The sequence below is a fragment of the Benincasa hispida genome, chromosome 5 (genome assembly GCF_009727055.1).
Source record: "Benincasa hispida cultivar B227 chromosome 5, ASM972705v1, whole genome shotgun sequence".
In the NCBI taxonomy this organism is placed as follows: domain Eukaryota; kingdom Viridiplantae; phylum Streptophyta; class Magnoliopsida; order Cucurbitales; family Cucurbitaceae; genus Benincasa; species Benincasa hispida.
In genome coordinates, this window is record NC_052353.1 from 40439123 (window position 1) to 40511211 (window position 72089).

The window sequence follows — 72089 nt, forward strand, 5'->3', positions numbered from 1 at the left end:
TGTTCCATTATTTTCTGTGTCCCATGCTCAAAGACAAAGCCCGATCCAGTTTGGAGAATTCGAGCCTATAATTGTTCGGTTCCAACAAGAGATTCAAATAGAAAATTCCAAAATGAAAGATGATCTTGTTGAAGATGACAATGAAGGATGGATAGTAGTGACTCATCCAAAGAGAAGACAACCAAACTCCACCCAAAAAGAGTCGTGTTCCTATCGAAACTATAGAAGAAGAAACAAGACTCATAAAAAGAAAGGCAAAAAGATGACACGGAAGCGTAAGCCTGCTAAGAAAGAAGACAAGGACTTCCCTCAATTCTGATGGCCAGAAACTTCGACAGAATTTCTCCCAAGAAGCTTTCTCAATAATCATCTAAAGAAAGTATCAGATGTTCTTGCATGTCACACTGTCGGCATAGTGGAAGTCAACAACAATCATGTGACTGTTGAAGAAGTCAACGACTTAGAAGAAATGAAGCAAAGAACTTCTGTCTTCGATCGTATTAAGCCTTCAAGTACTCGATCTTCAGTCTTTCAAAGATTGAGTATGGTCACGATAGGAGAAGAAGACCAATGTCCCACGACTACTTCCGCTCGAACTTCAGCCTTCAAAAGGCTAAGTATATCCACATCAAAGAAAGATCAACCTTCAACATCTGCTTTTGATCATCTCAAGACAACAAGCGATCAACGTAAAGGAAGGATGAAAATCTTGAAGCCAACGTCATTCCATGAAGAAAACAATGACGAAAAGATTCACAGTCGTGTCCCTTCACGCATGAAGAGGAAATTTTCTGTTGACATAAGTACAGAAGATTCCTTGATAGTGAAGTCAACACTCATCATATTGACGAATCCTACAAATGAAGAGGATAATCAAAACCATGATGAAATAAGAGCTTCTGAAGTTTAAATTAAGAAGCTCCTCATCGCAAGAGCCTAAACTGCATGATGCTCCTGGCCCGCATGAGCTTAAAATGTGAATGGCCCCCTCAAAAAAAAAAAAAAAATCTATTCCTGTCATTATAAAGGGTACGTAGGCAACTTAAAGAAATTTAAGTTCAGTCGTGCAAAAAAAAAAAAACATTCTTCTTGAACTACATTATGACTCGATCCCTATCATTATGAAGGGTATGTAGGCAGCTTAAAAGAAACTTTAAGTTCAGTTCAATTAAAAAAAAAACATTCTTTTTGAACTACATCATGACTTGATCCCTATCATTATGAAGGGTATATAGGCAGCTTGAAAGAAACTTCAAGTTCAGTCTAGTTAAAAAAAAAAAAAAAAAAAAAAAACTTGAACTATGTCATGATTTGATCCCTTTCTTTAAAGGTACGAAGAGAACTTAAAGAAATTTAAGTCTAATCCATCAGAAGAGGTACGACAACCACGCAAATATGATACTACAAGATTGATGTTGATCATCCCTATTAAAGAATTGACACTGATTGAAGATGTTAATCCCTATTGGGGGCAACATAACGAATTGAAGAAGTTCATCCCTCGTAAGGAGCTAGCACAGTAAATAGAAGGCACACGCTTGGAGTGCACTTCGCTTCCTCTTTGAAATCAAACGCAGATGTTCTTCCATTTTCAAGTTCAGAGGTTTCATCGATGCTTCATCTTCTTGATCAAGTCTGAGGCTTTTTAATGGCATCTTTATGTTCAAAGTCGCGAAGTCGAGCTCAATGTGAAGATTCATCGATGCTTCGTCAAACTCAAGTGCGAGGATTTACGGATGCTTCAAGCTCAAATGCAGAGGATTAACCGATTCTTCAAGCTCAAGTGCAAAGGATTCGCTGATGCTTCATCAAACTCAAATGCGAAGGATTTGTCAATGCTTTGTCAAACTCAAATGCGAAGGTCTCGTCGATGCTTCTCCATCTTCAAGTTCATAGGCTCCATCGATTCTGCTCCATCTTCAAGTTCAAGATTGGCGTGCATGACCCCACTTCCATCTTCAAGTTCAAGATTGACGTGCATGGCCCCACTTCCATCTTCAAGTTCAAGATCGGTATGCATGGCTCTGCTTCCATCTTCAAGTTTAAGATTGGTGTGCATGGCCCCACTTCCATCTTCAAGTTCAAGGTCGGTGTGCATGGCTTCGCTCCGTCTTCAAGTTCAACGTTGATGTACATGGCTCCGCTTCATCTTTAAGCTCAAGATCGGTGTGTATGGCTCCGCTTCATTTTCAAGTTCATGGTCGGTGTGCATGGCTCGGCTCCATCTTCAATGAGTAAATCTACAAAATCATGACGCAGCTTCGCTTCATCTCCAAAGTCTGGCATGGTTCGCTTCATCTCCAAAGTCTGGCATGGTTCGCTTCATCTCCAAAGTCATGGGTAGCTTCGCTTCATCTCCAAATTGATGGCGCGACTTCATTTCATCTTCAAAATCATGATGCAACTTCGCTTCATCTCCAAAGTCTGGCATGGTTCGCTTCATCTTCAAAGTCCTTCGCTTCATCTCTAAATTAATGACGCGACTTCGCTTCATCTTCAAAATGTTGGCGCAATTTTGCTTTATCTCCAAAGTCTGGCGTGGTTCGCCTCATCTTCAAAGTTGTGGCGTGGCTTCGCTTCATCTCCAAACTGATGGCGCGACTTCGCTTCATCTCCAAAGTCATGGTGCGATTTCGTTTCCTCTCCAAAATGTTGGTACAACTTCACCCCTTCTCCAAATTGGTGTAGCTTCGCTTCCTTTAAAAAAAATGTGGGTGTGGTTCCACCTCATATGCGAGATCAAGTTTGGTTTGCCAAGCTCTACCTCATATGCGAGGACAACTCTGGTCCGTCTGGCTTCACCTTGTACGCGAGATCAACTCTAGCCAACCTGACTCCGCTCAAAAGCTTGATGGCATATTCTTCTCATCTTTAACGTTTGATGGCATATCCACCTCATCCTCAATACTCAATGGCATATTTCCCTTATCTTCAAATTTTGATCAAGGAGTAACATAATAAGGTAGACCTTATCGGGATCCTTTTTAGGGTGAAAGCATGTGAGAGTTGTAAGCCTTGCAGGGCCCCTCCCATGATGATCAGGATATGAGAACGGTGCTACAAGGTAGACTTTATCGGGATCCTCTCTAGGGTGAAATCATGGGAGAGTTGTAAGCCTTGCATGGCCCCTCCCATGACGATCAGGATATGCGAACGGTGCTACAAGGTAGATCTTATCGAGATCCTCCCTATGGTGAAAGCATGGGAGAGTTGTAAGCCTTGCAGGGCCCCTCCCATGAGGATCAGAAAGCATGAACAGGCATCCAGTAGATAGACCATACCAAGGTCATCCTACAAAAGACGCGGTTGTACTCCCCTTTAGCTCCTACAAAAGAGTAAGGGGGACAAATTAGTAAACCTACGCAAAAAAAAAAAAAAGGCAAGTAAAGAAAAAAGAAATAAAAAAAGAAGGAAAAAAAAGAAAAAAAAATACGAAATTTTCTTTACAAAAAATGAAAGAAGAAGAGAAAAAGGAGAGAAATGAAAGATTAGAAGAAGAGGAGGGGATGAAGAAAATGGAGGGGTTTGGGGTCCTATTTATAAAGGTTCCTTGAGTTCCATAACAAATTAAGAAATCCAAATCAAATAAAAGATTTGATTTACAATATTAGATTTTTTTTTTATCATATTTCCTAATTTGATTCTATCCTAATTTCAAATTAAATTAAACAAATTTCCTATTTAATTTATTCTTATTAGATTTTATCCTCAAATTTATCTTCAACTAAGATTTGGACATATTCCAAATTTTGTTCAAAGTCAAATTTAAATTGTGAATAAAATCATAAATTAAAAGCTAACTATATTCCAAATTTTATTCAAAATCAAAATTGTTCAACATTGAGATTAAATTATAAATAAAATCTCAAATTAAAATTTGGACATATTCCAAATTTTATCCCAAATCTAAATTATTAGACTTTTATGCTCAAGCCAAATTATTAAGGATAAAATCTCAAATTAAAATTTGGGCATATTCCAAATTTTATCCCACCTAAATCACCAAATCATACTTTTATCCCAAATTATTAAGTCAAATTAAAATTTGGACATATTTCAAGTTTTATCCCAAATCTAAATCATAGACTTTTATCCTCAAAGTCAAATTATTAAGGGTAAAATCTCAAATTAAAATTATGGGCATCTTCCAAATTTTTATATCGAATTCATCTAAATTTAGGTTGTTATCTCTATTTCCAAATCAAGTTGTGGGAAAGATCTAAAATTATCCTAAATTAAAATTTGGCCATATTCCAAATTCAAAAAATCTCAATTGATCTTTTATTAAAATTTAGGCATATCCCAAATTTTATCTTAAATCCAAATTAAATTAAATTGGGAAACAGCTCAAAATTTTTAGTAAATTTGGCAATATTTCAAATTTTATCCCAAATTCAAGTTAAACTTATGTACTAAATTCATAGTTTGACTGACAACTTATGAACTAAATTCATAGTTTGACTGACACATCAATTGAGGTCAAATTCAAGAACAAATATATTTGGATTTTGATTCCAACTTTATATTTTTCGAGATTCATCCATCCATATATATGCATAAATCTCTTATGAGTTGACATATGTCCTGAATTGAAGTTGAAGACAAATTTCGATGACGCCACGTGGTTTTATCATGACCGTTGAACCAAATAAGATTAATTGAACCCAATTTGATATTATTATTTAGGTCAAAGTCCAACTAAGTTGGCTGAATTTGACCCAAATATCAAATCAGGCCTAAATCCGATTAATTGGGCCCAAAGGCCAGACCCATGGATCAACCAAGCCCAAGCCTATAGATAAGCTCTCCTCATTTGGAGGGGTCAATAATTCTATATTCCAGAGAGCTTATAGGGAATTCTCTATAACCAGAAGACTCCTTGACTCCTGATGCTGATCACACCTGGAGACTGAAGTCCTTTGAAGATACAAGCATTCTGAAGACTGAAGTCCTTTGAAGATGCAAGCATTTTCTACCTTCAGAGAGTCCAGAGAATTCATCAACAAGCAAAAGACTTCCAAGACTCCACTTTTAGAAGACAGAAGACCCTTAAAGATACAAAGAAGACTCTTCCAAGACTTCTTCTTTAAGAATGTTCGGTGCTTTTCTTCTTCAAGTCAAGCACATTCACCCAACTGAAAGAAAATCAGAGGATCAAGTATTAGAGATCGAACCACATCGCATCAAATTAACTTCAATATCAACACCAACTCAAGTTCAACTCCACGAAACAAGTTTCTCCGGAAGCCTCGTGTGAATACTAATCCTCCAATAAGATCAACAAGCCTAAAGGTTGATCATCTAAGAAGATCAACAAGCCTAAAGGTCGATCATCTAAGAAGATCATCAAGCCCAAAGGCCGATCATCCTAGAAAATCAGCAAGCCCAAAGGCCGATCACCCAAGAAGATCAACTAGCTTAAAATTTATAGTTTATTTTGAAAGCATCAAAATACTGTGTATTAAGATTGTACTCACTTTCCACAAAATTAATACAAATACAAAATTCAAGTTCCACGAAATAAATTTCTCTTGGAATCTCGTGCGAACACACTTAATTGATGCATCAACTATATTAAAATAAAATTTTAATAGAAGGTCTAAATTTAATCACATAATTATTCATATGAAGTTTTAAATGATGCAATCTACCTTCAACTGATTTGTATTTCTTTAGAAAAAAAACGAAACAAAAAGTAGGGTTGAAAGGATGAGACGTTAATTCATATTTTACATAAATGATTTAAGTTAATTGATGATATTTTAGCAATAATTAAATAAAATATTTTACATAAATTAATTCATATTATTTTTTTTTTTTGAGAAAATTCATGTTAAAAATATTTGTATTAAATATAGATGCCCATATATTACATATCTCCAAATATCTTTTTTATTATCTTCTCCAATATTTCTTTTATCATTTCATAGGTTGCAAATTGTTTCCTTCTCCCTATTTTACTCTTTTCTCATTATTGTTATATTTTTTGCTTCCAAAAAAAAAAGAAAAAAGAAAAAAGAAAAAAAGAAAAGAAAACATGATAAGAGAATTAAAGTTCTAACCTTGAAGTGAATTATGTGGATGATCAAAAAGTTTTTTTTATCAATTATCTCCTTGTAATTTTTTAATGGTTGCAATTAACCTCTTTTATCAAATTGGGTAGCTACCTTCCAATTTCAACCTGACTCCTAATAGAAAAAACACTTTTTATTAAATATAAAATTAAATATTTAGATATGTTTAAAAGTAGGGTGTCTTTAGAGGAGTTTTAGAGATTCTAGAGGCTTCTCCGATCAAGAATTCGTTGTTGGTGGTTCTCTAGAAGTAAATCAGAGCGACGAGTTGTGGCATGAAACTGTAAGAGCTTAACCTTGAGAACAGTTATGGTCTGACATTTGTGGCATGAAATTGACTTCCATGGCTGGATGAGAGACAAAGAGAGAGATGCAAAAGAGAGTGGATGAAAGGGATGAGAGAGAACAACCCTATAAAATTTAATTATTAAAAAAGACTAATTGCGACCATTAAGAAGTTACGAGAAGATACTTGATCAAATTGAAAGTTCATGGGTGTGATTGTAACCAACCCTATACTATTCAAAGTTCATGGTTTCTGTAATTTTTCCTTATCATTGTTAGAGCATTATGGCAAACATATTGGCAAATGGTGTTGTTAAAAGCCAATCTACTTCTAGACTTTTTTACTTTAATGATTCACATTATGCATATTGGAAAGCTAGAACGAAAAATTGTTTGCAATCTATTAACTATAATTTGTGGCTAATAGTTGCTAAAGGTCCATATGTTCCCATGAAAAAGTTCGATAATTATTAAACTTAAGTAAATGAGTGAAAAACTAACTTATCTTTCATTAATTTCACTCAAATATATACATAAGGTACAACAACTCCTAACATAAAATAGAAGTTTAACAAAAATAACAAAATCTCATTACAACTAACAAAATATTATTACAACTAATATGCTCCCCTCAAGTTGGGCTATACAAATTTGACACACCCAACTTAGACAAAATAGAAACGTAAGAAAGAGCATGAAGTGCCTTGGTGATAACGTCAGCCAACTGATAGTGAGACCGCACAAGAATAAGCTTGAGTGAACAATCAGCAACCTTGTCCCAAACGAAATGATAGTCAAGCTTAATGGGTTTAGTACGCTCATGGAAGATGGGATTTATAGCAAGGTGTACTACATCCTGATTATCAAAAAACAACAGAGACAGTTGGATAATGGGTACACATAAGTCATAAAGCAAAGAAGTGAGCCAAACAATCTCACAAACAGTTGAGGCAAGAACTCGATATTTTACTTCAGCCGAAAAAGTAAAATCAGGAAATTAGTTTCTGAAGAATGCTTGTAGAAGAAAAGATAACTCTCAGGGTTGTAAACAAGGGAGGCTATCTCAAAAAAATCAATGAGAGTTCTTGAAGTTGTTATCAAAAGATAGATCCATTATATTAGATAATGTAATTCTTGTTTATGAAATAAAAATTTGTATATCTATCTTTTGTAAGAACAGTTGTATAAAAGTATCCTTTTGACATAAATAAAGTGTTCATTAGCAAAAGAAGTATTTTTATATATTCTACTATAAAACAACTTCTATGTTAAAACCGACCAAAGCATAGGCCATTTCAAATATTCAAATATTTAAAGGCTGAAAAACAAAAGGTAAAAGTTTCTTCAAGTACTTATCTTTGGTAATTAAGATTTGGTCACATAATTCTTAATAGGATTGAGAAAATGGTTAAAAATGGTCACCTAAGTCAGTTAGAAGACAACCTTTTAACACTATATGTGTCTTGTCTTGAAGATGAGATGACCAAGAGATATTTTATAAGAAAAATGTCTTATAGCCAAAGAACTCTTAGAGCTTATACATTCAGACCTATATGGTCCAATGAATTTCAAGGCAAGAGGAGGGTATGAATATTTCCTCGGTTTTATTGATGATTATTCAAAGTACAGTTATATTTACCTAACTTGTGGTATCAGGCTTGATCATAAGTCTAAAACACTTGAAAAGTTCAAAGTGTATGGAAACTTGTTAGGTAAAACAATTAAGACACTTTGATCAGATTGAGGTGGAGAGTACATAAAATCTGAGATTTCCAGGATAATTTGATAGAACATGGAATCCAACCACAACTCTCTACACTTGGAGGCTTAGCAGAACAGTGTATCGATAAGAAAAACATAATCTTGTTAGACATGGTTCGGTTGAAAGATGAGTTATGCTTTGTTGCGTAAATTGTTTTTGAGAATATATAGTAACAGTTATATACTCTTTTGAACATTATTCCATTAAAAGTGTTTCTAAAACTCCATATGAGATGTGGAGAGGTCATAAAAGCTATTTATGACAAGACAAGGATGTTTACATATTTTAGAACTTGGGAAATACAAGCACATGTATTGGTGTCAAACCCTAAGGAATTGAAACATTGTTCAAAACAGTATGCCTATCCATAGGCTACCTAAAAACAATATACTTCTTCAACTCAGAAGAAAATCAAGTATTTGTATCGAAAAATGTTACTTTACTTGAAGAAGTATACATAAGAGATCATAAATTATTGAATCAAGTTTCCATAGTTTTTATAGAAAATCAACAAGAGTTATTAATTGAGCTGACTCTAAAACAAGCATTGTTAAGACTGGTCAGACGATGCATCTTTCTCAAAGAGTTGAGAGTGCCTCGATGTAGTGGAGGGAGGAGGGGGGAGGGGGGGTTGTGTGACAGCCCAACCATAACATGGGTTTAGTAGAAACTTCAGTCCAATACTTGGTAATGGCATCGAGAATCAAGAATTTAAGGGTATAAGATGCATTCTCTATTTGTTAATTAATTAGAAGTATACTGTATAGGGTACTCTCGACTAAAGTGTTTGAGGTCACCTAGTAAGTCTATAACTACGGGTTGTATAATCTTGGGCAAGTGGGAGAAAAATCCATAGGTATGTGATACCTAGTAAAGACAACCTATAAGTATGTGATGCCTTAGTTTATTGTATTTCTCTCTAAAAATTCAAAAACTCAACATTATGTGTACAAATGTGTGTTACCAATGGAGTTTTAGTCCAAGTGGGAATTTGTTGGGTTTTATGTCTTAAAACTCATGGTTTGTAAACAATAAACTTATTCTGTTAATCAATATAGATATGAATGAAGTTTGATTCAATAAAGTTGTTATTGAATGTTTGAATTGCTCATTTCGTTTTAGAAATAACCTAAATCCAATAAACTAAAGATCCATGGCTATTACATGAATACTTGAACTTTATGTGGAGACATAATAGTGGATCAAGTTCAAGTAAATAGTCAAAATGGTCTATAGTATATGGATATAGTTGGGTACCTTATTCTGGGACACTATCGGATGCGACCTACTTTGTAGATGTTATCATTGTTGTAAAGTGCTACAAACGAAGTGATCCTAATTCGTTCATGTGAAGACATATGAGTAGGGGTGTCCTATACAAAGAGTTTGTATACGATCGAACCAAGAAATAAGTCACTCTTACTTTATAACGTCGTTTATTATTTCAGATTGACTATTTTAAAGGGATGACCTAGGTAACTTGACCTTAATGTTGAACTAACTATGAAATCATGTTTATTCGGAATTATCCTTATATTTGCATGGGTGAGGGTTGGCTCAACAATGTCGGCTCAATAAGCCTCCCATTTAAGAGGTAAGATCGAGTAGATAGTTGGAGATATATGGTGCAAAATGGAACTCACTCCTACCTGCTTTTAGGGATAATCCCTTAAATGCTAACTTCAGGTTTTAAACAAGGGGCCTCACTCTCTTGGCCCGAAAGGGACTTAATTTAGTGATTGGATCATGTTGGGATATTTTAGGAACACATTTTTTTTTTTTAATTATTAAGGACAGATGGGTTTGAACATGAAATCCTGCATTAGACATAATTGATGCGTTTGCTCCCATACGTCTGAGGTCATGCATCGGAATGATGATGCGTTAATCTTAGCATGCAATGACCACGTGTTTCTATCACAAGTTTTCTTACGCTTACGCCAAGTATAACACAAACACAAGTTTCTCGGGTAATTCGAGGTCGAACACGGGCACTTGTCACTCAATAATATTTGTGAAGTGATGCGTTTGAGGCGATGAATAAGAATAAAAATAAAGCGAAAAAGGTTTAAATGTTTTACACACTACTTCTACTTCTAACTAAACAAATTGAGCAATAGAAGGTTTACAATGAGAATAGGTAGAAACACAACAACCAATAACGCATAGTTATGTTTACTATCTTAAATCGCTCGAGTAATCCTAGCTCACTACATTAACGCATCACAGCTCTTGGTGGTCAGCTGCACGACTATATCTCTATAGTGCATGGTTGCGTTGAGCATAAGATTATGTCTATCTCTAGGAACAATGCGAACCTTGCTTAGTGCGTTCCATCTCTTGCCTTTTCAGGCAGTTAGACGCGACTCATTAACTTATAGACAAGCAATGCAACATCCCATAGACAAGTGTTGCTACATCCTTTCACCAAGCAAAGAGGATCAACTCACTATACTCGCACAATGCACACCTCTCGGTGGGTTACTTCATGCGTCTTATCTCTAGGCAACACGGTTAAGCATGCGATTGACTTTGATAAATAAACGCTGAAGATAAACTATGATAGAGATGAAGATGATGAAGAAGACGGTTATGAAGGAATTAAGATTTGCATTAATCACAAAATATCTTAATATCTCAAGCTAAAATGTAATATAATACAGAGATTAGAAGGGAGATGAAGGACTCTGTGTCAAGGCTACCGGTGGTGCCACGGTTGAATGGTAGAGATGTCTCTCTCGAGCTCTATCTCCGGCAAATGCTCCAATCGTCACTCGGTCTGGGTTGTGGAGATGAAGTATTCTCACTGGAAATCTCTTTCAAGCTCTCATCTGTGATCACAAACTTTTTCCTTGAGGCAGAAGCTAAAATGGTGTAAAATGAAGGTCCCAAGGACTATTTATAGAGTTTGGACGCCGACAGCCATCATGATGACGGTATGGCTCACTGCTACTTTTGTCGCGGTATGGGCATTGTCACATCGCCTTATCTTGTTGATACTCCCAAGGTATGCGTCCTAGCTTAATTTAGCTGAAGTTATCAACGCGTTCTACCCATCTTGCGATCTTCTATTATGGCTATCACTCTGTGGCCACAATCTCCATTTGGTCACCGCAATTCCCATGCATTGGACGCATGCGATTACCGCAACTTCCATGCGTTGGACGCATATGATTACCGTCTGTGATCGCTTAGCTCATGCGTTTGTCTTTGCAATCGCCTGGCTTCAGTGCATGCGTTTGTCTGCGATGGCTTATTTCAAACGCATGCATTTGATTCCTGCGATAGCTACAAAAATAGACATTTTGGCATAGAGTAATGCATAATATTGGAGTCAGTGAGGATTTAGGTGCTAATTGACGCAAAACTCAATTTCGATAATTCTAAGTATTATCACCTCATTTTCTACTTATTAGCCCTCATGATTCTAAATAAAAGGCTTATAATAACTGGCATTTCTATCAGTTATTACCCCCCCAAACTTAGAATCATGTTTGTCCTCAAGCATGCATTATACTTAAGAAATTCTTAACTCACCTTCCAGCGTCTCTTTACGATGACCATCTTCTCAGAATATAATTTACTCGTGCCTCTAACTACGGACGTAATGCTCTCCTCTACTTCGATTGTTTCTCCAAAGAGATCTTTACTAAGTTAAATTCGATAAGCCTTTGCTCAAAAATTTTTTATTCATTCTCCGCAACTTTGCGTTCAGCTCATGAGAATGCGTTCGTTCAAAATAATTCAAGCTTATGCGTTTACTTATTCTAATGCGACGTTGAACTTGGTTACGCTCTTCGTTTTGGCTTACCCCCACGTGTGTCATGCGGGCATCCAACTTCAGTTGCATTCCATGTTCAACTCAACTCATGTCTTGCTTAAGTTGGCTTGCGCCAGACAGAGGAATTGTGCTTATGCGTTGATCCTGGCGATTTACCTTCGTTTTGGCTTGCCCTCACGGGTGTCATGCGGACATCCAACTACGGTAAGTACCTTTCACAACTCAACTCTTGTCAACATGGGTTTCCCCATTGCGTTGACAGTGGAGTTGTTATTTTCAAAAGTTCACTTTTTTTTTTTCCTTTTTTTCCTTTTTTTTCTCTCTCTCTTTTTTTTTTTTAAAGAAAATGACCGCAATGTTATGAACGCAATTCTCCGAGACTGCTGTCACCCCCCAAACTTAGAGGGTGGCAGCATTCTTACTGTAAGCTAAAAACAAACTCAACAGGAATGTGATAACAAATGCTTGGGCAAAGGTTTGCACATAATAAAACTATAGACTTTCACAATTTGAAGATGTTATTAAAAGTAAGGGGTGCCTTGCGATACTAATTAGGGGACGCAGTGAATTATTTGTACCCTTATAGACGCATCGCAAAGAACCGCAGTCAGACAAGGAGAATTCTAAAAGGATAATGCATAAAAGATAACAAGAAAAGAACCTTAAGTAGAAGAATGCATGCGACAATGCTTTGGAGTTCATGCGATTGAAGCCATGCGTTGAAGGATGTGGAGGATTCTCCCATTGTATCGCACCTATAAAGAGCAAACGCACCACAACCAAGGAAGCAGTCGCATATCCAAAATAACAATAAATAAAAATAATAAACTAAACTAAAAATGCAATGTAAAAGATAGAGTAGAAGACGTCCCTGGAGAAATTGGAGTGTTGTCACCGCAAGGGGTCTCCCATGCAGGAGATGGTTCTCAACTGCTTGGGTCAAGGGGGTTTGCCCTGACCATTGGAGCTTCCAGCAATTGTTGGACGCATGATGGTTGACATGCGTCTAAGACTGCTTCTAGCTCGTGCGACAGATAGCCTTTCTATCTTGGGGCCAATATTTGACTTTCGACGCATCGCCTATACTTCAAATATTGTTTGCAGCTTGGTCACACAATCTACAATACGCTATAAGATTGAAAGTCGGTGCTATGGAATAAACACAAAAAAACTTTCAAAAACATTAGACTCACACAAGTCCTCGGGCAACGACGCCAAAAAGACTCTGTTGGGATATTTTAGGAACACATTTTGTTTTTGTTTTAAATTATTAAGGATGAATGGTTTGAACATGAAATCATTGCGTTAGACATAACTTGGTGCGGGTTTTGCTCCCCAATGCATCTGAGGTCATTGCGTCGGAGATGATGATGCGTTAATCCTTAGCATGTAATGATCACACGTTTCCTATACACAAGTTTTTTAACCCTTGCGCAAGTATTAACACAAATGCAAGTTCTCGAGTAATCCGAGGTCGAACAGGGACTTTCACTCAATAATAATTTGTGAAGTGTGCGTTTTTGAGGCGATGAATTAAGAAATAAAAATAATAGCGAAGTAAAATGTGTTTTACATACTTAACTTCCTACTCCTAACTAAATAGATTGAGTAATAGAAGGTTTACAATGAGAATATAGGTAGAACACAACATAACCAATAACAACATAGTATGTTTTACTATCTTAAATCGTCCGAGTAATCCCAGCCCGTTGCACTAACACATCACACCTCTCGTGTGGTCAGCCACATGACTCTATCTCTATAGTTTATGGTTGCATTAAGTATAAGATTGTGCCTTATCTCTAGAACAATTGCAAACCTTGCTTAATGGCGTTCTATCTCTTAACCTTCTCAGCAGTTGGACACGGCTATTTAACTTATAGACAAGCAATGCCAACATTCCATACACAAGTGTTCTACAGCCTTTCACCAAGCAAAGAGGATCAACTCACTATTACTTCGCACAATGCACACCTCTCGGTGGGTTACTTCATGCGTCTTATCTCTAGGCAACACGGTTAAGCATGCGATTGACTTTGATAAATAAACGTTGAAGATAAACTATGATAGAGATGAAGATGATGAAGAAGACGGTAATGAAGAAATTAAGATTTGCATTGATCACAAAATATCTTAATATCTCAAGCTAAAATGCAATACAATATAGAGATTAGAAGGGAGATGAAGGACTCTGCGTCAAGGCTGCCGGTGGTGCCATGGTTGAATGGTGGAGATGTCTCCCTCGAGCTCTATCTCCAGCAAATGCTCCGATCATCACTCGGTCTGGGTTGTGGAGATGAAGAATTCTCACTGGAAATCTCTTTCAAGCTCTCATATGGTATTATCACCTCATTTTCTACTTATTAGCCCTCATGATTCTAAATAAAAGACTTATAATAATTGGCATTTCTGCCAGTTATCAGATCACAAACCAATTGTTCATTAGAGGATAAGGTTTCCCTCCTTTATCCATCTACTACAGACCATTTAGGTTATCACTTAAAGCACAATCCACTTGTATGTCATTACATACATGCTTAAGTTACAACGATAACCAGGGATCTTAGTTTATTGGTTTGTGGTTAATGCAACAAAATATCTCATATATCAAAGACTGTAGTGAAGAAAATATCTCATATTATTACATCACAAAATGTTTGTTCATACAGGTGTTTACAAACTACTGGACCAACAAGATTTAGGGCATCAACCTCAACATGCCTAGTATGAAATATATGTTCATCTCATGATCCATAGTTTTCAAAAGCTGAAAGTTTCTATGTAAACCTGCATGCATTTTCAATAAGCTTTATACATGTGTTTTAAATATGATCAATTTCCACCAAGGAATCTATGAAGTACGTTAATGTTAGAAAACACTATTCGATGACATGCACACTTGATGTTAAGTCATTCTACTATGAGTATGCTATTTAAATGTTCATGTTTTATGGAAAGTCTATGACATTTTATGCCTTGTACAAAGAACCCTACTCTATGATGTTTGGTACCAAAGGTATGGTAAGGTACCCAGATTCTCAATTATATAGGGATCTCTGATACCGAAAGGATGGTAAGGTAGTCAGGTCCCTATTCCAGTATCTACATGCACGTAAGATTTATGTTATCGGTGTTGATGAGATTGAACAAAAGGGTTCTCTCTCAATTAAGGTTAATGAGTTAATTGAGCAAAAGGGCTTTCCCTCAGGTTCAGGCAGAGGAGTAGAGAGTTTTACAACGAAGGTTTATGATGAGATTTGTTTCAAAGTTTTATGTGCTATGATTTCCATGTTTATATATATATATTTAAACCCTGAAAATGAGTATGTAAATGTTTTTGCAAAGCATGATCTATGTTTATGGTATTTCAAAGTGTGTTATTTTTAATAATAAGTCACTCACTGGGCAACTTTAAGCTCATTCTTTCAAATATTTTCTCTTCCCAGGTAGCAATCGACATCCCGAGGCTTAACAGTTCTGCCAGTTAGTCACTACTCAAGGATCTCATGAAACTTAAAGCCTAGGTGGCTCATCATGTCTTATTTAGATCTTAAGCTTATGTTCATGTCATGAGAAATAGGGTAGAATTTTGAGTGACTGCTGTAAATAGACTTACTTAGACGTCTTAACTGTTATGTACATAGATATTGGTGTGCTGATATGTAAAAATCTATATGTTTAAGTTGTTGCTGGGAATAAGATGTTGATCTGTAGTGAGATGTAAACTGTTTATCAGGTGTTAAGGATATAGGTTCATAGGAGTATGTTCACAGTAGTTGTCATAAGAGGGTTGACAACTGTTGTCTTCACATCTCTTGTCGGATTAGGAGGGTAATCTAGGAGGGTGTGACGAGAGACACCGCCCAACTCTTAAAGAAAGGCAGGAAAAAGTTTATTCATTTCCCTAATTCTAAAGTTGCAGACATGTTAGAGAAACAACTCATTCGACTGCCAGAGTACAAGCGATTGAAGCAGTTAAAGAAAGTCAATGACCCTAACTACTGCAAGCACCGAATCGTTGGTCACCTAGTTGAAACATTTTTTATGTTGAAGGAATTGATCCTAAAGTTAGCTTATACAAAGAAGATTGAGCTAGAGCTGGATGAAGTGGCTTTGACTAACCACATTTTAGTTGCGGCATCTTCAAATGTTCCAATACCATCCGAGTCTTATGATCAAGGAGAAACATTGATCTAGTTTGGGACTCTGAACTGATTGTTGCTTGATTTCGACAAGCGATCCCAATGTCAGATTCTCAAAACAAAGATAAACATGTTGATGGTAACAATGGCGAATGATGGATCCTTGTAATTCATCAAAAAAGAAGAACGTCGAGTTTCACTCAAAAAAGAGTCGTGTTCCTATGGACTCAGAAAAGGAAAGGAGAAAAGATGGCATGGAAGCCTACGCCTGCTAAGGAAGAAGACAAGTACTTCACTCGACTTCGATAACCAATAACTTTGGCAAAGTTCCTCCCAATAAACTTCCTCAATAATCATTTAGAGGAAGTATTAGAAGTTATTGCATGTCACGCTGTCAACATAGGAAAAATCGATAACAATCATATAATTGCTAGAAGTCGGTGGTCTAAAAGAAATGGAGCAAAAAACTTATGTTTCCTTATCGTAAGAGTATAATTGCATTGTGCTCCTAGCCTGCATGAAATTAAAAGGTGAATGGCCCCAAAAAAATTATTTTGAATTAGGTTATGACTTAATCCCTATTCATTATAAATGGTACATAGGCAGCTTGAAGGAAACTTCAAGTTCAGTCTAGTAAAAGAAAAAACTTTGAACTACGTCATGATTTGATCCCTATTCATTATAAAGGGTACATAAGCAGCTTGAAGGAAACTTCAAGTTCAGTCCAGTAAAAAAAATTCTTTTGAACGACGTTATGACTTGATCCCTATTCATTATAAAGTATATGTAAGCAGTTTGAAGAAAATTTCAAGTTCGGTCTAGTAAAAATAAAAACTTTGAACTATGTTATGACTTGATCTCTTTCTTTAAGGGTACGTAGACAACTTAAATAAATTTAAGTTTAGTCTATCAAACACCTTCATAAAAAATAGGAGTGGCATAATCACTTTGCATGTGACACTACAAAATTCATGTTGTTCATTCTCACTAAGGAGTGCAACTCTAAACTGAAGATGTCCATCCCTACAGGAGGTAACACAACAAATTGAAGACATTCATCCCTAGTAAAGATGTGAAACAACAAGTTGAAGACGCATGTCAATTGTTGGGGTTGATGCCCTAAAGTCTCGTGTCCTGTAGTTTGTAAACAGTATGTATGAACACTTGTGTTGTTAATATATGATATTTACTTCACATCTTGTATTTTGCTCAGTTATTTGTTTCAGTTGCTTTACCACAAACCAATAAACATAAGATCCCTGGTTATTTGTATGTGACTCAAGCATGTATGTGGTGACATACAAGTGGATCATGTCTTAAGTGATAACCAAAATGGTCTGTAGTAAATGAATAAAGTAGAGAAACCTTATCCTGGTAACGCTACGGATTCAACCTGCTTTGTGGAATGGTCACAAGTGTTGTGACTTATCATAGATGGTCTGATCCTGATCATTCGTGTTAGGGACATGCGAGCTGGACGTCCTATACAAAGAGTTTGTAGAAGACCTGACCATGAAGTGTTAATGTCTCATTATAACACCATTCATGACAGAGACTTCACTTCACTAGAATGACCATAGGTAACATGACCTCAATCCTGAGTGAGTTGGGAACTCCTGCCATTGAGGGCGGTCCTTTGATTTGTATGGGTGCGAGTGGCCAGGTCGCTGATTCAAACCTACCATTTTAGGGATTCGTCTGATTTGGGAGCTGGGAACTTAGCTACACAAGATAGAATTCACTCCTTCCCCGAGGTAGGGGTAAGTAGATAGATGGCTCCCTTAAGGCTGATTTCGGGGTTTGAACGATGTGGTGCCACACACATTCTCTTGGCCCGAGAGGTTTTCACATATAGTTGGACTATGTTGTATTGTTCATTAGTGGAATCAGTGGTACTTAAGAAGTGAGATGTAACTACAGGGGCAAAACAGTAAATTGGCCCAGTTGTACTTACGAGCATCTGTGAAGGGTCATCGTACTCATGATTGGTTATATCCGATGGATATAGAAATATATCTGTGGTAAGAAGTGTTCAACTGTTGGCCTTTAGTAGAATCACTAACAGTTAACGGATGGTGGATCTCGTGGCTAAAGAGTTTAGTCAGCTATTCACGTACCATTGGAGCTTCGAGCCACAAGTCCATTAGGTCACTTGGGTAGCTTGGATAAAGTCGAGAACCAGTGTTTAGGTTAATTTGAAATGTTCAAGTTGACAAGAGGAAGTTCAATTATATATGATTGAATTGGATTGGTTAATTATATATAATATAATTGGCTAAATGTATGAGCTACATTAATTTGGGGGAAATTAGATATAAATATGATTTATATTAAGTAGAGGAGAAAATACTATAGTAGATATGTGATATCAAACTATAGGATATAAATATAATATGATTATATTAATTAATTAATTATATGATAATTAACTAATTTGTCCACGTTCGGACGTGGGAAGTGGGTTGTGTTGGTTATGGTAACCGACAGGTTAAAAATGAAAATCGTTTTCATTTTTCACAATCGTGAATTCATATTTTCGTTCGCGCCCAAAAGAATTCGTGATTACGATCGCAAGAGCCTATATGATAGAAGCTCCTCCGTCTAAACGATCGTCTACTTCACGATTTCTCAAAACAATCGTATACGTTTTTTTTAAACGATCGTTCAGCTTTTCATACACGATCGTGTAGCTCTTCTATACAATAAACACTTCCATTATACGATAGCACTACCTCATCTCCCACTTACTTATCGTTTACACGACGCGTAATCCTCCGTCCTCTACCAAACTCACCAAAGCCCACTCTTTGAGTTTTCACTCCGAGGATACTCGGGTTTCATTAGTGGTGGTGTCGTCCCCGCTGTAGTGTTTGTGTTCGTACTGATCGTGTTGTTGCAGTCGACATACCCGCTAGGTGTTGGTAGAACTGTTGGAAGGTTTCCGCTGCTTAGGGTTCAGACGTTTGAAGAGAGTCTTCATCTGGTATGAACCTTTTCCCTGTTATTCATTGTGTTTTGAGCATCCCGATAATTAGGTTATATGCATAACTGTTAGTGTTGAATGTATATCTCTTTTGCGTTTCGGTCACTGTGGAATCGAAGCGATCTGAACACGCTCACGAAACTCTTGGTATGAGATCCTTCAATTTGCACAATACCATACAGGTTAGATGCGTACAATAAGGTTTTCACTAGAAAATTTAATTGTATATTCTCTCATTTAAATACAGAAGCAGTGTTAGGAGTTGCTTGCTTCAAGTTTGATACATCACTCGTCTAAAGTTTGACTTTTCATCTTCAACTATAAATGTTCTTCAAAATCAAGTTCAGAGGTTTTGTTGATGCTTCTTTAAATTCAAGTTTGGAGGCTTCGACGATGTATCTTCAAAATCAAATGTGAAATATTTGATGATGCTTCTTCAAATTCAAGCGCAGAGGATTCATTTATGCATCATCAAGCTTAAGTTTGGAGGATTCATCAATGTTCCATCTTCATACTCAAGTTTGGAGGCTTTTTTATGCCATTTCATGCTTAAGTCATGAAGTCAAACTTAATGTGAAAGACGAAAGGTCAAGTCTAATGTGAAGGATGGAAAATCAAATCTGATGCAACTAACAAAAAGATGAGTTTTCACTTCATCAAGTTCGGTCTGCATGGTTATGCCTTATCTACAAGATCAAGTTCGATCTGCCTGGCTTCACCTCATATACAAGATCAAGTCTAGTCTTCTTGGTTCTACCTCATTTGCAAGATCAAGTATGGTTTGTATAGTTCCACCTCATCTGCGAGATGAAGTTCGAGGGTTGGATTGTTGATTTTCCATCTACAAGCTCAAGGGTTTCCTGCTGCTTCTCCATCTACAAGCTTGGTGGTTGCATTGTTGCTTCTTTATCTCTAAGTACAAAGGCTTTGCTGCTGCTTCTCCATGTTGAGTTTTATGTCCTAAAACTCGTGGTATGTAAACAATGGAACTTATTCTGAAAATTTAATAAGGTGTTATTGAATAAATGTATTGTTTATGAGAAATCCGATAAACCTGAAAGTCCCTTGACTATTAGATGAGTACTTGAACTTTATGTAGAGACATAAAGATGGATCAAGTTTGAGTAAATAATCAAGATGATCTATAGTATATGAATAAGGTTGGGTACCTTATTCTGGTAACACTATAAGATGTGGTCTGCTCTGTAGTAGTTACAAAGAGTTGTAAAGTGCTACAAACGAAGTGATCCTAATTCGTTCATGTTGGGACATGAGGAGTGGGGGTATCCTTGTGCAAAAGGTTTTGTACAAGATCAGACCACGAAATTAGTCACTCTTACTTATAACGTTGTTTACTGTTTAAGACTGACTATTTCAAAGTGATGACCTAGGTAACTTGACCTTAATCCTGAGTTAACTATGAACTCCTGTTTATTTGGAATTATCCTTAGATTTGCATAGGTAAGGGTTGGCCCAATAGCGCCGGCTCAATAACCTCCCATTTTAGGGGTAAGACCGAATAAATGGCTGAGGACATAGGTTGCAAGATGGAATTCACTCCTACCCGCTTTTAGGGATAGTAGAGAGGTTGTTCCCTTAAGTGCTGATTCTGGGTCTTGAACAAAGGGCCACGCCTTCTCATTGGCCCGAGAGGGACTCAGTTTTGTTGATTGGATCACAAAAAAATTGTTCTTTAGGGGATCAGTGAAGACTTGAGAAATAAGAGGTAATTTTGGGGGTAAAACAGATATTCGACCCAACCGTTATTATGAAAAACCTTTAAAGGGTTGACTTACTAATCATGGTTATATCGAGTGAACATAATATATCTACAGTGAGAGGAATTCAACTATGGACTTTAGTGGATTGATCCATTAGTTAACGAATGGGGGTTAGTTCGGCCTAATGAGTTTAACCGAATAATTTTGGATCGTTGGAGCCCATGATCTGTAGATCCACGAGGTCCTCTACTAGCTCGGAAATAGATTAGCTCTAGAGTAGTGTGATAAGTTAATTTGAAATGTTCAAATTAGAATCAAATGAAATTGGAGAATATATATTTAAATGATTTAAATATATGAACATGGCTTTGTGTAAAAATTAATTTAATATTGGATATTAAATTAATTAGAAATATTTAAATAATTATTTATTAATTTTATTAGAAAATTAATTTGTAAAATTAATAAATTTTGTTTTTTAAATCAAATGTGATTTTAAAATCAAAATATGGATTTTGGAAATAGAAAAATACCCAAAATGGGAAATTGGATTTTCCAACTCCATCTTCAACTAACTCACAAACAACCCACCATCTTCAAGCTTCATTTACTCCAAGCATGAGCTGCATCTCATGCAACTATCATCATTGCATGATGGTCTACAATATATTGAAGAGATTGGAGTAAATTTGAGGCAAGACAACCGTTAGAATTTTAGCTGAAAATTCGTGTGAAGAAGATGTTCTTCCTTTGAGTTTCTACTGTGAGCATTCTCCAAATTTCCTTTGATTCCAGCTTATTTTGGGTCCCACAACTCAATATAGAGCACCAAGTGAATAGTAGGGAAGATCTTGTGGTAGTCTACACAGAGATTTGGAGGAATTTGCAGCTGAAAATTGAAATTTCAAAGGTTCTTCAAAGGTATGATTTGAAACCCATTAATTTCTGCTTGAGCATGCTTTTGTTTCTGCCAAAATTAATCAATTAGAGTGCTTATCGATCTTTGAGGCTTCCGCTGCGTGCTGGTACCATCCAACACTCCATCTTCAAGTTCGATGACTTTTTCGTAGCTTCTTCTCCTTCAAAATGTAGGGTGCAACTGTGCTTCTCCTCCAAAATGTTGGTGTAGCTTAGCTCCATCTCCAAAATGTTGGTGCAACTCCACTCCGTCTGCAAAATATTGGTGCAACTTTGCTTCTCCTCCTCCAAAATATTGGTACAGATCCACTTCTCCTCGAAAATATTAGTGTAGCTTCACTCCTCCTCTAAAATGTTGGTGTAGCTTTACTTCTCCTTCAAAATGTGGGTGCAGCTCCGCTTCATCTCCAATATATTGTTAAGCTCCATTCCTCCAAAATATTGGTGCAACTTTGCTTCTCCTCCGAAATATTGGTACAGCTCCACTCCATCTCCAAAATATAAGTATACCTTAACTCTACTCCTCTGAAATGTTGGTGTAGCTCCACCATCTCCGAAAAGTTGGTATAACTCCGTTCCTCCTCCAAAATGTTGGTTCAGCTCTGCTTTTCCTCTAAAATGTTGGTATAGCTCCGATATGCCGTATAACCTCCACCAGAGTTGGCGTAGTAGCTTTACAACAAATGATAGGCTAGTGTGTCCCACCCTAAGTTAGCACATAGGGATGCAAAAACTTCATAACAAATGATGGGCTAATGTATCCCATCTTAGGTTGACACATAGGGATACAACAGCTTCAAAATAAAGGATTGGCTAGTGTGTCCCTCTCTAGGTTGGACACGGGGATGCAATAACTTCACAACAAAAGATGGGCTAGTGTGTCCTACCCTAAATTGGTTAACATGGGGATGCAGCAACTTCACAACAAAGGATGGGCTAGTGTGTCCCACCCTAGGTTGGCACATGGGGATGCAACAACTTCACTGGGTTGACAAAAAAACCCACAAGGGCGGGTCCCTACGGTCGGAGATTCCCCAATTTGACCAGGATGGGGTCAAATCGGGGAATTTATTCGGGACCCCGTCCGGGGACGGGATGGGGATGGGGACAGTATCTCGCCCTAACCCCGACCCCGAATTTATATAAATATAAATATAAATATATATATATATATATTATTAGAAATTCTAATAAATTTATTAATTTGTACATACATAATATGTTTATAAAAAGGCCCAAAATGAAAAAGTAAAAAGCCTAAAATCTTCTCCTCTCCTCCTTCCTTTCTGCCAAAAATACTAAATCCCTAAAACGATCGTAGCCTACTACCTGTCTGCCGAATCGAGCTCCCTCCACTGCTCCAGGTGAGTCGTGAAAAGTCTTCAGCCATTGAAGACAGTGAAGACAGCCATTGAAGATAGTCGGAGTCTCCAGCCTACGCGTCCGCCCAGTCTGCGTTGACAGTCGGAGTCTCTAGCCTCGCGTCTGCCTCCATCCGTGTCCGCCTTCGTCCACGTCCGTCCGTCCGGCACCATTGAAGACTGAACAAATTCGCTCTGCGTTCATCGTCACTTTCAGGTGAAGACACTTCCGGCTTGAACTTTGTTTAGATCATGAGTCTTTGTTTTTTTATATATTTTGACTGTTCTGTGTTGTTTTTTTTTGAAAAAAAATAGACTTTGTGCTATTCCGAGAGGCGAGATCTATCCATTCAACTTTCAAGACTTCAAAGTTCAAGCTGGTGCTGATAAAAATTTCCTTTCGTTCTTCTGTTTGGCCATTTGATATTTTTGAAAAGTATACTTGAAATTAGTAAATAATATGTTTGAAAAATATGTTTGTTATGTTTGATATTTGAATGTTTTGAATTTTAGGCTTGAATATGTTTTAAAAATATGTTCGTGTATGTTTGATATTTGAATGTTTTGAATTTAGGCTTGAATATGTTTGAAAAATATGTTTGTGTGGTATTTGATATTTGAATGTTTTGAATTTTAGGCTTGAATATGTTTGAAAAATATGTTCGTGTATATTTGATATTTGAATGTTTTAAAATTTTAGGCTTGAATATGTTTGGAAAATATGTTTGTGTATGTTTGAAATTTAAATGCTTTCAATTTTGGGGTTTGAATGCTTTGAATATGTTTGAATGCTTTGAAAATGAAGTCCAAGTCTAAAGAGGGGTTTTTAAATTAAATTTTTGGTAGGTTGAAAACAATGTCTTCATCACCTTCTACAAATAAAGATTCTCCAAATCTAATCCAGATCTAACCCAGATTTACCCCAAAATTCAACCTCAAATTTAATCCATGCTCATCGAATGATGATAATTTGAATGTTGATAATTGTGTTATTATTGAAGAGGATATTGAGAAGGGATCTTTAAAGAGGAGATTGACATTGGTTGTTTGGAATCATTTTAAGAAACAAAAAATAGATGGAGTAGACAAGGCGGTTTGTAATTATTGCAAACGAAAATTAGGGGTGAAAGTAAAAATGGAACCAAACATTTGCATGATCATATTAAGATATGCCCATATAAAGGTACGACGATCCCTATTGAATCCTAATAGAGAGAAGAACAATACATTGAGTTTATATAACTTCGATCAGGAAGCTGCAAAAAAAGCATTAGCTAGGATGATAATAAGACATGAATATCCTCTCTCAATAGTTAGCATGAAGGTTTTAGGTAATTTTGTAATGTCTTCCAACCATTATTTAAGATAGTGTCAAGAAACACAATAAAGAAAGAGATTTTAAAAAATTTATGAGACTGAAAAGTTGAAAACCATGACATTGTTGAATGAGATCAAAGGAAAGATTGCCCTTACAACGGACATGTGGACTTCCAACCACCAACAAAAAGGTTATATGGTTATCACTGCTCATTTTGTTGATGATAGTTGGGTTTTGCAAAACAAAATAATCAGGTTTATATATGTCCCTTCTCCACACACTTTTGAGATGCTTCATGAAGAAATAATGGAATGTCTGTTAGATTGGAATATTGATCGAAAATTGTCATTAAATAACTGTAGATAATTGTAGTACCAATGACTCTATGGTTAATATGCTTGTTGATAGTTTGTGTGGAAACTTAATATTGGAATGAGAGTTTATTTCATATGCGGTATTTTGCTCATATTCTGAACTTGATTGTGAAAGATGAGTTGACAGTGTAGGAGATGGGATCGAAAGAGTACGTAGTAGTGTGTCTTTTTGGGTGCAATACAAAAAAAAAGAGAAATTTTGAGGAAACTTCTCGACAATTGAATGTTTTATGATGGTTAGATGTTGAGTTCTTGATTGTTGTATTAGGTGGAATTCTACCTATTTTATGTTAGCCATTGCATTAAAGTACAAAAGCTGCTTTTTATTGATTAAACAACGAAGAAATAAAGTACAAGTGTTTGCCTTTGGATCAAGATTGGGTATTAGCAAAAGAGATATGTGAGAAACTGAAAATATTTAATCATGTGACTGAAATATTTACTAGATCTAAATATCCTACCGCTAATCTTTTTTTCCCAAAAATTTGTAAATTGAAATTAGCTATTTCTAGGTGGACTAATTCTAGCATTCAAAATATTAGAGACTTGGCTTCAAATATGATGTCAAAGTTTGATAAGTATTGGAAGACAATTCATGGGGTAATGGCCATAGTTGTAGTTTTAGATCCACATTACAAATTAAAGTTTTTTAAGTTTTACTTCCTAGAATTTATGGAGATAAGTTTTTTTCTTGGAGTGGAAAGGATTAAAAAATTTATTCAGATTTGGAAATAGAATATCAATGGAAGCATGAAGGTGAAGGTGATGATTATCACGCTATAAATTTAGATGGAACCTCACAGAATATCGAATTTGATGATTTTAATGATTATGACTTGTTTATATCAAATTCCAATAATATGAATAAGAAGCAACCGTTTGATGCATATTTGGATGAACCTGTCTTACCTCGAACATCCGATTTTGACATTTTGAGTTGGTGGAAATTGAATGGTTGTTAAGCATCCAATTTTACAAGAAATTGCAAGAGACATATTAGCCATCCCGTTATCTAATGTTGCATCAGAGTCTGCTTTTAGTACCTATGGTAGGATTGTAAGCCCACATCGTAACAAACTTCATCCAAGACGATAGAGGCTTTGATGTGTGCTCAAATTGGATTGCAACTGAAGTTTTGACAGGTTAGTTTGTTTATTTTGTTTTACATAATTTTTATCATTTAATATATTAATAAATATTTTCTTTTATTACAAATATTTGACAATGTAAGGTACTAGCACGGGAAAAGAAATGGTTACACATTTAGCAACTATTTAGAAGATCGATGATTCTGATGAAGATAGCGTGGTGACTAAGGTATGGTCAAGGATTAATATTATTTCGTGGTCTGGTTTTTTTTTTTTTTTTTTGTGACTTTATTTGTTTATTACATTTTAAATGTAGGAATGAATACAACTAAGGATGGGATGATGCCAAGAAAGGTGAAAGATTTGATTGTGAAGTCATCGTTGAAGAAAGAAGAACGAGCTTTATTGAATTTTAAGTTGAATGTATAAGACGTTTGCCTTTAATTGACTTCCTCATTCAAACTTTATTGAATTTTAAGTTGTAAAGTTATTTAATGGATTTGTTAGCTTTTAAATTGTCAATTGATTGTCAATTAATTGTCAATTGTATTTATTTCATAGAATAGTCTATTGTTTTTTGTTCATTTGTTGTGCATTAGTCCAACTTCAAATAAAATCACTTGAATTAAAAAACGAGGAATTCGATAAACTTATTTAATATATTTTTTGTGAACTAATCAAATTTTAATTTTAAAAAAATGGGGAATCCCCACGGAGAATCCCCACAGAGAATCCTCGCGGAGAAATGGGGAATAGGGCCCGCGGAGACCCCGTTTCCCTGGCGAGGAATCCCTGCCCCCGTCCCCACCCCCGCCTTCAAATGGCAGGGATGAAGGATAATTTTTCCCACAGGGCCGAGGATGGGGGACGCCCCCGTCCCGGCCCAGCCCCGTTGCCAACCCTAAGCTTCACAATAAAGGATGGGCTAGTGTGTCCCACCCTAGGTTGACACATGAGAATACAACAACTTCACAACAAATGATGGGCTAGTGTGTCCCACCCTAAGTTGGAACATGGGGATGTAACAGCTTCGCAACAAATGATGGGCTGGTGTGTCCCACCTTAGGTTGACACATGAGGATGCAATAACTTCACAACAAAGGATGGGCTAGTGTATCCCACCCTAAATTGGCACACGGAGTTTGTGTAGTGACCTCACAACAAAAGATGAACTAGTGTGTCATATCCTAAGTTTGACACATGGGTGTTTGAAAAAAAAAAAAAAAAGTGCACCAACATGCCTACAACATGCCTACAAAATAAAAAAACCTAAACAAAAAAACAAAAAAGTTTATTTTTTGCAAAGATATGTAGAAGTCGGTAAGATAAAAATAGCTACTCCCCGAATACAAGTTACCAGTAGCTTTAGTTCCTGTAAAAAAAAAAAAGCAACGGGATAAATTAGTTAAAAAAAAAATCAAAATTCCAAATGATGAAAAAAAAAAAGAGAAAAAGAGAAAAAGAAGGAAGGAAAAAAAGAGAAAAAGATGAAGGAAAAAAGAGAAAAGAAAGAAAAGAAGAAAGAAGACAAAGAAAAAAGAAAAGGAAAAACCCGAAATGAAAGAAGTGGGGCTTTGATCTAATTTATAAGAAGGATTTAAATCCTAATTGATTCGTATCAAATCTTTAATTTGATTATCTTTTATTCAAATTGAAAATCTTTTGGATGAAATTGGCGTTGGATGAGTTCAAAATCAAATATTTGAGACATCAAAATTTACCTAAATTTCTTTCAAATTTGGTTATATATTAAATTTTTTCTAAAATCAAATTATTCAAGTTTAAGATTTTATCTTCAAATCAAATTTAAATTGGGGATAAAATTTCAAATTTATCTAAAACTAAAATTGGCTATCTTCCAAATTTTATTCGAAATTCAAATCTCAAAGTTTAGACTCTTATCCTCTAAACAAATTAAATTGTGGATAGAACCTTAAATTTATCTCAAATTAAAGTTTGGCCGTGTTCCAAACTTTATCCAAATTTTATTTAAACTTATATATTAAATTCATAGTTTGATTAATTTGACATGTCAAATGGAGCCAAAATCAAGAACAAATTACTTGTATTTTGACTTCAATTTTATCTTTTTCGAGATCCACCCACCCCGTGAAACTCGAAAATGAGCATTTGTTGAAGGAAAAATTTTGGATCAATCATAATTTGTCACGTTATTTACCAAATTAATGACGAGATTACACATAATTAAATTTGGGACGAATTAAAAGTTGACATGTGTCCCAAATTGAAAATAAAGACATATACTAACAAATTCCATGATGTCATGTGTTTTCATCATGACCGTTGGATTGAATAAAATTAATTTGATCCAATTTGACATTATTATTTGGGCTAAAGTCAAATTGGGTCCAAGAATTGCTTAATTTGATCCAAATGTTAAATAAGATTTAAGTCCAATTAGTTGGGCCCAGGGGTCAGGTCTGTGGACCAACCAAGCCCAAGCCATAAAGCCTACTGAGAACTCTATAAATAGAGGAGTTCGGTGGGGGTCATAAATTTTAAGGGCTTAGAGAGAATTTCCTCATTGATCAGAAGACTTCCTAACTCATGAAGCACACTTGAAGATTGAAGTCCTTCCTTGCTTCCTCAAATCCAAGACTTCAACTCCAATAACATCATGCACCCTGCTTCCACGTATGCATTCAACTGAGAGAGAACTAGAAAATCAAGTACTAGAGATCGAACCACATTTGCATCAAATCAGCACAAATACAAGTTCAGCTTCACGAAACAGGTTTCTTTGGAAACATCATGCAAACACTATTGGTGCAATAATGTTATATACTTAAAACTAGTTTTAAATGGATATTGATACTCCATCGATACACTAATGTTATAATTTAAATAAATTTTGAATAAGTGCTAATAAACTAGTAAACTTATTTATATTCACTACAATTAGATTTTATATGTTAGGTATATTATAAATATTATAGAAAATAGATGCCCAATAGATGCTCATGCTCAGTGTTCATTAACTAGGGGTGTTCAAAAAATCCGATGATCCAAAAAAACCGATCAATTCAACCCAATCCGTACAGTTTGGGTTGGGTTGGGTTCAAATAAATGAAAATTTTATGGGTTGGGTTGGGTTGGTTCATGGGTTTACGTAATATAACACAAACCAACCCGAACCAAACCGAGTTTATTATTAACTTTAAAATATATTTTTCTTATTACTTATAACACAATTATTTATACATATATTGATTTTAATTTTATTTAATTTCAATATTTTTTTAATAATTTATTATTCAACAACTAGTTTCTTTACACTTTATAAAGGAAATTTTCATTATATAAATTGAAATTGAGTTGTTAATCTTAATTCAATATATGAAAATAATTAAATTAGATTTTTACATATTTACGTTTTGGTTATTTTTAGAACAAAATTTTAAATAAACGATCCGATTAACCCGAACCAACTCAATCCAAATATTTTATGGTTGGGTTGGGTTGGGTTTATTTTTTAATAATGGTTATTTGGGTTGAAAAAATTTACAACCCAAACAATTGGGTTGGGTCTAAAAAGTCTTTCAACCCAACCCAACCCAACCCACGAACACTCTTACCATTGACCATGTGTCATGTCCCTATTTTTCCAAAGTGTTAGTCCATGTATCTTGTAAATACTCATTATTAGTGTCTATGTAATTCGTCTATGTAATCCACCTCTTACATCCCAAATTGCCCATAGATAGTGGCATTTAGTGGATTTTGAAAGACACACATTTGGCAAATTCCAAAAAGTTTGGAGAAAGTGGAGAAATCCACAATTTAATATTTTATTTACTTTTGTTATTTATTTTATTTTATATATTTATATATATTATGTCTAATTTATTTTAATATTATATTTATTAGCATCCGTGTTCCCGTTGTGCTCGTCAATTTCACAATACGTTATCAGCATGAGCTACTGTTATTTTTCCCGCTAAAGGTAGGTCCTAAAGATATGTCGGTTTTTCCCTCTTCGTTATAATTAATAAATTTAACATTATTTTTCATATTTAATATCTATTAAATTTCTAATATAAATACAATATTTTATGATAGTGTTGTCATGACAAAACTCATAAAATTAGAATTTTCTGCCTTTGATATTAACGGCAATAACTATTTGTCATGGGTGTTTGATGTCAAAATCCACCTGGATGCTATAATTCTTGGAGGGATTGTTAAAGAAGGAAATACAACATCCAGCCAGGACAAAGCAAAAGCTATGATTTTCCTTCGTTACCATCCCCACGAGAGATTGAAAATGGAGTATCTTACAATAAAAGATCCCTGTATCTTGTAGAAAAATTTGAAAGAGATATATAATCATAAAAAAAATAGTTATTCTTCCTAAAACTCATTATGAGTGGATGCACTTGAGGCTACAAGATTTCAAATCAGTAAGTGATTATAACTTTGTATTATTTAAAATCAGCTTGAAATCGTTATTATGCAAAGAGAAAATTACTGATGTTGATATGTTAAAGAAGACATTTTCTACATTTCCTGTCTCGAATATGCTCCTACAGCAGCAATATTGAGATAAAGGTTTTAAACAATATTCTGAATTAATTTCATGTCTTCTCGTGGTCGAATAAAATAACGAGTTATTGATGAAAAATCATGAATCTCGACCAACTGGAACGACACCATTCCCTGAAATGAATACTTTGAATTTTAATAATAATCGTGGTTGAGGTTGTGGTCGTGATCGTGGTAAAGGAAGAAATAATTATTATTTTCTTGGTATTTATTCTAATCATTCAAATTTCGAAAGAATCGCACAAAATTATGATTACAAAGGAAAAGCCCCACAAGATAAGAGTTCAAAAAGTGTTGAAAATAAATGCTTCTGATGCGGAATGACTAAGCATTGGTCACGTACCAATCGTACGTCAAAACACTTAGTTAATCTCTATCAAGCCTCCCTGAAGGAAAAAGAGAAAAATGTCGAAGCAAATTTTACATGCCAGGATAGTAACATATTGGATCCATCCCATATGACAAATGTGGATGTGGTAGACTTCTTTGAATCTCTTGAAGAGAAAATCGGCAGAATTGATGGAACATCAAGTGTTTTATTTGATTTTGAAAATATCTAGATTTAATGTTTTTTTTAATCTTCTTATTTTTTTCCTTCACTTAGTAGATGTTAACCTTTGTATATTTCAAATGTTGTTTTTCTTCTTGTAATTATTTTCTTTCAATGAAGAAACCTGGATCATTTTCATATGTTGGGTGACTCAAAAATGAGTAAAGAATATCTATGTCTGGCAGACAGTGCAACTACATATACGATACTTACAAGTAGAAAATATTTTTCCAAATTGACTTAGAAAATATTTTTCCAAATTGACAATATTGGAAGCAAAAGTCAATACGATATCAGGTTTTGTAAACCTGATTGAAGGCTTTGGAAAAACAAATATTATTTTGCCTAGATGAATAAACTTTACAATTGACAATACATTATTCTCTAGTCAATCAAAGAGAAACCTATTTAGTTTTAAAGATATACGTTGCAGTGGTTATCATATTGAGACTAATAGTAAGAATAATATGGAATATCTATATATCATATCTACTGTCTCAAATTAAAAACGTATACTGGAAGAGTTGACTGTTTTATCTTTTGGATTATGTTATACTCATATACGAGTAATTGAAACATATGCAACAATGAACCCGAAGTTCATGAATCCAGACATATTTAAAATTTGGCATGATAGATTAGGACATCCAGGGTCTATAATGATTAGGAGAATTATTGAGAATTCAAATGGACGTCCATTGAAGAGCTAGAAGATTATTCAATCTAATGAATTTCATGTGATGCTTACTCTCAAGGAAAATTGATAATTAGACCATCACCAACTAAAGTGGGGACTGAATCACCTACATTTTTAGAACGAATTCATGTTGATATATATATGGACCTATTAACTCACCAAGTGGACCATTTAGATATTTTATGGTATCAATAGGCGCATCCAGCAGATTGTCGCATGTATGCTTATTATCAAGTCAAAATCTTGCATTTGCAAGATTACTTGCTCGAATAATTGAATTAAGAGCACAATTTCCTGATCATACAATTAAAACCATTCATCTTGCTAATGCTAGTGAATTTACATCCCAAGCTTTTGATAATTATTGTATGTCAATTGGGATAAGTGTTGAACATCTTGTAGCTCATGTTCATACACAAAATGGTTTAGCAGAATCATTAATAAAACATTGCAGTTAATTGCTAAACCATTGATTATGAGAGTTAAGCTTCCTACATCTATATGGGGACATGCTATTTTGTATGTAACGTCATTTGTATGCATTAGGCCAGTAGCTTATCATAAGTACTCACCATTACAATTAACTTATGGCCATAAGCCAAATATTTTTGGATGTGCAGTATATGTTCTAATTGCTCCACCATAACTTACTGAGATGAGTTCTCAAAGGAGTTAGGAATATATATTGGATATAATTCCCCATCAATTATCAAATATCTTGAACCTCTGACGAGTGATGTATTTCCTGCACGATTTGTTGATTGTCATTTTAAAGAGACAAATTTTCCAACATTAGGGGGAAGAATTAAGAAGTTGAAAAAAGAAATTACATTGAATGCATATTATCTCATTTAGATCCCTGTACAGATCAATGTAAACTTGAAGTTCAGAAGATAATTTTTTTGCAAAATATATCAAATCAGTTTCCAGATGCATTTATAGATACAAAGAAAGTAACTAAATCACATATACCAGCTGCAAATGTTCCATAAAAAATTGATATCCCAACACAGTAAATTGTCACTAATGAGTTTGGAACACAGTAGAATAGTGATGGACCAATGAGTTCCAAAGATAAAAATCACCGGAAAAGAAAAATAATTAATAAGCAAGAAGACTTGGTTGAGGATGTAAATAACCATAAAGAAATCCTTGACATGACTAGCGATAAAGGTGAAATATCTAAAGATAATAATAAGATTTCAATAAAATATGTCACGACAGAAAAAAGATGGAATCGAACTCATGTAGTTATTGACAAAATTTATGCGTATAATGTTGCTCTTGATATCATATCTGAAAATGAGGATTCTGAACTAAAATCTATTGAAGAATGTCGACCGAGAAAAAATTGGCTTTAGTGAAAAGAAGCAAATATTCTTAGAGATTATTCTTTCAAAATAAATAAGGAAATTGCGATGGGTGGCACATTAAGATTAGAGAATTAAAAGTGTGTCACCTATTTTTAAGGTTTTGCAAGTATAGCAATTTTCTCAAACTCTCTGCCTTCAGTCGCAAATTAAACCCTTTCCCATCCCAATCTTTTTGTTCTTTTGTTCTTTCCATTTATTCTCACCGATGAATGGGTGAAACGTCGGTCTTTGAGTTACCTTACTCAATACCCACCCAAACACTGTCACAGTTGTCATAGAAGCTTGATTTTAGGCATCGTCATGTGTTTTTTTGGGTTAGAGGACGATAGGGACAAGGTGGTTTCCGGTGGTCGAAGATTGATTAAATTTCAGGTGGACCAGCAACAAAATCTCTAGAGATGGGGAGTGAGGAAGGAGAAAAAAATAGTGATTTGGGATTTAAGAAGGAAAATAAGAAGGTAGAAGCGACTGACAAAAAGTGATTGAAAGAACTGCTACTTTTGTGTGCTTTCTTCAACTAGCAACGTGGCTTCAGGAGGAACACTCCGTCTTGCACCTATCCATCAAGGTAAAACAAATCTAATTTAATTTTCGGTTTTAGTGTGTATCAATAGTCTATAAAGTATTTATTAGCAGTGTATCAAGTGTATACTAGAAGGGTATCAAGTGTATTAAGTGTATATCAGGAGTTAGTAATGTATCAAGTGTATTAAGGTAGGGTTGACCCGCTCCATTCGAGTCGAGGATTCCCCGGTTTGATTAGGGATGGGGTCAAATCAGGGAATTTATTTGGGGCCGAGGACGGGGACAGTATCTCCGCCCTGACCCCGATCCCAATTAATCCTCGACTCCAAATTTATATATATATTTTTATAAAATATATATATAAATTTTACAAATTATTATAATATACATAAAAACCCAAAATGAAAAGGCCCAAATCCCTAAATCCCTAAACTTATTACTGCTACCGAAGAAAAAATCCTAAATTCACCACTCTCCAGCCTACTGCTCGACGTGCTCGTGCTCTGCCTCCATCCGCTCCACTGCTCCACCCTACTGAAGTTGAACTTTGAAGTTGAAAAATCCCAACCTCCGTTGAACTTTGAAGTCCCAGCGGCAGCCTCCGTTGAAGTCTGAAGATGGGACACGTTGAAAAGTCCCATCCCAGCCTCCGTTGAAAAATCCCAGCAGCCAGCCTCCGTTGAACTTTGAAGTCCCAGGCTCCAGCCTCCGTTGAGGACGGGACGCATTGAAAAATCCCTAAATTCAGCCTACTAAATCGAAATCCCAGCCTCCGTCCAGCCTTCGCGAGTCTGCGTCCGTCTATCCAGCGACGTTTCAGGTGAAGATCTGTGTTTGGCCATTTGATAACGAGTCTTTGTTTTTTTATATATTTTGACTGCTCTAACTTCTATGTTGTTTTTCTTTTGAAAAAAAAACAGATTTGTGCTATTTTGAGAGGCGAGATCTATTCGTTCAACTTGAACTTCAAAGTTCAATTAGTAAATAATATGTTTGAGAAATATGTTTGTGCATGTTTGATATTTGAATGTTTTGAATTTTAGGTTTGAATATGTTTGAAAAATATGTTTGTGTATATTTGATATTTCAATGTTTTGAATTTTAGGCTTGAATATGTTTGGAAAATATGTTTGTGTATATTTGAAATTTGAATGCTTTCAATTTTGGGGTTGAACCGAATATGTTTGAATGCTTTAAAAATGAAGTCCAAATCTGAAAAGGTGTCTTTAAATTAAATTTTTGGTACAATGTGGTCATCACCTTCTACAAATAAAGATTCTTCAAATCCAATTCCAAGTCAGATCCAATCCCAAATTTAACTCCATGCTCATCGAATGATGATAATTTGAATGTTGATAATTGTGTTGTTAGGAGATTAACATTATTTCGTGGTCTAGTTTTTTTTTTTTTTTGTGACATTATTTGTTTATTACATTTTAAATAGGAATGAATGCAACTAAGGATGGGATGATACCAAGAAAGGTGAAAGATTTGATTGTGAAGTCGTTGAAGAGAGAATGACGAGTTTTATTGAATTTTAAGTTGTATAATTATTTGAATGTATAAAACGTTTGCCTTTAATTGACTTCCTTATTCAAACTTTATTGAATTTTAAGTTGTAAAGTTATTTAATGGATTGGTTAGCTTTTAAATTGTCAATTGATTGTCAATTAATTGTCAATTGTGTTTATTTCATAGAATAGTCTATTGTTTTTTGTTCATTTGTTGTGCATTAGACAAGTTTTAAATAAAATCACTTGAATTAAAAAACGAGGAATTCGATAAACTTACTTAATGAATTTTTTGTGGACTAATCAAATTTTAATTAAAAAAAAATCCTCGCGGGAAACGAGGAATGGGGCCTAGCCCGTTGCCAACCCTATATTAAGGGTATAAGTGTAAGTGTATCGAGGGTACATCAGTAGTGTATCATGTGTATCGAGTGTATTAGGCTGTATTAGGTGTATCAGGTGTATCCGTAATTTTTTGACATTTCATGGGTTGGACTTGTTTTTTACCATTTTTGTAAAGGTAATAAGTTTGGACAATTGACCTAATTTTTAAAACTTAATTTGTCATCATCCTATCTTTTCTATATTTAATATTCCAAACCTCCATTATCTAGATTTCCAAATAAAAATAAAAGTAAAACAAAAATCAAATCTCCCCTTAATTTATAGTATAGAAACCAAATAGAAGTCTTGAGGAGTATAATTCAAGTATCAACTTAAACTCAAATGTTAGATTTCTACATCCACGTATTATCAAATATATATAGTATTAAATTTCCGTCGAAATGTTGATATTTTTATCGATATTTTTACGTTTCCATAGATTCAACATCGATATGAGAGGTGAATCAATATTCTCATTATATCGTATAAGATCCTACGAAACATGACAAATAATTATCAAAATAACATTAATATAAATTAATATAAATAATAGATATATTAACTTTTAAAAATCATAAAACATTTATTTACTAATTTAATTTTTTTTATATAATTTTTTCAGAAATATCCATGAAAATCAATATGTTTCAATCGAAATTTCCCTAAAATTATCCATATTTTCAACCCCATTGAAAATTAAAAGTAACTCGAGGGATAAGATTTGTCATTATCAACAGAAAAGAGAGAGAGAGAAAATACAAAACAATGAAGATTCCGATCATCTTAGGAAGTGCTTTTGGTTTGGCCCCCACACGATAAGCTTCAAACTCCTCGATCTCTTCATTTACGGACGCTCGTCGTTCGTTGTATCAATGCAACGGCAATCTTCCTTTGCTGCTTCAATCGGTTGCTCCAATTTACCAACCACGCTCTTTTAAGTATTCCACTCTGTTCCCTTTTTCCTATTTGATTTCGAGAAGTTATCAGAATTTGGCATCGACTTTTTGTTCGCAATTTCTTCATTTCATTCGTTTGTTTAATAAATTTTCAATCTACACGAGAATTAGCAATGGATTTTTGTTGCTTTGAATTTTATCATTCGATGGGGGGGGGCACAATGAAAAATCTAATGCTCCTTGTTATATTTTTTTAGTTTTTGAAAATTAACCCTATAAATGTGACATATACCTCTAGATTTCTTGTTTGGCCATATTTTCAAAAAATAAGTCAAATTTTAAAATCTAAAAAAAAGTTTTTAAAATTTTATTTTTGTTTTTTAAAATTCACTAAGAATTCAACTCTTATGCTTAGAAAGATGCTAATCATGACAAGAAAATGTGAGAAAATAAACTTAATTTTCAAAAACCAAAAATTAAAATCGAAATGATTTTCAAACTGAGTCTTATAATAAGTGGTAGTTAAAAAAGTAACCCTTCTGGTTGTATTGTCCATGAGTTCGTTTAATTTAATAAGTTTTTCTTTCTCGTGCTTTAGGAATATCTTTATCAGTTCGATAATTATTGTTTTGGGTTTTTTTTATTAAATTTATTGGGGTTGCTGTCATGAAGAAAGCGGCTTTTTGAAAAGGAATAAGAAGTTTTTTCAGTATAATTTTAGGATTTTGAAAATGCTTTGGATTGAATTCTATTCTTTGCTTACTGCTGGTAAAAAATGAAAACCGTTTTTCTTTTTTTCTCTTGAGATTTTATTATTATCCCATGATGTCGATTGCTTTTATTATTGAACACGGATTTTATGAATGTAATGTTGAATTTGCGTTAATATAAATGTAGATTTCTTAACATATCCATTTGTTTGGTTCTTCTTTATGATTAACGTCGTGGTTGAGTTGTTCTTGGCATTGTTCTTAAAGAATTACCTTCTGGAGGTAGCTTCTGAGGTCAAACTGGAAAGAAACTCTTAATTCTGTTGTAGCAAAAATTGTCAGAAGATTTGGTTTTGCATATACAACTTAGTTTTCACCATCCCTGGATTAGGATTTTTTTGCTTGCAGCACCCCGATCACATGGCATATACACTTTTTCGAATATCTTTACAACCTCTATCTTTCGCTGTAATGATATGATGCTGCACGAATGCAACAATCTCTACACTCTTATCTAAAAAATGCAACAATCTCTACACCGTTGGACATTTGTGATACTTGCATAGAAATATGTGATACTACATTATAAATATGTGTTAGATTCATGTTTCAAGAAGTACAGAGGATATCCATCCAATCTTCAACGGATCTGTCGTGAGAGATGTGTTGTACGTGTACCTAGTACAGTATGTACAACATATATGTTCTGCTTCTGACAGGCCAAGTCAACTGGTTGTGTATTATCAAGCAAGTGAAGTTGACTTTAAATCATCTTATTTGATTGGTGAAGGTGATACTTCTAATATGCCATATCGGACAGCGTGAGGAGGAAAAAATGAACTATATAATCAATGAAATTCCAAAAAAATCGGTGATTCATGTGGTAGCTTGTGTTAGCATCTTGGTGGCGAGGGCTTCGGATGCTTAGAGATACTTTCTGGAGTCCTATTTTAAAGATCCTAAGGTTTTTATAATTCTATAATTTAAAACTTCTGTTTTCTTTTACAACTGGTCTTATGGTAGGCGAAACCTCGCCAGGGATTAGCAAAATCTCAGTTTTCAAAAAAGAGAATATAAGGCAAAAGTTTTGTAGCTTTTGTTTCAGTTTAGCTTAGTATTTGTATCCTTGTATTGTTTTTACTAAAATTTAGATGTGATGTTGTTAAACTATGTCATATTTACTAAGTTCAATTCTGCACATCCATCTAAACTTAGTATTTGATGTCCTTGTATTGTTCTTATTAGTTTTATAATACTTCTTCTTTGTAATTGTGTCTGATTTATTTTGAACTTTGAGAATACTTCAATGTCAAGTCATCTATCTTTCTTGCCCTTCTGATACTGGTTAGGATAGTAGTTTGTTTTTGGCTGATACTTTGTAGTGCACCTTTGTTGAATGGCCAAGATTGTTGACTTTTTATCAAAGGAGTGCAATCGAGCTCTAAATTGGGACTCCTTGATTGATGTCTAATACTAGACAATACACACGAGTGGTATATGCTTTATTTTTGGAGATCACAGCGGATCTGAATTCCTCTACACTGCAATACACCTAGGTTTTGAAGAACTATCTGTTATCGCGGTCAACCATTTCGTTACTTGTATGATTTAGAATGTAGAAAATTCTTGGAATTTTGTTCCAAAAGTTTTTGACTAATAGATTTTCTGTCCATTTGACAAAGGGAGAGCTTGTTTTGTTCTGAAGCTGTAGAAATCCTTATAGGAAATTTTAACTTTCTTCGCATTCTCATGGTTTGATTGGTTGATTGATTTCAGGATCCATACTTGAACAATGTCTTTGGAAATTTATAGGAATCTACTCTAGAATGCTACTGTGGAGTGCCAGCAAAACTAAGAATGTCTCAGACAGAAAAAAATCCATTCAGGCTATTCTACAACTGTCCAAAGGAGATATCTCAAGTAAGCATATACAAGTTGATATATAATACTCTCTACTTAGTTTGCCTCCGCTCCTTTGTATTTATATTCTGAACACTGCCAGCAATGTGGTTTCTTTCATTGGGCTGATGAACCCGAACCATGTGATGATAGACATGTCAATGAACTAGACTTGATCCGCAACGTGTGTCTTCGTCTAACAGAAAGATTTGACGAAATCGAAGAGGAACATGAGGATGAGAAAGCAGAGTGGGAAAGGGAAAAGGCTGAGTTAACATTGAAACTATCAACTCTGCAGATTCAGTTTGATGATATTCATAATAGAATAAGGATGTCGAATGAGTCGTTTTCAATGCCTCCTTTTGATTCACTTTCCATTAGGGACGAGAACGACGACACATTAGTTGTATATACTTTGTAATGAGACCATTGTAAATTATATCAAGTTGTGTGAGAGATCATGTAAAAAAAATTTAAGCTATCTATTTTCGGTGTGACTTTGTTTGGTAACTATTTTGTTACTTGCTTTCGTAGAAAAATGAAAATATCGAAATTCTATATGAAAATGTCATTTAGATTGACTTTTTTTTCCCTTCACTTGATGTCTATTCCACCTAACCTATAATTAGGGGTGAACGAGGGAGGATTCTTTTGTGGGTTAGATATCAAATTGACTTTGATTTTTCTTCAATGACATTGAATTTGGCTTTTAGGAAGACTAATTCAACCGAGTGATTCAGTTCAACAAAATCAACTAGCTAAATATTGTTCAAAGGGAATCGATTTGGTTTGGTTAGATTTGCTGGTTATTTTCAAACTTTTCAATTTTCAACATCAAAATAGGATTTCAATCACAAAGCAGAACTGTAATTGTTCTTCAACTAGAAAATTAAAAATTGCTAAAATCAAGTTTCACATGTTAAAAATTATAAAACGAATTTAATCATTCAAAATCAATTTAATATGTAGTTTAAGGTTTTAAACACTCGTGAACTTTGTACTTTCTTTAAAAAATATCTTTATTGTTTTTCATAAATTATAATATTATCATATTGCCGTAGATCAAACTTTTCAAATTTATTTTAGGATAAAATCCATTTAGAATTCAAACAAAAATTGAGAACTTAAACGGTGAACTGTGATCTAGAATAAAAATTTAGATTGTTACATCATTTTAGGTCATTGTCACATTAATCCAAGTTTTGAAAATTCTAAAGGAATTCTATAGTTTTAAAGGTAGAAATTTTACCTAAGATTAAGGCCAATAGGGATACTTTTTTCCTAAGAATAGGGATGTTCTTTAAATAAAAGTAAGAGTCTGAGTTATATATATATATATATATATATATATTAGGCAAAAGCAAACAGTTTTGGGCAAAGGTGTTTGAAAATATCTGGTATCAGCCGACAGGTACTATTAAAAGAGTGGAATCTCACCACAAATTACAAAACAGAGTTGTGCACAAAGTTGGAACAGAGCTACTGCGCTAAAAGCCTTTATGATTGAACTTTTGAGTCAAACAATCAGTGAAACATTAACTGACTATGCAAAGCTTGCACAATGAAAGCTTTTTGGTTTTTTCTTCGGCAACTTGCAAACTAAGGATTATGGTGCTGTGTGATTTCTAATGCAGAGGAATAGTGAGAGAGTTCTAACCATTTCTAGTGCTGGATAATGCTAATGGTATATCTCGGTACGGCCCCGGGTATCTCGTTCAGGTTCTTGTAGTTCCTCCGACCCTCTGCTCTGGTTTGGACACGATCCTAGAGTAGACCTACAAGAATACTCGCACCGGCATGAAGCAATGCCGAAGGTACTATGATCCTTAAGTTAGTACACAAAGTGTTCAGTTCAACTAAGCACAAAGATAATTGTTTATCCTTTGAAGCCGGTGATATGAGGCTATTTAATTATAAAGTTCATTCTCCAAGGATCGTTTGGGACATGTGTAATATCGACAGTACCGAGATTGGTGTGACATTTTAGACGTTGTAGACTCATTAAATGAACCTATAATGTCGGTCGATGTAGATTTTTCTTAATTTTTTCTCTATCTGACATCGTAGATGTGCACCTTTTTTATTTTGACCGACATCAAATGCATAATTTCTTCCAAGGCCCTCTCCACTTATGGTAAAGCCAAAGGAAGACCTTGGTTTGATGCTGCTAAAAATAGTGCCAGTTTCTATAGTCTTTGGAGGTTAAAAGTGAATAGTTGCAGCCATATTCATTTTTTGAAGGATATTTGGGTGGGAAACTCCACTTTGACTAACAGGTTTCCAGATTTGTTCAGTATTTCCATGAAGCAAGACACTAGTGTTGAAAACTGGTGGAATGTCAATGGTAAATGACTGGGATTTAGGCTTGAGCAACGATTAGGTGTAACCTCCTTCCTTTTATCACACAAAAAAGATTTTCAAAAAATCTTTAGAAAATAAATGTATATTACCACGTGGCATTGTTTCATTGGGTGCAGCTTGGACTGCACATAAGGCCACCGAAGGAAGCGTTTGGTGCAAAGATTATTATAAGATTATAATAACCACATCTTATTATAGTAAATACTATTTCAAGACCCCCAATTAGTTATAGTAAATACTATTTCAAAACCTTTTTACTATCTTATATTCATCATTTTTTTATTCTTTGTTATAGTCTCAAACTAAAATAATTTACACCTCAAACACATACTATTATAATCCAAACTAAAATAATCTATACTCTAAACACAAGCTATTAAAATTCAACTATAATAACCTAAGAATATAATAACTCATTTCTTGTCCCAAATAACCCTAAATATTTTTCTTAAGGCTTCAAAAAAGGCTTGTTTGACTAGAGATTACAAATTGGATCAAGTTGGTGGATCAGATTGATGTTATTCAGCTTGGAGAGGGGAAGGGTGAAGCTGTTTGGACCCATTGATAAGTTTGGTTTGTTTACTTCAAAGTTAGTTCGAAGTTCGTTGGTCGATCTCCATTGATCTTAAAATTATTAAAATAACTTTTGTCATATTTAAAATCACTTAAAAACAATTCTTTATTCATAAAAAAATAATTTAATATTTAATTTCACTTTTAAATACAGTTTTCATATAGTTAAATTGGTTTTGAATGATTAAATGCATATTTGTGTTGTGGGTGTCCAGTCCACTTGTTGCACAAGTAAGACTTTATTTTAAACTTGTGTTTTGTAAGCTCAATTTGGGCTAATTTTTTACATTGACCCATCTTGTAAGTCCTAGGTTTTCTTTTATGTGAGATGAGGATGTCTAAGGGAATGAGAGTGAAAAAAGAGGCCAAAAATCAAAGAGAATGACAACAATTTGGTTTTTCAGTGACAACTTTCATAAAATTGTCAGTTGTTGGAGTTTGAACTGGGTTGGATCGTTGTTTAGAGCTCTTTTTTGTCCGCAATCGCTACCGAACAGAATCTGTAAAACTGGATGATTTTCATTCTTTTTATCTCTCAAGTGTTCATCTCTTATGTATGAAAGTATTGGTAGATAGTGAATATTTCTATGACTGATTTGGGTTCTTTTTCTCTCAATTTTATCATAATAAGAGAAGTTGGTAAGGGTGGTCCCCTCACAAGTCCCATGGTTTTTACTCTTCACATCGAAGGGGTTTTCCACATATAATTCTTGTGTGCTCTTTGTTTTTTGTCTTCCAAATTTTTGTGGTTTATTGTTGTCCATTGTTTGTTAATTGCTTAGTGATTATTTGGTGATTTATTTATGGTGTTTTGGAGAACAATAATTTGGTTGAGTGTTATGGAGGAGATCCTAGTAGGTTGTTATTATATTGTTTTGGTCCTATCAATTTGATAGTAATTTTAAATGTGATAAAAGTGAATGAGATTTATTCTTAAATTACATTAAATTACTTTAAATTCTTTTGTAATTATAGTTTGTCTGATTCAAATGAATAGGAAATCACTCATAAAGCTATTTTGTTTGTCCTTTGTTAGAGGGTTTCCTCTTCCAACCTTTGGTTTTCTTTTATAGCATTTTGTTTACAAAAAACTATGACATACCTTTTTATTGTTCAAAACCAACCTATCCAACACTAACTTCATGCTACAAAATATTTGTTAGCTATTATCTTAACTAAAACGAGTTTAGCTCAACGATAATTGGTATGATTGTCTTCCTTTGAGGTCAAAAGTTCAATCTCTTATCCATGTATTTTGCTCTTATACGAAAAAAAAAACAAAATTATTTTAACAACCACACTAATTCAAAATTGTAATTTGCATATGCTCCATAAAAATGTGGGTAAGTTGAGAATTTGCTTGAGATTTTTTTCGACTAGAATTCTTTGTAAAGGTTAGAGTATGAAACTCTCTAAATTGACATGATTTTCACATAAATAATAGGATGGAGATGAAGATAATAAATTAGTCTCGTTTTTACTATATATCGGATACTTATCGATAACATGATTTGGAAGTATCACTCAAGTGCGGATAGGAAATACTTCTCATTTACATGAGACTAAATATTTATGTTTTTAGAATATATTATAAAAAAAAACATCAACTAACTACTATTCTGATAGTTGGATATTAGTGTCCTTCTTGTAATTTAGAACTTATAATGTAAATTCTATAAATAAATAAAAAAAGAAAAAAGATGTTTTTAAATATAGAAAAATAAATCAATTTATTTATAAATACAGCAAAATATCACTGTCTATCGAATAATGATATTTTGTTATATTTGAAAATACTTTCGGCAATTTTGCAATTTAAAACAATTAAAAAAAAAAACCAATAATCAAATGAGTGCAAATTGTCTTTCTGAATATTTTTTTTTAATGAAAATAAACAATCTACCAAATAATCTAACGGAACAAAAGTGAGGAAACAGGCTAACTATCGTACACCACGAAGCTCGGAATTGCGGAGAAACTAAAACCCTCGCAAAGCCCAACACAGTTACTGTTAGCATCCGCACAACAACCACAGCGAGAAGACGATGGCTTGGCGCTCTGGATCGGTTTCTCGGACGCTAATGTCCACGGTCCGCTCTTCATCTTCTCGGGTATCTTCATCGGTTCCTCAACTCCGACCGCCGCCGCTCACTGCTCCTCGCCGCCTGCCGGGCCGCCATTTCTCTGCTGCTTCCAGGTTCCCTTCCTCAAAAACCCCCTATTATTGCTCTGTTGTGTTGCGAAATTGAAAATGCTAGCCATGAGTGTTTTCAGTTTGTGCCTAGTTGTTCTCTTACCTTTTTTCGTGGTTGATTTATACTTAATTATGCTTGACAAAGTTTTTGCAGATTTGGAATCTCGAGAAAGTTTTGTTGTTCTGTAGTTTAATTAGCTGATAAGAAATTGGAGAATTATCAGAGCAAATATATATTAGATATATGGATGGTTCTTGATTATAGATATGTTGGCCTGCTTTCTTTCGGTTATATGTTGATCTTAAATCACCAATAGACCCAAAAACTCAAGCTGATGGGAGATGGTAAATTTAATATAATATCTAACACTCTCTCTCACTTGTGGGCTTGAAATATTAAGAAGACCCAACAAGTGGAAATGAATATTAATTGGGGGGAAACAATAATGCGGGGTTTGAACACAAGACCTCTCTAGACTGTCTGCTCTGATACCATCTTAAATCACCAATTGACTTGAAAACTTAAGCTGATGGGTGATGGTAAATTTAATATAATATCTAATAGTAGAAAGTAGATGAAAAGGAAGTGGCCTCTTCTATTCTATTTTCCTCCACTATGACCACGAAATATGTTATTGACTGAAACTAGTTGGCGTATTGTTAGGAAAACATACCTTCCACATATCTCCACGATTTTATGATATTGTCCACTTTAAACATACCGTCCATAGCTTTGCTTCTAGTTTCACTAAAATGTGGAGATAATTGTAATCACTTATATATTCATGTTATTCCTTGTCTAGTCAATGACTCAATGTGAAACTTTGCTCAAATTTCCAACACAATTTCTAGATAAAAGCAAACTGGCATTAAAATCGTAAATGTGGAAAGTTATTTTAGGTAACATTTTAAGTTTGTTACTTGAACCTTTTAAGACTGTCTTGTCCTTAAACTTTTGCTCTAGTATTTGATGCAATTCTGAAATTTAAAAGTTGTCTTATGAGTCTTTGTTAAACACTATTTTAAAAATTTTAAACCGGTTAGACACAACATCAAAAGTTCAAAACTAATTAGATTAGTTACAACACATCAAACCTATTACTTATTAGACACACCATTATGTTCTTCTTGGCTGTATTCCATATTGAGTTCTTTCTTTCTTGGTCACATATGATATATCTCTTTCCAATTTATTCCTATGAAGAAAATATAATTTCCCTTTTCTCTAGGTAAAATTAACAATGGGAATTTTTGGGTTATCCGTTTGATATTATATGTAATTCTGTGTTTCTTCTTTCGTTTACCGTTTTTTTTTTTCATACTCTAGGAGCTTGGGAGAATTGGGATGCGTGCAATCATTTTTGCCAATTTACAGCATGACAGCAGCTTCCTGCCTGACATCCCACCTCACTGTTAATGTTAGAGCTTTTTGCGAGCTGTCTCATGGTACCTTCTGCCGTACTTGTCAAGATCGCTAGTGGTCGCTTTGTGAGTCTTGCTTGTTCTAGGACACGCTATATGCACAATACAGTAGATTTTCTCTCTTATTGTTGTTACTTGTCAGCGGCCTAGATCCTAGGGATGCATTTCAATATTTGAGTTTGCATAGAGAATAGTTTCTGTTTATGGATTGGAAGGTAAAAGTAGTCAAGAACACTAAGTGTTGGTGATTATCTTCTCTCACACATAGCATTTGAATTTGGTTGATAAGATCTAAGAAGAATTTGGGATTGAATTGATGAGTGGGAGTGGGGAAGATGGATAGTGCTCAAGCCTCAAGGGCATTCACTCGTCCTGAGCTGGAGATTGATACAATATTGTAGGGGCTTTTCTTTTTTGTCCTCTTGTGCTTTTGATTTTGAATAATACATTGGATCCTAGTATTTCCCAACTTATATGGAGACTGGGAACCAGGAAATCTAGCAGCTTGATCCTTGATGGCGATTGGCAGAAAAGGTGCATTGCTGGTGTTAATTTATAGTCAAATTCAAATAGTATTTTTTGCCATCATAATTTCGAGAATATGAACACAATGATTCAAGCGATGGAAATGGTATGAAAATTTTGGGACCACTTAGAGTGTGTCCTTTTTTTTTTTTTTTTGTTTTGCCCGGGGGGGTGTGCTCAAAGTTGTTTCCATCATCTTAAACTCCTTGAATCAATTTTGCCACACGTTATCTATTTGCTGTGACTTTCTCAACTTTAATATTTGGGGTCAGACTCGTAAAAATATTTTATAATCATGATAGTTGCAAGTAAAATTGGAAACCTAAGATCATTTAAAGAAATTGTAGGACTCCCACAACTCAAATAGAGTCTAGAAGTTTCTTGCATTTTTATATTTTTGTCTCTTCTCTGTTCAGACAAAATAGTGAGCATGTCATGCTTATTTTGAGTACTTATAACCAAACATCATGTGTAAAATTTTTCTCCTTCAAGCTGATAAATCACGACATCACGTTAGGTGTTAGGTGTCTGTTTCATGGGTTCAATCAATATCGTTGGCTTGTATTTTAGCAGAGAAACACTTACAAGATAAAGAGATGATTTAGTTTGTTAACTTTTTAATTGCTTCTCATAGCTGCGGTGTCCCTTTCAGGTACTTAAATTTGAATGGGATTAAACACAGCCATGTGCGGCAATATGCGGGTGCAGGGGACTCGTGAAGAGTTGATACTTCTGGAGCTTATGCTTTGGAAATAGGATAAAAATGTTCTTTATTTTATTATTGGTCAGAACAGGGATTAAAACAACTAGATATTTGTACCATCGAGCTGTTGTTTCTCTTTCATTGTTACTCACTATGTCTGTCATTGATTTACTATTAAAAGGAAATTTGTTTGCCGAAGTCTCGATCAAATAGCCATCGAGCATTGGATCGATACTAAAATTTGAATTTGCAGAGGTTGCACTAAAAACTTGTTAATTTGCAGAGGTTGAACAGGTTGCAAGGAAACTTTGGTCTCAGTAGCTTTCCTAGCTTTTGGATCCGCCGACACCAACCTTTGGACACGTGACTATGTGAGTATTATTGATGTTTGTTGAATTCCAAATTGGAAACTTTTCTTTTTCTTCTTTTTCGATGGGAAACAAAACTTCTATTAACAAAGGGCCCTACAAATAGGGCAGATAAAATATCCTCTACCAAGCCAATGAGATTAAGGAAAATTCTCCTAATTGGCAAAGATTTGCATCAAATCACCATTACAAAGTTCCATAGATAACGGACACCAAGCAGATGAGAAAAATAACTAGTTCCTAAAAAATTTCATGACTACACTTAACCCCTTGAAATTCTTGAATTTCTCTGAAAACCTAGAGCAATTGTCTGCATTAGTCTAGATGGTTCTCTGATGCCCATTGATACAAATCCCCATCACGCTATATGGAGAATACACCAACCTATATCCAAAATTTGGAGAAACTTATTCTAGCATAAGGCTGCAAAGGAGCAGTGAATAAAGAGATGGGACTAATCCTCCTCATCCTTCACCAACTATGACAATAACATGTAGGAGGCGTTATGGAGCAAGAAGTTGGTTATTAGTCATAGATTATTATAATTGGATTATAATAGTTTGTGTTTGTAGTGTAGAATATTTTATTTTGGGTTAAAATAGTATATGTTTGAGGTGTAAACTATTAGTTTTAGAAGAAAATTGTAAACATTGTGGCAAAAGAATAAAGAAAAATGATGAATATTAAATAGTAAAATCTGTAGCAAATAAGGGTTTTGAAATAGTAATTGGGAAATACAAAATAATATTTACTATAGTAAGAGGTGATTATTATAGTTTTAGGATAGTCCTTATCCTAAACACACTCGTAGTGAGTTAGGCAACCTCTTTTATCTCTACAAGTGCTAAACCTTTATTAACAAAGACCCAAAGAAAAAAATTTCACCCTTTTAGGAATCCTAAACTTCCAAATGAGACAGCTACCAAACTGCAAGCTTACAACACATCATATTTTTGTTAGACGGTCAAAAGAATTCAGGACCTGCTCAGTACTATTTTTCAAACTTTAGAGGCTAAAGTGTCCCTTTTAAAATTTTAAGAACAATTCCAAATCTCATGAACCAAAAGTGCATTTTATCTTGTATCCGTAGATTAAAATGTTGATATTGAAATTTCAATTAGAAAATTGTGATATATAACTTCATTTGAAATTTCATTTGGGACTTTGACAAAATCAAGTTGAACTTTGAATTATAGAAAAACTATTAGGATGCTCGTGCTTCTAATTTTTGCAAATCCTAAAATATCCTCACTGATATCTGTGTAATTAAATTTGGGTTTTTTTTTTTTTTTTTCAATATCAACAGAATCTATCATAAAATATAGTCCCATCTTTTTTAGTCTTTAAGATAGAATGTAATTTTTTAAAAATCTCAAATTATCTCATTGTTCTGATTTAGAAATAATCCATCATCTTCTTTTTGGAAAACAATAAAAAGCACATAATTGACAACCTAGAACCACAAATCTCCGAGAAGCATGTCAAGTGTAACTGTCGTAAAAACCTGTGCAACATTAAGGTATCCCTAGCCCCTAGAATACATCGTCAAGAGAGCCAGAGACCAAGCTAAGAGGTTCAATACTCACTTTGATTCAATGCTTCAAAGTCCGATTTCTTCATACAACAAAAGAGGCTGAAGATAGGGACCAAAAAGACCATATCCAAGAAATGATCGAGTTGATCTCCCCTCTGGTACTGGACATGTGTCAAGGACATCGTCTTGAGTGATGTCGTCACCACGAAAGTGGAAAAGGATTATCCTTAGGGTTGAATCTGAATGGATCACAAACTTTAAGAAATTTCATTGGGAGAACAAGGAACAAACCATAAATAGATCAGAGACTAAACAAATTTAAATGCATGAGATCAAAGGAAAACCATATTATTTTGAGTGAAGAGGAATGAAGATGTTTCACTATAGAAAGAATCATATTACGAATTTGTAATGTAAACTTGAAACCGTGGACGAAGCATGAGAATTCGATAATTACAACGTATGTAGGTCGATAGGTTGCTCAAATTAAAACTGTATGCAGGTTGGTACTTGCAAAATTTAGTTATAGTTGTAGTAGATAATGTCTATCATAGATAGATGCTGATAAAAATCTATGATAGAGGTTGATAGAAGTTTATTAGTGTCTATCGATAGAAACATATACTATCAATGATATAATCAGATACAAGTCGGATTCAAGTCTATCAAATCGAATTAAGTCTATCAAAGTCTATTATTGATAGAGATTGATAGAAGTCTATCATTGTCTTTTTACTATTTTTGTAAATAGTTTGACATTTGTGAAAATTTCTCCCCTTCTTAATAGTTTAAGCAGTACATTCTAGACAATGTTTTCACTTTTTTGACATTAAAGATTTTGTTAGTTAAGATGTATTTTAAAAATGAATCAAATCTATGTGCTAAAAAAAATCAAATCTAATCTAATTTTGTTATCAATAAAAAATATTTGATTTTTTAAAATACAAAATGAATTTGAAATAGAGATTGTAAACTCGAAATCGGAAGATGAGAAGAAGAGAAATTATTAAAGAATATATATTTTATTTTCAGTCCCTTAATTTATAGAATTTTGAACTATCTAGTAAGTAGTCATTATTTGTTTCTTTCTTTCGTTGTTGACCAATTTTTCTTCAACAATATATTAAAAGTACAATGTGTTTAACTAAGGAAAATTAGACTAACACAACATCTTTTTACGTTCCATTTGTGAATTTGGTAAAAAGAATTTCAGTTTCTTTTCCCTTCTCGTTTCTCTCTCATAATCATCACATTCTCCAACTTTTGTAATAGATCTCATCTTTTTATCAACTTTTGTTGTGTTGCACAGTTCAATCTCTGATATGGCAAAGGGCAAACAAGATCCCTAAGGTTTAGGGTTTTTTTTTTTTTTTTTTTTCTCTTCTCTTCTGCCAATCAATCTTACATTTGCAATGGAGGGTTTTTCAATTTTGGAGTTTGAATGGGGTTTTTGTGTCTTAATCTTAAACAATAGGTCGGCCATTTATTTTAAATATTCAAATCATAATTTTTTTTCTTTTTTGAAAGTTGGATTGTGTCTTAGTTTTTAGAAGTTTGAATCAAATCTTATTTTTTTTAAATAAAATATATTTTAAAGACCAATAAAATCTAGGTTGTTATGGTTTAAAAAACATGTATTTTTAGAATAAATTAATTGTAGATACTATTTAGATATATTAGTAATTAATTAAAATTCAAATTCGTTTCGTTATTTTTCCTAACCTAAATACATCTTGCAAATTTCCAAAGTAAAAGCTTGAAAAATGCCTTTTTTCTTGTTAGCCAATTTCAATTATATGGATATATTAATAAAATATATGTTCGAGTTAATAGGATCTTCTTGTAAATAGGGTCTTCTTGTAAATCAAATAATTTATAAAAATAATTTAAATTAATAATTAAACCCTTTTTCACTCTCTAATTATGTTATAAATTTTACTACTAATATTTATATTATGTGAGAGGATTGTTTTAATATATTCGAGGTGGTATTCACGAGAGATTGGAGATATTCATTAAATTTAAATATTGATGTCGAACTCATCGATTTATGGATATATCAATGTATCAACGAATATTATTATCATTGCTTGTATCACGTTCTGATGCTGGAGTTTACTGTTTTATTCACATTAAATTGAATACATATATAAATATAGTACAAGTCTTGTTTAACAATTGTAGTTTCATTGTGAAAATATTTGTTTGCTCTATACAAGATAGTTTCCTCTATGTATGTTTCATTCTTATGTCAAATACTATTCTATATGTTATTTTGGTTTAAATGTTAGCAAGAAAATTTACCATTTTAGTTTTCTTAAAGCTTCTTGATATGTATCTATTTGATCTTTAGATCTCGAAAAATTGGAATTAATCCTCGAACTTTGAGAAATAGTTATATATAGTTTTGACATTACTTTTATCCAATAGTTATAATAATGATATTGAATTGGATATGAATCTTCTTTTTTTTTTTTTTTTTAAAAAAAAAGCGAAATTGGTCTAGCAAAAACAAAAAGCTTTTATTTTATTATTTTATTTTATTGGATAAATTATAAAAAATACTCATGAACTTTGTACTTTGTACTTTGTGTCAAAAATATCAACAATCTTTTAAAAGTTTCAAATATCCTTAAACTTTTTTTTTTTTTTAAAAAAAAGAGTTTAAAAATGTCCTTACCTTTAGTTTTGGATGAAAACAAGTTTTATTTCAAAGATATCTCTTAACTTTTAAAAGTTTAAAAAATATCCTTAACTTAAAAGAAAATTAAAAATACCTTCACTATTAGTATATGAACAAAAAGTGTTAATACCTCGTTACAAAAATAACTTTAAATTTAAAAAAATTAAAAATGCTCCTACCGATAATATGGTGATCAATTTATTTGAAGTTTTCTTAAGTTTAATAGTAGATACTTTCATTTTTCATTTTTTATTTTTTAGGTTTACACAAATTTTCTCAGCAACCAAAATTTTAAATTAAAACATAAAATCCCACAAATCTCATAAAATTTCAATATCAAAATCTAATCTTAAAACATACCAAAATAATATAAATAGTCAAACTAAAAATGTATTTGGCTATTAACACACTCGACTATTAACGTACAACTTTTGAAAAAGGGATGGGAGAAAAAATATGGAAAATAGAAAAGTAAGACGGTATTAACGATTTCTGTAGATATAATATTAAGAGTATTTTTTTTTACTATTTTTTTGAAGTCTTAAGGGTGTTTTTGAAACTTTTGAAAGTTCAAGATGTATTTTTGACACAAAACACTAACATTTTTCATCTAAAATGAATGACAAGAGAATTTTTAACTCAATTTTGAAGTTTAAAGGTATTTTTTGTTGGTCTTTTGACCCTTAATCTCAAATTGTTTAATTATAATTAATTGATTAATTAATATTTTGATGATAACAAACCTGAATTTATTCATTAACAATTTTATGTTGAATAGTCTATTAATAGAGCTCGAAATAAAGACTTCAACACAATTTGAATCACTTAAATTGGAGTTTAAATGAAGAAGATACGGTCAAAACAAGTTGAACGGAAAATCTCGAGCTGACATAACACAATTTTTCTCATCAAAGTGGACCAATTGAAAGGTGCCACTTGGAGCAATGAAAGAGTGACACATAGTAGACTTTTGATTTTTAGATTGGTTTTAAAAGAAAATGAATTTAATATTATTTTATGCTTGTGTCTATCCACTAGTTTTGGACATATGGTGAACATTTCTTTTTTTATTGGGATTTAAAAGAAATGATTTTAAAATATGTATATTATTATATTATTTTTTTTTATTTGTGTCTAATAACTAGTTTAGTTTAAATCTCAATCATTCAATTTTCTTTTACCAACATCCAATGGCCAAATTGAATTTGGTTTTCACCTACCCCATCTCTTTTTAAACTCTTCGTTTTCTCCAAAATTAAAACAACAAATTCACATCTTTTTACAATCCTCTATAATTCATTAAACCTCCATTGTTGCTCTCTCCAAGCTTCAATTTTCTTCTTTTTCATCTTATTCTTGAGAGAGATTTTTGTATGGTAAGGATTGATTTGTTGTGAGCTTAAAATTTGTAAATCCACTATTAAGAGAGTTGTAAGAGTGTTCTTTAATATTTTCAAACTTTTGTAAGGGTTACTCTTGAACCCTTAACAAGAGTATTGTAACGGTTTGGTCCTCAACCGTGGAACGGATTGAATTTGTTCTTGCGACCGAAAAAGGAACATTGTAGCAGTTCGACTCTAAACCATGGAAAGAGTCAAGTTTGTAGTGACATATTTAAGAGGAGCTTGGGAAGTGGATATAGGCCGGTTGTGCCGAACTACTATAAAACTCTAGGTGTCAAATTCTCTATCTCTCTCCTATTTAATTTTGTAATTAATTTTTTAATATTTTTCATTGCATAAAATTAATTGCTACAATTTGTTCTTGAATTTATTTATGTCAATCTCTTGATTATTTTGAGTTGATATTATATGCTTGAAATTATTGTTTAAATTATTTATTAGCAAAAAAGTTTGTTAATTTGATTATTTGAGCCCACATTAGTAAAAAGTTTTCATTAGTTTAAATAAACGTTATTCACCCCTCTAAGGTTGCCATACCGATCCTACAATTAGTATCAGAGTCAATTCCTCTTTTTTTTTGTGTTAAAAATCTTCATAAATTATTTTAGATTATACCCATTGTTTGAGTTTCTCACTCATACAAATAGTATCAGAGCGGGTAGCTCTTCTGCATAAAATTATTTTTCAAAAATTATTTTGGTATTAAAAGTATCTTATTTATATTTTGAAATTTTTATTTGAAAGCTTAATGCTAAAGCTTTCTGGCGACTTTAGAAGGTCATTGTGTTGATACACCCCCTTTCGTTAATGGTAAAAAATTTGATATTTGGAGAAAGAGAATGAAAATTTTTTTGTTTGCTATTGATTTTAATATCTTGTATGTTTGTGAACATAATTTGTCAAAATTAAAATTGAATGATAAATTTCTCTCTTTTAATTCTCAAGCCATAAATATCATACGTAATGCTTTAGATAGTAAAGTATGTGATAAAATTGAACAAGATTATGCATATGATATTTGGAAATTTCTTGACAATATATATAGTGTAAAAAATTTGCCTTGTACTATTAATGATTTATTTGATGTGAAGGAGAATTATAATTCCCAAAATGAAGGAAAAATCCTTGAAGTAGAAAAAAAAAATGTAATGGAACCTCCTTGTGCATAATGACCCATTCTTATAAAGATTTCGGTGATGAGAGTGACTTAAATGAGGTAATTCATAAATCTCTTTTTTATGATGAATTATATAATGTGTTTTGAAGATATGTAATATGAGCTAGAAAAGCTTAGCTCTAAATACGTAAAATTATCAAAGAAGTATAAGGCATTATCCATAAAAAATAAAATCTTTAGGAGATGAAAATGCATGCTTGAAAAATTGAGCTAATAATGTGATGTTGCATAATAAAGTTGATGATTGTTGTAGTGAGAAAAATGTTTTGAATGATAGAATTACATTGCTTGAGAATGAGAATGATGAATTCAAATCTTTAACATGTGAAATGAATATTGATTTGAATGATTTAAGAGATAAAAATGAGAAAATTGAATTTTTTTCCCTTTGAAATTGAAAGATGAAATTGCTAGCTTGAAAGATAAAATTCTTATTTTGGAAAATAACAATACATCTTTAGAAATAGATAAACATTCTCTTGTTGATAAAATTAAGTTTATTAAAAGTGACAATCATGAGAAAAATGATCGTTTGCATGTGCTTAAAGAGAAAGAATTGTTTATTACTAAAGAGTTTGAACTTGCAAAAGAGTCTATTAAGAAATTATCTCTTGATGCACAAAAATTGGATACAATTTTTTGTTGGGTTTTATGCCCTAAAACTCGAAGATAGTAAATGTAAATAATTGACCATCATCAATAGAAAGTTATTGATGTTATTTCAATAAGTGTTATTGATTGTGTTGTGTTATATTTTGTCTTAATAACCCTAAATCCAATAAACTAACATTTAGGTTGTTTGATGAGTCTTGAACTGTATGTGGAGACATATAGGGATCAATGTTCAAGATACAGCCAAAAGGGTCTTAGTATAGGGATAAGGCTAGGTACCTTATCCTGGTGGGATACAACCCACTTTGTATTTGATACAAACGCAATGATCCAACGCATTCGTGTTGATGACATGCGAGTGGGGGTATTCTATGCAACGAGTTTGTATAAGATCCGACAGCGAAACAGTAACTACTAGATGTAGCGACATTGACTAGTTAGGTTTCTATTTCAATAGGATGACCTAATCAACTTAGTCTTAATCCTGAGTGTATTATGAACTCCTGCTCACGAGGGATTGTCCTTTAATTTTTATGGATGAGAGTGGCCAATTCACCAACTCAATAAGCCTACCATTTTGGGACAAGATCGAGGCAAGAGCTCGGAACACAATAATACAAGATGGATTGCACTCCTTCCCGACTTTAGGGTAAGTCGATGTCTCCAAGACTTGAACAAAGAGCCCTACCCTCTCATTAGCCTGAGAGGGGTTTTTGTTTAATGATTGGACTATAAACAAGTTGTTCATTAGAGGAGCACTGGTACTTAAGGATACAGAGGTAACCTAGGGGTAAAATGATAATTTGACCCAACTGGTGTTACGAACACTCGTGAAGGACTAACTTATTATCGTTGGTCTATATTCGTGGAAACAAAACTATATCTGCAGTGAGAGAGTGCAGCGGTGGGTTTTTAGTAGAGTGTACCTACAGTTAACGAATAATGATTAATTTGGTTAATGAGTTTAGTTAATTAATCCCACATCGTTGGAGCTTCTGATCTATAAGTCCATGAAGCCCCATTCTTAATATTAATGAATAAAGGAAATTGAGGTAACTATGTCTTAAATTGAGTTTGAAATGTTCAAATTCACTTAGAAAAATAATATAATGTATAATGATATATTAATATAAAGTTTATATTTTATTTAAACTTTATAATATAAATTTAATTTTGGATATGAATCAAAAATAGTTTACGGGAGAATTGAAGGAGTTAAAATATTAATTTAATGTGAATTGAATTCATATTAGAATTATAGGTTAAAATTAATGTGTATTTGATGCACATTAAAACTATAGGTTATGAGTGAAATACAATTATAGGTTATGAGGGAAATACAATTGAATATGATTCAAATGTAGGCTAAATTAAATATTGGATATTTAATTAGAGAATTAAATAATTATTTTATTTTATTTAATTTAATTAATTGAATTAAATCTATAGGTTATGTGAGAGACGTTTCAATTAAATATAATTTAAATGAAATCATTAATTAAATAAGATTTACTTAGATATTAATTAACAAATTAAATTCATTTACTTTTTATTAAGAGTTACTCCCAAGTAGGGAGTTAACAGAAACGTGGGATGATTCCCACGTTTCACTCTTTACCTTTCCTTAATTGTATTGTCTTGGAGGAAGTGATTGGATGATCTCAGTGATACACAAAATAGTTCTATGCTTTTGGTTTCTCTCCAAAATTTTCTTCCATCTTTCCCAAATCAATTGGTTCCCACAAACCATTTTTATCTCAAGAATTCTCAGAGAATAGGAGGGAAACTCGTGTGGTGGTGTTTATTTCGATTAAAGGGAGAATTGGTCATTTCGTCTGAGTCGTCAACGAAAGTAAGAACTTATTCCCTTTTTGTAGTTTTATTGAATTGCATGCTTAACATAGGATAATTTTACAATAGGTAATTTTTTTATTGGTCTCTGTACTTTTTTGTGGAATTGCATAGTGTATGGGTATTTCAGAAACCCAAATTAATAACGAGTTTAGGTTCAGTGTTTTTCGCTGCAATTAGGGCTTTCATCCTTACAATTGGTGTTAGAGTCATCTCGTTACATTAATTTAGGTTTCTGAAATTTTCACTGGGATTTGGTGGGAATAAATTATTTTTTGAATGTTAATTTTTTGCGAATGAATGTTTACAGTAATTTTATGGCCAGAGATTTCATGTTTTGATTTGATAAAAAATTGTAAAGGCCCTTGCGTTTTAGGGCATTTATCATGAAATACGTTGCACTCTGTAAGTTTTCAACTAGAATTAGGATTGTGTTTGATGAACATCGAGACCAATTTTGGGCAAAACGAAGAACAATCGCAGTTTCTGCCCAGAAACGCAATCTGGAGTCGCAGTGTTGCAACGTTACTCACGGTTTTGTAATCCTAGGGTTGCCTTACGCGCGGTTCAACGATGGTCCAAGGTGGTTCGGTCCGATTCGAGTGGTTCAAGGTGGTTTGGTTTGGTTTAGCACTGGGTTGGCTCAATTTGTGGTTTTGGGGTCCAGATCGAAGCGGTTTGGGTCGATTCGAGTTGGTTTGGTTCGGTTCTGGAGCAGCAGGAACTTTTTTAAGATAAAATTAGTATAATTATTGTAATTTATTTTTTTATTTTATCATAGGGACCAAAATTATCGATTCATTTGCTATTTAAATGCTTTATGGATGTCATTTAGATAAATTCCACCAGAGGTTATGCATGATCATGCATTTTTAATATGTTATAAGTGTTATAATGTATGGTTTTAATGCATGATGTGGAATTGATTTCTTGAGTTACTTAATGTATTATGATATGTTAAATATATGAAATTGGAAAAACATGATGCATGACATTACTTAGGTAAATATAAAGAGTTATATTTATTAATGTCTTGTATATGCTTGGTAGATTTTCATGAGTGATTAATTTCAGTGTTATGTTAATAAAGTTGAAAATCTATTTGCATTGAGCATGACACATCCATATGTTAGATTTTATGTCCTAAAACTCGTGGTTTGTAAACAATAAAACTTATTCTGAAAATTCAATAAGTTGTTATTGAATATATTGTTTTTTAGAAATCCAATAAACCAAAGTCTCTTGACTATTACATGAGTATTTGAACTTTATGTGGAGACATACAAATGGATCAGGTTCGAGTAAATAGTCAAAATGATCTATAGTATATGAATAAGGTTGGGTGCCTTATTCTGGTAACACTATTGGATGTGGCCTGCTCTGTAGTTGTTACAAAGAGTTGTAAAGTGCTACAAACGAAGTGATCCTAATTCGTTCATGTTGGGACATGAGAAGTGAGGGTGTCCTGTGCAAATGATTTTTATACAAGATCAGATCACGAAACCAATCATTCTTACTTTATAAGGTTGTTTACTGTTTAAAACTGACTATTTCAAAGCTGTGACCTAGGTAACTTGCCCTAATCCTAAGTTAAATATGAACTTTTGTTTGTTCAGAATTATCTTTTGATCTACAAACGGTAAAAGTAGACCAATTGCCTCTGCTCAATAAGCCTCCCATTTTGGGGATAAGATCAAATGAATGCTTGAACCATTGGGTGAAAGACGGAATTCACTCCTACCTGATTAGGGTTAGTAGAGAGGTTGTTCCCTTTAAGTGTTGATTCTGGGTCTTAAAAAAGAGGCATCACCCTTTCATTGGCCCGAGAGGGATCCGTATTGTTGATTGGATCACAAATCAATTGTTCATTAGGGGATCAGTGGGACTTAAGGAACAAGAGGTAATTTTGGGGGTAAAACAGATATTCGACTCAGCCGTTATTACGAGCAACCTGTGAAGGGTTAATTTACTAATAATGGTTATATCGAGTGGACATAATATATCTATAGTGAGGGGAGTTCAGCTATGGGCTTAGTGGAATCACCAATTAGTTAACAAATGGGGGTTTGTTTGGTCTAAGAGTTTAGTCAATTAATCTCGGATCATTGGTGCCCATGATCTGTAGGTCCGCGAGGTCCCCCTACTGACTCATAAATGGATTAGCTCTAGAGTAGCGTGATAAATTAATATGAAGTGTTCAAATTAAAATTAAATGAATTTGGAGAAATAATATTTAAATATGATTTAAATAGTTGAAGATGGAATTATGTACAAATTAATTTAATATTTTATATTAAATTAATTAGAATGATTTAAATTTTTTAAATAATTATTTATTAATTTTATTAAGAAAAATAATTTATAAAATTAATTTTTTAAAATTAATAATATTTTTATTTTTATTAAAAGAAATTGATTTATGAAATCAATTTATCAAAATTGAAAAAGAAGAAAAATCACAAAATGGAAAACAAATATTTTCTACTGTCTTCATGAAGTAGCTCACGAACAACCCACTCTTTAAGCCTCATTAAATCCAAGCATGAGTTGCATCTCATGCAGTAAATCTCTTTGCATGATTGTCTACAATATATTAAAGAGATTGGAGTGTTTTTGAAGTAATGCAATGGATAAAATTTTTCTGAAAAATTTGTAAGAAGAAGGGTGTTCTTCGAATTGGGTTGCTGCAGTGAGCTTGTCTCCAAATTCCCTTGTTTCTAGCTTATTTTGAGTCCCACAACTCAATCTAGAGCACCAAGAGGATAGTAGGGAAGATCTTAGGATGGTCTACAACAAGATTCAGAGGAAATTTGCAGCTGAATTAAAGCTTTGGGGAAGTTCTACAAAGGTATGTCATGAAACCTATTTATTTCTGCTAAAGCATGCTTTCATTTCTGCTAAAATTAATGAATTAGAGTGCTTATAGATCCTGGTCACTTCCGCTGCACGATGGTATATTCCAACAACTGGTATCAGAGCATCATATAAGCATTCAATTCGGTTTAATTTTGGTTTGGTGGGTGTTTTATATGAGTTATATGAAACTTTTGTACTAATATGGTTCTTTGAGATTTGACTTTTAATTTCTCTTTGACTTCTCAATTAAATTTTTAATTGGCTCTTTCTTGATGAGCTTATATGTGTTCCCAAGAGTCTGTAATTTATTTGGAGTCATTAGAGTTGAAATTTAGCTGTAAATCGAAGAAACAAGCGTAGAGGCCGAGTTGCAGATTCTAGAAAATCAGCCTCTGTTCATATCGTCATTGAGTTTTAGTAGCCAAACGATCGTTTAGTTTCATGCATTAGATGATGTAAAGAAAAGCTAAACGATCGTGTAGCTTCGAGCATTGATCGTTGATGTGTTGTGTGCTAGATAATCGTGTACCTACGAAAGCTAAACAATGCATTGTATTGCTATACGATGGCACTAAACAATCGTGTAGCTTTGGGTGGGAGCTAAGCAATGCGGTGAAGAGCTATACGATAGCCTGCACGATCGATTACCACGATCGTTTACCTTTATGTGGTAGCTAAGTGATGCGTTGAAGAGCTATGCGATCGCTTACCTTATGCGTGCGCTAAACGATCAACTTCAGGCACTAGACAATGGCACTAAGCGATTGTGTAGTAATTGTCCATGCTAAACGATGGAGTTGCACGATAGTGTTGGACACTAAGCGATCATGTAGCATCCTTCGGCACTAGACGATGACACTATGTGATAGAAGGAAGACACTACACGATCATGTAGTTTGATCAAGAGCTATGCGATAATTGTTAAACGAACATGCAAACACTAAACGATCAAGAAAAACGCGTGATGATGGTCGTCATTGCTAAACAATGAGACTTAACGAGATGTTGAGCATTGAGCAAGAGCTGCCGGTTCGACCGATTCTCTTTTTGTCCGATTCGGTTTAGCCTTAAATGGTTTTTGGCTGGTCTGGTTCAGACTTGGCTGGTTCGGTTCAGATGGTTCGGGTCTGGTTCAAGCTACTTGAGTTTGTTTTGGAGTGGTTCGAGTGGTCCGAAAGCGGTTCAGAAGTTGTTTTATAATAATTAGGTTTTTATTTGTTTGTTTTAGCCAAAACTAAAGCCATATAGTTAGTATTTAGTTATTTATGCATGTGATGTATGTTATAATTAAATAAATCTTGTATTGCAAACAGTATGCCATGTAGATTTAAAATCCTACCGTAGGAAACATGTTACTGTTGGGGTTTGTGCCCTAAAGTCTCGTGTCCTGTAGTTTGTAAACAATTTTGTACGAACACTTGTGATGTATAATATATATGATATTTACTTCACTTTTTGACTTTGCACATTTAGATATTTTTATTTTACCACAAACCAATAAACTTAATATCCCTGGTTGTCTTTACGTAACTTAAGCATGTATGTAGTGACATACAAGTGGATCATGTCTTAAATGACAATCAAAATGGTCTGTAGTATATAGATATAGGAGGGAAACCTTATATGGGATATATCAATTTTTAGCTCTTACGTCCTTAAGAGTTCACACCGTGAGATCCATGTTTGGTTTCGTATCGCCCTGGGTGCGGCCTCCCTTCAGAAAGTGTTTTCATGGGTCAATACAAAGGTGAATAGGGAAAATATTCATAGTAAGTATGAGAAGGAAGCGTAAGGTATCTTACGGTCTCCTTCATTAGGCTGTATTGTGAGATTTCTATGGTTTGTCTGCGTCGTTCTTGAGCGACCATCCCTTCGGAGGGCCTGATCATAGGATTCAGAACAACGCAAATGCCAGTAATGGATAAGGTTACTTAGGTTAACCTTCAACAGTTGTCTTTTCTTATGTAACCTATTGAATTGTACCTCTGGGATCCGAAAATTAGAGGGTCACACTACAAGATGAATTAAGCTACTTAATGAGTCATTGATCGAAAAATAGTAGCTAAAAACTATAGGAATAAGAGTTATTTTGGTATTAGCAATTAGCTGAGATTATCTCAATTTAAGGGATGGTAGTTGATCACCCTTTGGTGGTTGTTGCTCTAAACCTCTGAAGTATTGTTGCAAAAATTAAATCAATAGTTTAATTAGGATTTTGTGATTGTCTATTTTTCCTAAATTGATTAGATACATGTTTTTTTTGTAATGGGTTAAGACAAATATAACTAATACGGTCAATTGTTTGTTATTCATTTCAGCATGTCTTCCACAACATTTTCTTTAATTCAAAAAAACTAACCAGAGAAAATTATGCAACATGGAAATCTAACTTGAATATGATTCTAGTTATAGATGATCTATGGTTTGTTTTAATGGAGGAATGTCATCCAATCCCTATGTGTAATGCATCTCAAGTGGTAAGGGATGGTTATGACTATTGGATGAAGGCCAATGACAAGGCTTGAGTCTATATCTTGGCAAGTTTATCTGACGTTCTTACCTAGAAACACGATGCCATGGTCCCTGCACGTCAGATCATGGAGTCCCTTCAGAAGATGTTTGGACAACCATCCTCTCAGATCCGGCATGAGGCCTTTAAGTACCTTTATAATATGTGAATGAAGGAAGGCCAATCAGTTAGAGAGCATGTTCTCGATCTGATGGTACACTTCAATGTCGTCGAGATGAACGATGCAGTCATCAACGAGTAGAGTCAAGTGACTTATACTTTGGAATCTCTTTCGAAGAGTTTCCTCCAATTCTACAATAATGTGGTTATGAATAAAATAGACCATGAGTGCCCTCCTGAATGAGTTACAAATTTATCAGTCTCTTATGAAATATAAGGGACCGATAGAAGGAGAGGAAAATGTTGCCCATTCCAAGAAGTTCCACAAGGGTTCATCCTTTGAAACTAAGTCTGTTCCCTCATCTTCTGAATCTAAGAAGATCTAGAAAAAGAAATGAGGGAAAGGGAAAACTCCCATTGTTAAGACAGACAAGGCTAAGGCCAAGGTGGATGACAAGGGCAAGTACTTCCACTGCAATGTGGATGGTCATTGAAAATGTAATTGCCCCAAGTACCTCCTAAGAAGAAGAAAAAGAAGGAAAGGAATTAGTTCCTTCTAGCAACTCGAGGAGGGTGAAATGATGCTCAAAGTTGGAACGGAAGACGCCATTCAATTCATGTAGTGGGAGGTGCCAAGTTGTTTTTTTAGAAATAGATACTTAATTTTGGATAATTTTTATATAGTTCCCGAAATTAAGAGGAATACTGTATCTATTTCTTGTTTAATTGAACAATCATATTCTATTTTTTTTTTTTCATTCAAAGAAGCGTTCATTTTGAAAAATGGTGTAGCTATTTGTTCAGCTAAACTAGAAAACAAGTTATATGTGTTAAGGGCAACTAAATCAAAATCAATTTTAAATCATGAGATGTTTAAAACTGCAAATACTCAAACTAAAAGGCAAAGAATTTCTTCAAGTAACAATAATCATATCTTTGGCATTTGAGATTAGGTCACGTAAATCTCGATAGGATCGGGAGACTGATAAAGAATGGACTTTTAAGCGAGTTAAAAGATGATTAATTACCTCTATATGAATCATACCTTGAAGGGAAAATGATCAAAAGACCTTTTAGTGGAAAATATTATAAAGCCAAAAAGCCTTTAAAGCTCATATATTTAGATATGGTCCAATAAATATAAAAGCTCGAGGAGGGTACAAATACTTCATCTCTTTCATAGATGATTATTCGAGGTATGGTTACTTATACCTAATGGAACATAATTCTAAAGCCCTTAAAAAGTTCAAGAAGTATAAGGCTGAAGTTGAAAACCTATTAGGTAGAACAATTAAAACACTTCGATTAGATCGGGGTGGATAGTATATGGATTTAGAATTCCAAGACTATATGATAGAACATGAAATAGAATCCCAACATTCACCACCTAGTACACCTTAGGAAAATGGTGTATCGAAAAGGAGAAATAGAACCTTGTTAGACATGGTTCATTGTATGATGAGCTATGCTCAATTCCCTAGTTCGTTTTAGAGGTATGCAATAGAGACTTCAATTCACATCTTGAATAATGTTCCCTCGAAGAGTATTTCTGAAACACCTTTCGAGTTACGGATGGGGCGTGAATCTAGTTTATGTTACTTCAGAATCTGGGGTTGTCTTGCACATGTGCTAATGACAAATCCTTAGAACCTTGTTCAAGGTTATGACAATTTGTTGGTTACCCTAAGGAAACGAGATGTGGTCTATTCTATGGCCCTCAAGAAAACAAAGTGTTTGTATCGAAAAACGCTACATTCTTGGAAGAAGACCACATGAGAGATCATAAACCACTGAGCAAATTAGTATTAAATGAAGCTACTGAAGAATCAATAAAGGTTGTTGATATAGTTGGTCCTTCATCAAGAGTTAATGAAGAAGCCAAACTTCAGGTCAGTCTCATCCTTCTTAATCATTGAAAGTACCTCAACGCAATGCGAGGGTTATATTGCAAATTGACCATTACTTGGGTTTAACTGAAACTTAGGTTGTCATACAAGGTGATGACATTGAGGATCCATTTTCCTATAAACTGACAATGAATGATGTAGACAAGAACTAATGGGTTAAAGCCATGGACCTTGAAATGAAGCCTACATACTTTAATTTAGTATGGGAACTTGTAGATCCACCTGAAGGGGTTAAACCCATAGGATATAAATGGATCTATAAAAGAAAAAGAGTTGTAGTTGGGAAGGTATAGATCTTCAAAGCTAGACTTGTAACAAAGGGATATACCAAGAGGGAAGGGGTTGAGTATAAAAAAACTTTTTCTTCTATTGCTATGTATTCGAGTTTGTCAATTGCGGCGGATGTAATGCCACCACAAAGACTGATGATGTGTGTGATATGCGTTGCTTTGTCTTAATCACGCTTCTAGATAATATATGTGATGCTATAAATACTATAGAATGTGTTTATGTAGTATGTGCGTGTCACAAGTTTTCTTGCATTGGAACCAAGTATAATTCCACCGCAAGTTTCTCAGAGTGATCTGAGGTCGTACACGGGAATTGTGATGCTAGATGCGATATTGATGTAATACATGCGACCGAAAAAAAATAATAGTGTGTTGCATTTGAAAAGTAAAATGAGGCAACAAACAAATAAATAAACAAATAAATGAATAAATGTGAAGTTGTGCAAGTGTATGAGGGAATGCGATGGCAAGTCTTGTGAAAGATATCAGAATGAGAACGGTTTGGGGGAAAGGACATCACAAGTTTGTCAATCATGTTAAGGATGCAACTAACGTTCCACCTTCCCTTGGCTTACAACTCTCAGTGATCGGTCGCGTTCCCATATCTCTATGGTGAACAGGGATGAACGTTGCGAACGTAAGGTTATTTCCATATCTGTAAATAATTCTTGCTTTAGTTAACGCATTCTATCAACCTTCTTTCGAGAGGTGGATTAACATCTCCACTTCTACTCTCACAGGTGAAGATGTCGTTGAGCATGCGTTAGCTAAACTTAGTTGACTTCTTCAACATGGATTAACTTACTCGCTTAATCCTTCCCCATTACCCTGGAGGATTAGTTACACATGGTGAGAGAAATGGACGATGAATGTGTGGTGGTGAATAGAAAGATGAAGATGAATATGAAAATGATATTACGGATAAAGATAAAACATTTGTTACAGATAAATGAATGAAAGATCATAAATGAATAACAATTGATGAACATAAAGTGAGAACAAATGAGGACAGTGTGTCAATGTCTTGACACGGATCCCGATCGGAGTTGTTTTGCTTGCCGACATCTAGGAGGAGTGAAATGGAGGACTTCCTTCTCAGGATAGTTCCCCAGGTAGAAATGATCCTTGCACAGAGCTTCTCTTCGAGGTTGTAAATGAATTTCTGGCTCCTGAGACTTCCTTTTGGACTTGTCTCGTCTATCTCCGGACTCTCTATGAATGTCTCTTCTATGAATATCTCTTCAGACCAGCCTCTTTTCTTTGGTGTTGATGTAGCTATTTATAGACCTTAGCACCTCCTTCGTCAGTGGTCCCGCTCTGAAAAGTTACCTTTTCTGTCGAGGCTTGGAGGAAACGTCCTCTCTGCTCCACATTCAATTTGTCAGATCGAACAACAGAAAAGCTGTACAATTTAATAAATCCCTGCGAATGCATCACTCTTCGATCGTCGCATGTGGTGCGAATGCGTTGCTCTTTTTGTCCACGATCGATCATCGCATGCGGTGCAAATACGTTGCTCTTTTTGTCCTCTAGCGATCGTCGCATGCGGTGATACCTGTTTCCTGCAAAAAAAAAAAGACTTGGACATCCCTTTTTGCCTTCACAATGGGGTCAACAGGTGTGCTTCTGACATTTTACAACTTTTGCGTTTCTAAGTCAATTTTTATATGTTCGACGCAACTTTTTCCTTCTTTTTTCCATATATTCTAAATAAGATGGTATAAATAACTTGTATTTCTACAAGTTATCACTATGCTTTAGTCTATAAGAATTCTCTTATACATAGCCACATATTATGACCATGAGATATGACAAATAGATGTCAAGACTGCCTTTCTGAATAACAATCTTGAAGAGAACATCTTTATGTCTCAGCCTTAGGGGTTCATAGCCCAAGGTCATGAGCAAAAAGTTTGCAAACTGAATCGATCCATTTATGGATTGAAGTAGACAACTAGATCTTGGAACATTAGATTTGATATTATGATTAAAAATCTTTTGGTTTTGATTAAAACGTTCATGAACCTTGTGTCTACAAGAAAATCATCAACGATAAAGTAGCTTTCTTAGTACTTTATGTGGACGATATCGTACTCATTAGGAACGATGTAAGGTACCTTACCGATAATTCAGAAATGGTTGGCAACCCATTTCCAAATGAAAGATTTGGAGAGACACAGTATGTATTTGGGATCCAAATTATTAGGGATCGCAAGAACAGAACGCTAGCTCTGTCTCAAGTTGTAAAACCCTAACCCTAATTCAGAAAAAAGGGAAAAATAAAATACTGAAAATAAAGGAAAATATAATTAGAATTATGAATGAAAAATATAAATTAAATTAAAAGGAAGTTGGGTGAAATTTGGGGGAAAATTTGATAAATTAAGAAATTTATTAATAATTATCCAACAATAACATATATAGCTATGAATAAGTGGGCAGAATCAGGGAAGATTTATAAGGGAGTTGGAAGCTAGCGAATTCGGGGGCAAAAGAAATTAGATAACTTTTCGTTGGAAACTGTTCATTGGAAGGCTTGGGAGGTTGAAATTAACAATTTGAAGGTGGGAAGAATTTGGATACCTTTGTACGGAGACTGTTCATTGGGAGATTTGGAGGTGAAAATTAATTATCAGTGTACGGGGTAAGTTAAAAATTAAAAAGAAAAGTGGAATCCACGTGTCGCAAGCAGTGAGGGTAACTCACTAGCGAGATTGGAGGAAGTCGGAGAGAATGGAAAGAGTGAGATTTGAGTGGGAGTGAGATTTGAGCGAGAGAATGGGAGAGAGCGAAACTGGTTGTGCGAGAGAATGGGAGAGAGCAAGATTGGCTGAGCGAGAGACTGGGAGAGAGCGAAGTTGGAGAGAAAGGGTGGAGAGAAAAAAGGAGAGAGCGACGCTGGCGAGATTGAAAAGAGTGATACTGGCAAGATTGGAGAGAGTGAGATCCTTAGCGAGAAACCTGGAGAGAGCGACACTGCCGAGATCCAAGCTAGCAAGAAGGCTGGAGAGAGTGACACTACCGAGAGTCAAATGAGCGAGAAGGCTGGAGAGAGCGAGATCCTTAGCGAGAAACATGGAGAGAGCGACACTGCCGAGAGCCAAATGAGTGAGAAAGTTGGAGAGAGCGAGAGCGAAGAGAGCGAGATTTTAACAGAATGCTATGTTTTAAGGAATGTAATGCGATCTTTGATATTTTTGATAATTAAGTCAAAAATCAAGCAATTTAGGTGGCAAAAGGAGATTTCATGCAGAAACTTAGGGATTAAAATGCACGGCCAAGATTACCTGCCATAGGATAATTTTGGTTGGCAAACTTAAACTTAGAGAACTCAAAAGCTTAGTTAACCCCAATAATTTAAAAGAGGCCACTTGTAGGATGTGTTGTCACATAGAGAAGAGTTGAAAACGACTATAAATAGGAGGCTTTGGCTGAAGAATTAAACTCATTCTCAAACAAATTCCAGTAGTAATAGTTGTGTGGAGAGATTGAGGTAGTTCTGTGAGTTTAAAAGAGAGAAGCTCGAGGGAGGTGCTGTCCAAATTTTCTTCTAAGAGGGAAAGCTTACTGTGAGTGTTACATTGCTTTTAGTAATTCAGTAGATGTTGTGCGTATTATGTTGCATTAGAAAATATCATCCCTGCTAGCATGATAATTTTGCTAGGTTAGTATGCGTGGTAAATGTTATGTCACTCCAGAGCATCATTTGTGAGCATGATAGTTGGGTAAAGTCAGTACATTTGGTAAATAGTACGTGCTTTGTTAGTCAAAAAATACAGTGAGTAGCTTGATGTATTGTGGGTGTTATACATTTTTGTTATGTCTTTGATAAATCAGTACGTAATGTGAATATTATAGTTGTATAACCTGAACATCACTGTCTGGGGATGTTAGAATTTGCTATCCTATGAATTATAGGGTTTGCTATCATCTCTCGCAAGCATTACAGTATTGTCCATTGTGAATATTCATTTAAGTTAAAAGAGAAGTGCATCGTAAATACTGTAACCATGATATTGTTTGTGTGTGACTATGGAAATTGCGATTATGCTCGAGATGTGGTTAGCATGCTTAACAAAAGGTGCTTGACGGAAAAAATATGGTCGGCTTCGATCGGCAGAAAAATATGGTCGGCTTCAGTCGGCGGGAAATAATAGTCGGTGACGACCGGCGAAAAATATGGTCAAGTACCTAAGTGTGACTAGCGGGATAAATAAAATGGTCGATGTGCACATTGGCGAGAATTGGGGTCATAGGAAGGTTTCCATAGGTGATTGTATTGTTTGATGATAGGATATGCTTGCTATGTGTTGATGTTGGAATACAAATTAGTAGCTGTGTATTATGCCATTGATTGCACTTAAGTTCAGTGCGAGTGCCAACATGTGATTGGTTTCCCAAAATGATGATTTTTAAAATGATTTTCATCTTAAAAAGAACCACTCACTGGGATTAGTAGCTTACACTCTTCAAATTGTTTTCCTAACCCCCCCCTCCCAAGGTAGCGGAGCGGAGCGTTCAACGAAGAGTCCACCACCCACCACCATCAACTAAAAGCTTGGTAAACTCTCGAGGCACAGCTCATATCATGTGTTAAAAGAATCGAAAAAAGGATTAAATTACATATATAGATAAATAGGTGGAGTATTGTAATTAATTGGTTGTATAGATTAATAGGTGGGATAATGAGAACCTATTGATTACATGTATAGATAAATAGGTAAATGTTGTAAACCCATTGTAATTATAATAATTAGAGAAAAAAATATTTAGTACAAATATTGTCTTAGAAGGGTTATGATCACTCTCACGCTCCCTTCCCGGTCTTAGGGGTTTAAGGCTTGGGAGGGGGTGTGACACAAGAAACTTATATTGACAAAATGTTGACTAGATATTCGATGCAAAATTCTAAGAAGGGTTTATTACCTTTTAGGCACGGGGTTTACTTGTCTAAAGAATAGTATCATAAGACATCTGAAGAAGTTGAGGATATGAGACGTATTCCCTATGCCTCAACTATGGGTAGCTTAATGTATGTTATACTTTGCATTAGGCAAGACTTTTTTATGTAGCGGGATTACCAGATTTGGATTCATTAACGAATGCAACAGAGGAAGTAGGATTCCTATTCAAGATCAAGAATCACACGTAGAAATATGAAAATTTGAGTTTTAGGGTTAATAGGTACCAGTCCAATCCAGGATTAGACCATTGAACTGCAGTTAAGAATATCCCCAAGTATCTTAGGAGAACGAGAGACTACAAGCTAGTATATGGGTCTAAGGATTTAATCCTTACAAGATACAACGACTCTAGTTTCCATAAGGATTCTAGGAAATCCATGTCAGGATCGATGTTTACCCTGAACGAGAGAGCTGTAGTATGGCGTAGTATCAAACAATGATGCATTGCAGACTTCATTATGGAGACTGAATATGTAGCTGCTTGTGAAGCAGCAAAGGAAGCAATTTGACTCAAGAGGTTCCTAAGTGATTTGAAAGTGATTCCAAACATGGACTTACGTATCACCTTATACTGTGACAACAATGGGACAGTAACCAACTTTAAAGAGCCTCACATCCACAAACGAGGTAAACATATAGAGAGGAAGTATCACCTAATACAGGAGATTGTACACAAGGAGATGTGATCGTCACAAAGATCGCTTTGGAGCACAACATTGCTGATCCATTTATGAAGGCTCTCTCGATTAAAGTGTTCGAGAGTCATCTAGAGAATCTAGGTCTGCAAGACATGTACATTGTATAATCTTGGGCAAGTGGGAGATGTGTAATGGGTATAAGAATACCCTAGTTTATTGTATTTATTTACCATTCTCATTGTTTTGGATTTTGATATTATGTACATCCCACTGATGACTTTTAGTTCAAGTGGGAGTTTGTTGGGTTTTATGCCCTAAAACTCATAGATAAAAAATATAAATAATTGACTGTCATCAATAAAGAGTTATCAATGTTATTTCAATAAGTGTTATTAATTGTGTTGTGTTATATTTGAAGGAACCGGTGAAGATCCTTGAGCGGAAGCATGGAATCGGACCAAATACCCAAAATTTACATAATATAAATTTTACAGCAAAGACATATAGATTATGTATTTCAAAGAAAATTACAGCATGAAATAAAACAAAGATTACAAAATAGAAAATAGTTTTAAGAAATCTTTGAAGAGACTCTTATTCAAGAGATCCAGTGAGCGGAAGCAAGATCTTTCCAAGCCCATTGTGAAAGAATTAAAGGCATTCATACACATATAGAATAGTTATGCATCTTAGAAAAAATTACAACAGGCTTTAGAAATCTAAAAAAAAAAGGAACGAGAGACATACCTTTGAAGAACTCTTCTTCTGTGAATCTCTCGATCTCATGAAGAACTGGACAGCAATCTCTTGTTTTCGCTCAGATCGCCTAGCCAATCGTCTAGTAATCTGAACAATCTTCTCCACGAACAAGCACCGTTCGACATTATGATGACATGCAGAAATGCATGTCATCTTAGGCCTTTTACTTAGAATTATGAAGGTTGTTAGGCAGAATATGCGGCAATCATGAGAGGAATTCATGAGAAAGTGAGCTTGCATCGATCAGCATGATGAATCTCAGCTAACCCGTTATTTTGCGTTTATTATGCGTTCAATGTTCTATTTTTGTAACTAATAAAGGAAATGAACACAAACGTGAAAACTGGACCACCATATAGATGACAACATGTGGAGAAACACTCTATCGCAAAGGCAAACACATCGATCGACGTATGAATGTTGCAGTAATCAGCCGTATGCGTCCATCACATGGGAGTTGCGCTCGTCAAGCAATTGCGATCATTATGTAGAGTTGCGACATTAAGCGAATGCGCTCATTGAATGATTCGGCTGCGTGACAATATAAACTAATGGGATCAATGCAAGGTAGGTAGAATGAACGCATCAACGCATCTACCTTGAGAAAATCCAAAGCTGATACTCACATTTCACCTACCACACCGTTAGTGGCAGAGGTTCAGAAAGGACTAACGCGCTAAACGTCAAACTCAGAGCAGTTTAATTAATGCTGTCGACGACCCAAGCTCTATAAATAGAGGTCGAGCTGAAATTCAAATCATCCGGAGATTATCCCTCAAACCGGGGATTTTCCCCACGATTCAGAAAAACTGTGTGAGAAGATGGCTGTGAATTCTTCATCTCCTTCCTCCATTCCGAGTGACGACCGTAGCCTTCGACCGGAGCTAAATCTCGAGAGAGTCAACTCCTCCACTCATCCATGGCACCACCGGTAGCCTTGATGCACATCCGCTGGAAGAAAATCTTTGCTTCCAGCCGGTCATTTCCTTTTCCTTTCTTTTCTCATATTGTATTGTATGACATTTTGGAATTAAGGAATTAATACAATCTGTTTTCAATGCATTTCTTTGTTCCTTCAACTCCATCTCCATCTTATTTGCTTAGCATCTTCACTTTCATTGCAACACTTAGTGGGATTGCTTGGGTATTGCATACTTAGTCATGTGGATTAGGAATATGAAGCATATAGTAACCCACCGAGAGGTGTGCGTTGCGCGAGTGTGTGAGTAACTTTATTTGCTTAGTGTGAAGCTGCTGCAACACCTGTATATAGGTAACGCATTACTTGTCTATGAGTAAAGTCAGCAACAATCAACTGCCCAGGAGGGTAAGTGGTTAGACGTATTAAGCAAGGCATACATTGTTCACTAGAGATAGGAGTAATCTTGCGTCAACCAAATTCATGAGTTTGTCTTGTTTTATGTTGTGCCCAACACCCCTTTAGAGCTACTCGAGAGAGAGTCTAAAGAAAGAACCTAATGACTCGAGAAAACTAAGTTAGAATCTAGATTCGAGAGAGTAAGATTAGATCAACATAAGTAAGAGATAGGGATTTAGAGATGAGCTCTGTTTGTCAACATGCGTCGCATGCACCCTAGAGATAGGTATGATGATATGTGGTCGCCTTGTTTGTGTATCATCGCATAGACAAGAATTAGAGGCTTATGTGTAGGCCCTATTGGCACCTTTGCACGTACATCACATGCATTATAGCATTAGAAGTCG

At 34.3% G+C, this 72089-nt stretch overlaps 1 protein-coding gene and 2 long non-coding RNA genes across 6 annotated transcripts; all 3 read left to right on the forward strand.

The window, feature by feature from the left end:
* Positions 1 to 33632: 33632 nt before the first annotated feature.
* LOC120078528 lies at positions 33633 to 35174 on the forward strand. Its single transcript, XR_005482032.1, has 2 exons — positions 33633 to 34335; positions 34960 to 35174. It is a non-coding gene; the product is annotated as an uncharacterized LOC120078528 (long non-coding RNA).
* Positions 35175 to 36121: 947 nt separating this feature from the next.
* On the forward strand, positions 36122 to 39481 carry LOC120078527. Of its 3 annotated transcripts, XR_005482031.1 has the most exons (4): positions 36122 to 36348; positions 37807 to 37980; positions 38793 to 38936; positions 39019 to 39481. It is a non-coding gene; the product is annotated as an uncharacterized LOC120078527 (long non-coding RNA). The 3 variants fall into 3 exon arrangements; XR_005482029.1 differs by lacking the exon at positions 37807 to 37980 and having other exon boundaries at positions 36142 to 36348; XR_005482030.1 differs by lacking the exon at positions 36122 to 36348 and having other exon boundaries at positions 36376 to 37980.
* Positions 39482 to 43804: 4323 nt separating this feature from the next.
* LOC120078240 lies at positions 43805 to 46891 on the forward strand. 2 transcript variants are annotated; one of them, XM_039032463.1, is made up of 3 exons: positions 43805 to 44046; positions 45371 to 45531; positions 46643 to 46891. In XM_039032463.1, the coding sequence occupies exons 1-2, from the start codon at positions 43895 to 43897 to the stop codon at positions 45519 to 45521; spliced, it is 303 nt and encodes a 100-aa protein (XP_038888391.1). In that variant the 5' UTR covers positions 43805 to 43894; the 3' UTR covers positions 45522 to 45531; positions 46643 to 46891. The 2 variants fall into 2 exon arrangements, with proteins under 2 accessions (XP_038888391.1, XP_038888392.1); XM_039032464.1 differs by having other exon boundaries at positions 43808 to 44046; positions 45371 to 45489.
* Positions 46892 to 72089: the final 25198 nt, after the last annotated feature.

Excerpts from the sequence above, each read along its gene's own strand:
- LOC120078240 (XM_039032463.1), top strand. The coding sequence starts at position 43,895 with ATGGCTTGGCGCTCTGGATCGGTTTCTCGGACGCTAATGTCCACGGTC. Across the intron at positions 44,047-45,370 it reads CATTTCTCTGCTGCTTCCAG|GAGCTTGGGAGAATTGGGAT; the intron begins GTTCCCTTCCTC and ends TTCATACTCTAG.